Genomic DNA, 72,089 nt, shown 5'->3' with positions numbered 1-72,089 from the left:
CCCCTTCCCCACACACACTGAAACACCTTCCCCACACACTGAAACTCCTTCCCCACACACTGAAACCCCTTCCACACACAGTGAAACCCTTCTCCACACACTGAAACCCCTTACCCACACACTGAAACACATCCCCACACACTGAAACACCTTCCCTACCGACTGAAACACCTTCCCCAAACATTGAAACACCTTCCCCACACACTGAAACACCTTCCCCACACACTGAAACCCCTTCCGCACACACTGAAACATCTTCCCCACACACTGAAAACCTTCCCCACACACTGAAACAACTTCCCCACGCACTGAAACCCTTCCCCACACACGTACACCCCTTCCCCACACACTGAAACACCTTCCCCACACACTGCAACAACTTCCCCACACACTGAAACCCCTTCCCCACAAACTGTAACACCTTCCCCACACACTGAAACACCTTCCCCACACACTGAAACACCTTCCGCACACTCTGAAACACCTTCCCCACACACCGAAACCCTTCCCCACACACTGAAACACCTTCCCCACACACTGAAACACTTCCCCACACACTGAAACTCCTTCCCCGGACACTGGAAACCCTTCCCCACACACTGAAACCCCTTCCCCACTCTCTGCAGCACCTTCCCCACACACTGAAACCCCATCCCCATAAACTGCAACACATCCCCACACACTAAAACACCTTCCCCACACACTGAAACCCCTTCCCCACACACTGAAACCCTTCCCCAAACACTGAAACCCATTCACCACACACTGAAACACATTCCCCACACACTTAAACCCTTCCAAACACACAGAATCAAAATTCCCACACAATGAAACCACTTCCCCACACACTGAAACGCCTTCCCCATACACTGAAACACCTTCCCCACACACTGAAACCCCTTCCGCAAACAATGCAACTCATCCCCACACACTGAAACCCATCGCCACACACTGAAATACCATCCACACACACTGAAACACCTTCCCCACATACTGAAACCCCTTCCTCACACAGTGAAGCCCCTTCCGCACACACTGAAACACCTTCCCCACACACTGAAACGACTTCCCCACACTCTGGAACATCTATCCCACACACTGAAACCCTTTCCCCACACACTGGAACCCTACCCCACACACTGAAACAACTTCCCCAAACACTGAAACCCCTAGCCCACACGCTGAAACAGCTTCCCCACACATAGAAACCCCTTCCGCACACACTGAAACACCTTCCCCACACACTGAAACAACTTCCCCACACACTGAAACCCCTTCCCCACAAACTGTAACACCTTCCCCATACACTGAAACACCTTCCCCACACACTGAAACACCTTCCGCACACTCTGAAACACCTTCCTCACACACCGAAACCCTTCCCCACACACTGAAACACCTTCCCCACACACTGAAACATCTTCCCCACACACTGAAACACCTTCCCCACACACTGAAACACCTCCCCATACACTCAAACACCTTCCCCACACACTGAAACCCCTTCCACATGCACTGAAACACCTTCCCCACACAACGAAACCCTTCCCCACACACTGAAACACCTTCCCCACACACAGAAACACTTCCCCACACACTGAAACTCCTTTCCCAGACACTGGAAACCCTTCCCCACACACTGAAACCCCTTCCCCACACACTGAAACACCTTCCCCACACACTGAAACGCCATCCCCACACACTGCAACACATCGCCGCACACTGAAACACCTTCCCCACACGCTGAAACCCCTTCCCCAAACACTGTAACCCTTCCCCAAACACTGATACACATTCACCACACACTGAAACACATTCCCCACACACTGGAGCCCTTCCAAACACACTGAAACACATTCTCCACACACTGAAACCCCTTCCCCACACACTGACACCCCTTCTGCACTCACTGAAAGACCTTCCCCACAAACTGAAACCCCTTCCCCACACACTGAAACCCCTACCGCACATACTGAAAAATCTTCCCCACACACTGAAACCCCTTCCCCACACACTGAAACCCCTTCCACACACAGTTAAAACCTTCCCCACGCACTGAAACACCTTCCCCACACACTGAAACACATCCCCACTCACTGAAACCCCTTCCCCACACACTGAAACCCCTTCCCCACACACACTGAGACAACTTCCCCACACACTGAAACTCCTTCCCCACACACTGAAACCCCTTCCACACACAGTGAAACCCTTCTCCACACACTGAAACCCCTTACCCACACACTGAAACACATCCCCACACACTGAAACACCTTCCCCACACACTGAAACATCTTCCCCACACACTGAAACACCTTCCCCACACACTGAAACACCTCCCCATACACTCAAACACCTTCCCCACACACTGAAACCCCTTCCACATGCACCGAAACACCTTCCCCACACAACGAAACCCTTCCCCACACACTGAAACACCTTCCCCACACACTGAAACACTTCCCCACACACTGAAACTCCTTTCCCAGACACTGGAAACCCTTCCCCACACACTGAAACCCCTTCCCCACACACTGAAACACCTTCCCCACACACTGAAACGCCATCCCCACACACTGCAACACATCGCCGCACACTGAAACACCTTCCCCACACGCTGAAACCCCTTCCCCAAACACTGTAACCCTTCCCCAAACACTGATACACATTCACCACACACTGAAACACATTCCCCACACACTGGAGCCCTTCCAAACACACTGAAACACATTCTCCACACACTGAAACCACTTCCCCACACACTGACACCCCTTCTGCACTCACTGAAAGACCTTCCCCACAAACTGAAACCCCTTCCCCACACACTGAAACCCCTACCACACATACTGAAAAATCTTCCCCACACACTGAAACCCCTTCCCCACACACTGAAACCCCTTCCACACACAGTTAAAACCTTCCCCACGCACTGAAACACCTTCCCCACACACTGAAACACATCCCCACACACTGAAACCCCTTCCCCACACACTGAAACCCCTTCCCCACACACACTGAAACAACTTCCCACACACTGAAACTCCTTCCCCACACACTGAAACCCCTTCCACACACAGTGAAACCCTTCTCCACACACTGAAACCCCTTACCCACACACTGAAACACATCCCCACACACTGAAACACCTTCCCCACCCACTAAAACACCTTCCCCAAACATTGAAACACCTTCCCCACACACTGAAACACCTTCCCCACACACTGAAACCCCTTCCGCACACACTGAAACATCTTCCCCACACACTGAAACATCTTCCCCACACACTGAAACCCTTCCCCACACACTGAATCCCTTCCCCACACACGGAAACCCCTTCCCCACACACTGAAACACCTTCCCCACACAGTGAAACAACTTCCCCACACACTGAAACCCCTTCCCCACAAACTGTAACACCTTCCCCACACACTGAAACACCTTCCCCACACACTGAAACACCTTCCGCACACTCTGAAACACCTTCCCCACACACCTAAACCCTTCCCCACACACTGAAACACCTTCCCCACACACTGAAACACTTCCGCACACACTGAAACTCCTTCCCCGGACACTGGAAACCCTTCCCCACACACTGAAACCCCTTCCCCACTCTCTGAAACACCTTCCCCACACACTGAAACCCCATCCCCATAAACTGCAACACATCCCCACACACTAAAACACCTTCCCCACACACTGAAACCCCTTCCCCACACACTGAAACCCTTCCCCAAACACTGAAACCCATTCACCACACACTGAAACACATTCCCCACACACTGAAACCCTTCCAAACACACAGAATCACAATTCCCACACAATGAAACCACTTCCCCACACACTGAAACGCCTTCCCCACACACTGAAACACCTTCCCCACACACTGAAACCCCTTCCGCAAACAATGCAACTCATCCCCACACACTGAAACCCATCGCCACACACTGAAACCTGTCCACACACACTGAAACACCTTCCCCACACACTGAAACCCTTCCCCACACACTGAAACACATCTCCACACACTGAAACACATCCCCACACAATGAAACACCTTCCCCACATACTGAAACCCCTTCCTCACACACTAAAACACCTTCCCCACTCACTGAAACACCTTCGCCATGCACTGAAATACCATCCCCACACACTGAAACACCTTTCCCACACACAGAAACCCCATCCCCAGACACTTAAACACCTTCCACACATACTGAAACACCTTCCCCACACCATGAAATACCATCACCACAAACTGGAACATCTATCCCACACACTGAAACCCTTTCCCCACACACTGGAACCCTACCCCACACACTGAAGCACCTTTCCCACACACTGGAAATCCTTCCCCACACACTGAAACCCCTTCCCCACACACGGAAACAACTTCCCCACACACTGAAACGCCATCCCCACACACTGCAACACATTGCCACACACTGAAACACCTTCCCCACACACTGAAACACATTCCCCACACACTGGAGCCCTTCCAAACACACTGAAACACATTCTCCACACACTGAAACCCCTTCCCCACACACTGACACCCCTTCTGCACTCACTGAAAGACCTTCCCCACAAACTGAAACCCCTTCCCCACACACTGAAACCCCAACCGCACATACTGAAAAATCTTCCCCACACACTGAAACCCTTTCCCCACACACTGAAACCCCTTCCACACACAGTTAAAACCTTCCCCACGCACTGAAACACCTTCCCCACACACTGAAACACATCCCCACACACTGAAACCCCTTCCCCACACACTGAAACCCCTTCCCCACACACACTGAAACACCTTCCCCACACACTGAAACTCCTTCCCCACACACTGAAACCCCTTCCACACACAGTGAAACCCTTCTCCACACACTGAAACCCCTTACCCACACACTGTAACACATCCCCACACACTGAAACACCTTCCCTACCGACTGAAACACCTTCCCCAAACATTGAAACACCTTCCCCACACACTGAAACACCTTCCCCACACACTGAAACCCCTTCCGCACACACTGAAACATCTTCCCCACACACTGAAAACCTTCCCCACACACTGAAACAACTTCCCCACGCACTGAAACCCTTCCCCACACACGTACACCGCTTCCCCACACACTGAAACACCTTCCCCACACACTGCAACAACTTCCCCACACACTGAAACCCCTTCCCCACAAACTGTAACACCTTCCCCACACACTGAAACACCTTCCCCACACACTGAAACACCTTCCGCACACTCTGAAACACCTTCCCCACACACCGAAACCCTTCCCCACACACTGAAACACCTTCCCCACACACTGAAACACTTCCCCACACACTGAAACTCCTTCCCCGGACACTGGAAACCCTTCCCCACACACTGAAACCCCTTCCCCACTCTCTGCAGCACCTTCCCCACACACTGAAACCCCATCCCCATAAACTGCAACACATCCCCACACACTAAAACACCTTCCCCACACACTGAAACCCCTTCCCCACACACTGAAACCCTTCCCCAAACACTGAAACCCATTCACCACACACTGAAACACATTCCCCACACACTTAAACCCTTCCAAACACACAGAATCAAAATTCCCACACAATGAAACCACTTCCCCACACACTGAAACGCCTTCCCCATACACTGAAACACCTTCCCCACACACTGAAACCCCTTCCGCAAACAATGCAACTCATCCCCACACACTGAAACCCATCGCCACACACTGAAACCTGTCCACACACACTGAAACACCTTCCCCACACACTGAAACCTTCCCCATACACTGAAACACATCTCCACACACTGAAACACATCCCCACACAATGAAACACCTTCCCCACATACTGAAACCCCTTCCTCACACACTAAAACACCTTCCCCACACACTGAAACACCTTCGCCATGCACTGAAATACCATCCTCACACACTGAAACACCTTTCCCACACACAGAAACCCCATCCCCAGACACTTAAACACCTTCCACACATACTGAAACACCTTCCCCACACCATGAAATACCATCACCACAAACTGGAACATCTATCCCACACACTGAAACCCTTTCCCCACACACTGGAACCCTACCCCACACACTGAAACAACTTCCCCAAACACTGAAACCCCTAGCCCACATGCTGAAACAGCTTCCCCACACATGGAAACCCCTTCCGCACACACTGAAACACCTTCCCCACACACTGAAACAACTTCCCCACACACTGAAACCCCTTCCCCACAAACTGTAACACCTTCCCCATACACTGAAACACCTTCCCCACACACTGAAACACCTTCCGCACACTCTGAAACACCTTCCTCACACACCGAAACCCTTCCCCACACACTGAAACACCTTCCCCACACACTGAAACATCTTCCCCACACACTGAAACACCTTCCCCACACACTGAAACACCTCCCCATACACTCAAACACCTTCCCCACACACTGAAACCCCTTCCACATGCACTGAAACACCTTCCCCACACAACGAAACCCTTCCCCACACACTGAAACACCTTCCCCACACACTGAAACACTTCCCCACACACTGAAACTCCTTTCCCAGACACTGGAAACCCTTCCCCACACACTGAAACCCCTTCCCCACACACTGAAACACCTTCCCCACACACTGAAACGCCATCCCCACACACTGCAACACATCGCCGCACACTGAAACACCTTCCCCACACGCTGAAACCCCTTCCCCAAACATTGTAACCCTTCCCCAATCACTGATACACATTCACCACACACTGAAACACATTCCCCACACACTGGAGCCCTTCCAAACACACTGAAACACATTCTCCACACACTGAAACCCCTTCCCCACACACTGACACCCCTTCTGCACTCACTGAAAGACCTTCCCCACAAACTGAAACCCCTTCCCCACACACTGAAACCCCTACCGCACATACTGAAAAATCTTCCCCACACACTGAAACCCCTTCCCCACACACTGAAACCCCTTCCACACACAGTTAAAACCTTCCCCACGCACTGAAACACCTTCCCCACACACTGAAACACATCCCCACTCACTGAAACCCCTTCCCCACACACTGAAACCCCTTCCCCACACACACTGAGACAACTTCCCCACACACTGAAACTCCTTCCCCACACACTGAAACCCCTTCCACACACAGTGAAACCCTTCTCCACACACTGAAACCCCTTACCCACACACTGAAACACATCCCCACACACTGAAACACCTTCCCCACACACTGAAACATCTTCCCCACACACTGAAACACCTCCCCATACACTCAAACACCTTCCCCACACACTGAAACCCCTTCCACATGCACCGAAACACCTTCCCCACACAACGAAACCCTTCCCCACACACTGAAACACCTTCCCCACACACTGAAACACTTCCCCACACACTGAAACTCCTTTCCCAGACACTGGAAACCCTTCCCCACACACTGAAACCCCTTCCCCACACACTGAAACACCTTCCCCACACACTGAAACGCCATCCCCACACACTGCAACACATCGCTGCACACTGAAACACCTTCCCCACACGCTGAAACCCCTTCCCCAAACACTGTAACCCTTCCCCAAACACTGATACACATTCACCACACACTGAAACACATTCCCCACACACTGGAGCCCTTCCAAACACACTGAAACACATTCTCCACACACTGAAACCCCTTCCCCACACACTGACACCCCTTCTGCACTCACTGAAAGACCTTCCCCACAAACTGAAACCCCTTCCCCACACACTGAAACCCCTACCACACATACTGAAAAATCTTCCCCACACACTGAAACCCCTTCCCCACACACTGAAACCCCTTCCACACACAGTTAAAACCTTCCCCACGCACTGAAACACCTTCCCCACACACTGAAACACATCCCCACACACTGAAACCCCTTCCCCACACACTGAAACCCCTTCCCCACACACACTGAAACAACTTCCCACACACTGAAACTCCTTCCCCACACACTGAAACCCCTTCCACACACAGTGAAACCCTTCTCCACACACTGAAACCCCTTACCCACACACTGAAACACATCCCCACACACTGAAACACCTTCCCCACCCACTAAAACACCTTCCCCAAACATTGAAACACCTTCCCCACACACTGAAACACCTTCCCCACACACTGAAACCCCTTCCGCACACACTGAAACATCTTCCCCACACACTGAAACATCTTCCCCACACACTGAAACCCCTTCCACACACAGTTAAAACCTTCCCCACGCACTGAAACACCTTCCCCACACACTGAAACACATCCCCACTCACTGAAACCCCTTCCCCACACACTGAAACCCCTTCCCCACACACACTGAGACAACTTCCCCACACACTGAAACTCCTTCCCCACACACTGAAACCCCTTCCACACACAGTGAAACCCTTCTCCACACACTGAAACCCCTTACCCACACACTGAAACACATCCCCACACACTGAAACACCTTCCCCACACACTGAAACATCTTCCCCACACACTGAAACACCTTCCCCACACACTGAAACACCTCCCCATACACTCAAACACCTTCCCCACACACTGAAACCCCTTCCACATGCACCGAAACACCTTCCCCACACAACGAAACCCTTCCCCACACACTGAAACACCTTCCCCACACACTGAAACACTTCCCCACACACTGAAACTCCTTTCCCAGACACTGGAAACCCTTCCCCACACACTGAAACCCCTTCCCCACACACTGAAACACCTTCCCCACACACTGAAACGCCATCCCCACACACTGCAACACATCGCCGCACACTGAAACACCTTCCCCACACGCTGAAACCCCTTCCCCAAACACTGTAACCCTTCCCCAAACACTGATACACATTCACCACACACTGAAACACATTCCCCACACACTGGAGCCCTTCCAAACACACTGAAACACATTCTCCACACACTGAAACCCCTTCCCCACACACTGACACCCCTTCTGCACTCACTGAAAGACCTTCCCCACAAACTGAAACCCCTTCCCCACACACTGAAACCCCTACCACACATACTGAAAAATCTTCCCCACACACTGAAACCCCTTCCCCACACACTGAAACCCCTTCCACACACAGTTAAAACCTTCCCCACGCACTGAAACACCTTCCCCACACACTGAAACACATCCCCACACACTGAAACCCCTTCCCCACACACTGAAACCCCTTCCCCACACACACTGAAACAACTTCCCACACACTGAAACTCCTTCCCCACACACTGAAACCCCTTCCACACACAGTGAAACCCTTCTCCACACACTGAAACCCCTTACCCACACACTGAAACACATCCCCACACACTGAAACACCTTCCCCACCCACTAAAACACCTTCCCCAAACATTGAAACACCTTCCCCACACACTGAAACACCTTCCCCACACACTGAAACCCCTTCCGCACACACTGAAACATCTTCCCCACACACTGAAACATCTTCCCCACACACTGAAACCCTTCCCCACACACTGAAACACCTTCCCCACACACTGAAACCCTTCCCCACAAACGGAAACCCCTTCCCCACACACTGAAGCACCTTCCCCACACAGTGAAACAACTTCCCCACACACTGAAACCCCTTCCCCACAAACTGTAACACCTTCCCCACACACTGAAACACCTTCCCCACACACTGAAACACCTTCCGCACACTCTGAAACACCTTCCCCACACACCTAAACCCTTCCCCACACACTGAAACACCTTCCCCACACACTGAAACACTTCCGCACACACTGAAACTCCTTCCCCGGACACTGGAAACCCTTCCCCACACACTGAAACCCCTTCCCCACTCTCTGAAACACCTTCCCCACACACTGAAACCCCATCCCCATAAACTGCAACACATCCCCACACACTAAAACACCTTCCCCACACACTGAAACCCCTTCCCCACACACTGAAACCCTTCCCCAAACACTGAAACCCATTCACCACACACTGAAACACATTCCCCACACACTGAAACCCTTCCAAACACACAGAATCACAATTCCCACACAATGAAACCACTTCCCCACACACTGAAACGCCTTCCCCACACACTGAAACACCTTCCCCACACACTGAAACCCCTTCCGCAAACAATGCAACTCATCCCCACACACTGAAACCCATCGCCACACACTGAAACCTGTCCACACACACTGAAACACCTTCCCCACACACTGAAACCCTTCCCCACACACTGAAACACATCTCCACACACTGAAACACATCCCCACACAATGAAACACCTTCCCCACATACTGAAACCCCTTCCTCACACACTACAACACCTTCCCCACTCACTGAAACACCTTCGCCATGCACTGAAATACCATCCCCACACACTGAAACACCTTTCCCACACACAGAAACCCCATCCCCAGACACTTAAACACCTTTCACACATACTGAAACACCTTCCCCACACCATGAAATACCATCACCACAAACTGGAACATCTAACCCACACACTGAAACCCTTTCCCCACACACTGGAACCCTACCCCACACACTGAAACAACTTCCCCAAACACTGAAACACATACCCCACACACTGAAACAGCTTAGCCCACACACGGAAACCCCTTCCCCGCACACTGAAACACCTTCCCCACACACTGAAACAACTTCCCCACACACTGAAACCCCTTCCCCACAAACTGTAACACCTTCCCCATACACTGAAACACCTTCCCCACACAATGAAACACCTTCCGCACACTCTGAAACACCTTCCCCACACACCGAAACCCTTCCCCACACACTGACACACCTTCCCCACACACTGAAACACCTTCCCCACACACTGAAACCCCTTCCCCACACACTGAATCACCTTCCCCATACACTGAAACACCTTTTCCACGCAATGAAACCCCTTCCACATGCACTGAAACACCTTCCCCACACAACGAAACCCTTCCCCACACACTGAAACACCTTCCCCACACACTGAAACACTTCCCCACACTCTAAAGCTCCTTTCCCAGAAACTGGAAACCCTTCCCCACACACTGAAACCCTTCCGCACACACTAAAAACCCTTTCCCACACACTGAAACCCTTCCCCACACACTGAAACCCCTTCCCACGCATTGAAACACCTTCCCCACACACTGAAACACCTTCCCCACACACTGAAACCCCTTCCCTACACACTGAAACACCTTCCCCACGCAACAAAACACCTTCATCACACACTGAAACCCCTTCCGCACACACTGAAACACCTTCCACACACACTGAAACCCTTCCCCACACACTGAAACACCTTCCCCACACACTGAAACACTTCCCACACACCGAAGCACCTTTCCCACACACTGGAAACCCTTCCCCACACACTGAAACCCCTTCCCCACACACGGAAACAACTTCCCCACACACTGAAACGCCATCCCCACACACTGCAACACATTGCCGCACACTGAAACACCTTCCCCACACACTGAAACACATTCCCCACACACTGGAGCCCTTCCAAACACACTGAAACACATTCTCCACACACTGAAACCCCTTCCCCACACACTGACACCCCTTCTGCAGTCACTGAAAGACCTTCCCCACAAACTGAAACCCCTTCCCCACACACTGAAACCCCTACCGCACAAACTGAAAAATCTTCCCCACACACTGAAACCCCTTCCCCACACACTGAAACCCCTTCCACACACAGTTAAAACCTTCCCCACGCACTGAAACACCTTCCCCACACACTGAAACACATCCCCACACACTGAAACCCCTTCCCCACACACTGAAACCCCTTCCCCACACACACTGAAACACCTTCCCCACACACTGAAACTCCTTCCCCACACACTGAAACCCCTTCCACACACAGTGAAACCCTTCTCCACACACTGAAACCCCTTACCCACCCACAGAAACACATCCCCACACACTGAAACACCTTCCCCACCAACTGAAACACCTTCCCCAAACATTGAAACACCTTCCCCACACACTGAAACACCTTCCCCACACACTGAAACCCCTTCCGCACACACTGAAACATCTTCCCCACACACTGAAAACCTTCCCCACACACTGAAACAACTTCCCCACGCACTGAAACCCTTCCCCACACAATGAAACACCTTCCGCACACTCTGAAACACCTTCCCCACACACCGAAACCCTTCCCCACACACTGACACACCTTCCCCACACACTGAAACACCTTCCCCACACACTGAAACCCCTTCCCCACACACTGAATCACCTTCCCCATACACTGAAACACCTTTTCCACACAATGAAACCCCTTCCACATGCACTGAAACACCTTCCCCACACAACGAAACCCTTCCCCACACACTGAAACACCTTCCCCACACACTGAAACACTTCCCCACACTCTAAAGCTCCTTTCCCAGAAACTGGAAACCCTTCCCCACACACTGAAACCCTTCCGCACACACTAAAAACCCTTTCCCACACACTGAAACCCTTCCCCACACACTGAAACCCCTTCCCACGCATTGAAACACCTTCCCCACACACTGAAACACCTTCCCCACACACTGAAACCCCTTCCCTACACACTGAAACACCTTCCCCACGCAACAAAACACCTTCATCACACACTGAAACCCCTTCCGCACACACTGAAACACCTTCCACACACACTGAAACCCTTCCCCGCACACTGAAACAACTTCCCCACACACTGAAACACTTCCCACACACTGAAACACTTCCCACACACTGAAGCACCTTTCCCACACACTGGAAACCCTTCCCCACACACTGAAACCCCTTCCCCACACACGGAAACAACTTCCCCACACACTGAAACGCCATCCCCACACACTGCAACACATTGCCGCACACTGAAACACCTTCCCCACACACTGAAACACCTTCCCCACACACTGAAACCCCTTCCGCACACACTGAAACATCTTCCCCACACACTGAAAACCTTCCCCACACACTGAAACAACTTCCCCACGCACTGAAACCCTTCCCCACACACGGAAACCCCTTCCCCACACACTGAAACACCTTCCCCTCACACTGAAACAACTTCCCCACACACTGAAACCCCTTCCCCACAAACTGTAACACCTTCCCCACACACTGAAACACCTTCCCCACACACTGAAACACCTTCCGCACACTCTGAAACACCTTCCCCACACACCGAAACCCTTCCCCACACACTGAAACACCTTCCCCACACACTGAAACACTTCCCCACACACTGAAACTCCTTCCCCGGACACTGGAAACCCTTCCCCACACACTGAAACCCCTTTCCCACTCTCTGAAACACCTTCCCCACACACTGAAACCCCATCCCCATAAACTGCAACACATCCCCACACACTAAAACACCTTCCCCACACACTGAAACCCCTTCCCCACACACTGAAACCCTTCCCCAAACACTGAAACCTATTCACCACACACGGAAACACATTCCACACACACTTAAACCCTTCCAAACACACAGAATCACAATTCCCACACAATGAAACCACTTCCCCACACACTGAAACGCCTTCCCCACACACTGAAACACCTTCCCCACACAATGAAACCCCTTCCGCAAACAATGCAACTCATCCCCACTCACTGAAACCCATCGCCACACACTGAAACCTGTCCACACACACTGAAACACCTTCCCCACACACTGAAACCCTTCCCCACACACTGAAACACATCTCCACACACTGAAACACATCCCCACACAATGAAACACCTTCCCCACATACTGAAACCCCTTCCTCACACACTAAAACACCTTCCCCACACACTGAAACACCTTCGCCATGCACTGAAATACCATCCCCACACACTGAAACACCTTTCCCACACACCGAAACCCCATCCCCAGACAATTAAACACCTTCCACACATACTGAAACACCTTCCCCACACCATGAAATACCATCACCACAAACTGGAACATCTATCCCACACATTGAAACCCTTTCCCCACACACTGGAACCCTACCCCACACACTGAAACAACTTCCCCAAACACTGAAACCCCTACCCCACACACTGAAACAGCTTCCCCACACACGGAAACCCCTTCCCCACACACTGAAACACCTTCCCCACACACTGCAACATCTTCCCCACACACTGAAACCCCTTCCCCACAAACTGTAACAACTTCCCCATACACTGAAACACCTTCCCCACACACTGAAACACCTTCCGCACACTCTGAAACACCTTCCCCACACACCGCAACCCTTCCCCACACACTGAAACACCTTCCCCACACACTGAAACATCTTCCCCACACACTGAAACACCTTCCCCACACACTGAAACACCTCCCCATACATTCAAACACCTTCCCCACACACTGAAACCCCTTCCACATGCACTGAAACACCTTCCCCATACAACGAAACCCTTCCCCACACACTGAAACACCTTCCCCACACACTGAAACACTTCCCCACACACTGAAACTCCTTTCCCTGACACTGGAAACCCTTCCCCACACACTGAAACCCCTTCCCCACACACTGAAACACATTCCCCACACACTGAAACGCCATCCCCACACACTGCAACACATCGCCGCACACTGAAACACCTTCCCCACACGCTGAAACCCCTTCCCCAAACACTGTAACCCTTCCCCAAACACTGATACACATTCACCACACACTGAAACACATTCCCCACACACTGGAGCCCTTCCAAACACACTGAAACACATTCTCCACACACTGAAACCCCTTCCCCACACACTGACACCCCTTCTGCACTCACTGAAAGACCTTCCCCACAAACTGAAACCCCTTCCCCACACACTGAAACCCCTACCGCACATACTGAAAAATCTCCCCCACACACTGAAACCCCTTCCCCACACACTGAAACCCCTTCCACACAGTTAAAACATTCCCCACGCACTGAAACACATTCCCCACACACTGAAACACATCCCCACACACTGAAACCCCTTCCCCACACACTGAAACCCCTTCCCCACACACACTGAAACACCTTCCCCACACACTGAAACTCCTTCCCCACACACTGAAACCCCTTCCACACACAGTGAAACCCTTCTCCACACACTGAAACCCCTTACCCACACACTGAAACACATCCCCACACACTGAAACACCTTCCCCACCCACTGAAACACCTTCCCCAAACATTGAAACACCTTCCCCACACACTGAAACACCTTCCCCACACACTGAAACCCCTTCCACACACACTGAAACATCTTCCCCACACACTGAAACCCTTCCCCACACACTGAAACACCTTCCCCACACACTGAAACCCTTCCCCACACACGGAAACCCCTTCCCGACACACTGAAACACCTTCCCCACACACTGAAACAACTTCCCCACACACTGAAACCCCTTCCCCACAAACTGTAACACCTTCCCCACACACTGAAACACCTTCGCTACACACTAAAACACCTTCCGCACACTCTGAAACACCTTCCCCACACACCTAAACCCTTCCCCACACACTGAAACACCTTCCCCACACACTGAAACACTTCCGCACACACTGAAACTCCTTCCCCGGACACTGGAAACCCTTCCCCACACACTGAAACCCCTTCCCCACTCTCTGAAACACCTTCCCCACACACTGAAACCCCTTCCCCATATACTGCAACACATCCCCACACACTAAACCACCTTCCCCACACACTGAAACCCCTTCCCCACACACTGAAACCCTTCCCCAAACACTGAAACCCATTCACCACACACTGAAACACATTCCCCACACACTGAAACCCTTCCAAACACACAGAGTCACAATTCCCACACAATGAAACCACTTCCCCACACACTGAAACGCCTTCCCCATACACTGAAACACCTTCCCCACACACTGAAACCCCTTCCGCAAACAATGCAACTCATCCCCACACACTGAAACCCATCGCCACACACTGAAACCTGTCCACACACACTGAAACACCTTCCCCACACACTGAAACCCTTCCCCACACACTGAAACACATCTCCACACACTGAAACACATCCCCACACAATGAAACACCTTCCCCACATACTGAAACCCCTTCCTCACACACTAAAACACCTTCCCCACACACTGAATCACCTTCCCCATACACTGAAACACCTTTTCCACACAATGAAACCCCTTCCACATGCACTGAAACACCTTCCCCACACAACGAAACCCTTCCCCACACACTGAAACACCTTCCCCACACACTGAAACACTTCCCCACACTCTAAAGCTCCTTTCCCAGAAACTGGAAACCCTTCCCCACACACTGAAACCCTTCCGCACACACTAAAAACCCTTTCCCACACACTGAAACCCTTCCCCACACACTGAAACCCCTTCCCACGCATTGAAACACCTTCCCCACACACTGAAACACCTTCCCCACACACTGAAACCCCTTCCCTACACACTGAAACACCTTCCCCACGCAACAAAACACCTTCATCACACACTGAAACCCCTTCCGCACACACTGAAACACCTTCCACACACACTGAAACCCTTCCCCACACACTGAAACAACTTCCCCACACACTGAAACACTTCCCACACACTGAAACACTTCCCACACACTGAAGCACCTTTCCCACACACTGGAAACCCTTCCCCACACACTGAAACCCCTTCCCCACACACGGAAACAACTTCCCCACACACTGAAACGCCATCCACACACACTGCAACACATTGCCGCACACTGAAACACCTTCCCCACACACTGAAACACCTTCCCCACACACTGAAACCCCTTCCGCACACACTGAAACATCTTCCCCACACACTGAAAACCTTCCCCACACACTGAAACAACTTCCCCACGCACTGAAACCCTTCCCCACACACGGAAACCCCTTCCCCACACACTGAAACACCTTCCCCTCACACTGAAACAACTTCCCCACACACTGAAACCCCTTCCCCACAAACTGTAACACCTTCCCCACACACTGAAACACCTTCCCCACACACTGAAACACCTTCCGCACACTCTGAAACACCTTCCCCACACACCGAAACCCTTCCCCACACACTGAAACACCTTCCCCACACACTGAAACACTTCCCCACACACTGAAACTCCTTCCCCGGACACTGGAAACCCTTCCCCACACACTGAAACCCCTTTCCCACTCCCTGAAACACCTTCCCCACACACTGAAACCCCATCCCCATAAACTGCAACACATCCCCACACACTAAAACACCTTCCCCACACACTGAAACCCCTTCCCCACACACTGAAACCCTTCCCCAAACACTGAAACCTATTCACCACACACTGAAACACATTCCACACACACTTAAACCCTTCCAAACACACAGAATCACAATTCCCACACAATGAAACCACTTCCCCACACACTGAAACGCCTTCCCCACACACTGAAACACCTTCCCCACACAATGAAACCCCTTCCGCAAACAATGCAACTCATCCCCACTCACTGAAACCCATCGCCACACACTGAAACCTGTCCACACACACTGAAACACCTTCCCCACACACTGAAACCCTTCCCCACACACTGAAACACATCTCCACACACTGAAACACATCCCCACACAATGAAACACCTTCCCCACATACTGAAACCCCTTCCTCACACACTAAAACACCTTCCCCACACACTGAAACACCTTCGCCATGCACTGAAATACCATCCCCACACACTGAAACACCTTTCCCACACACCGAAACCCCATCCCCAGACAATTAAACACCTTCCACACATACTGAAACACCTTCCCCACACCATGAAATACCATCACCACAAACTGGAACATCTATCCCACACATTGAAACCCTTTCCCCACACACTGGAACCCTACCCCACACACTGAAACAACTTCCCCAAACACTGAAACCCCTACCCCACACACTGAAACAGCTTCCCCACACACGGAAACCCCTTCCCCACACACTGAAACACCTTCCCCACACACTGCAACAACTTCCCCACACACTGAAACCCCTTCCCCACAAACTGTAACAACTTCCCCATACACTGAAACACCTTCCCCACACACTGAAACACCTTCCGCACACTCTGAAACACCTTCCCCACACACCGCAACCCTTCCCCACACACTGAAACACCTTCCCCACACACTGAAACATCTTCCCCACACACTGAAACACCTTCCCCACACACTGAAACACCTCCCCATACATTCAAACACCTTCCCCGCACACTGAAACCCCTTCCACATGCACTGAAACACCTTCCCCACACACTGAAACACCTTCCCCACACAATGAAACCCCTTCCGCAAACAATGCAACTCATCCCCACTCACTGAAACCCATCGCCACACACTGAAACCTGTCCACACACACTGAAACACCTTCCCCACACACTGAAACCCTTCCCCACACACTGAAACACATCTCCACACACTGAAACACATCCCCACACAATGAAACACCTTCCCCACATACTGAAACCCCTTCCTCACACACTAAAACACCTTCCCCACACACTGAAACACCTTCGCCATGCACTGAAATACCATCCCCACACACTGAAACACCTTTCCCACACACCGAAACCCCATCCCCAGACAATTAAACACCTTCCACACATACTGAAACACCTTCCCCACACCATGAAATACCATCACCACAAACTGGAACATCTATCCCACACATTGAAACCCTTTCCCCACACACTGGAACCCTACCCCACACACTGAAACAACTTCCCCAAACACTGAAACCCCTACCCCACACACTGAAACAGCTTCCCCACACACGGAAACCCCTTCCCCACACACTGAAACACCTTCCCCACACACTGCAACAACTTCCCCACACACTGAAACCCCTTCCCCACAAACTGTAACAACTTCCCCATACACTGAAACACCTTCCCCACACACTGAAACACCTTCCGCACACTCTGAAACACCTTCCCCACACACCGCAACCCTTCCCCACACACTGAAACACCTTCCCCACACACTGAAACATCTTCCCCACACACTGAAACACCTTCCCCACACACTGAAACACCTCCCCATACATTCAAACACCTTCCCCGCACACTGAAACCCCTTCCACATGCACTGAAACACCTTCCCCATACAACGAAACCCTTCCCCACACACTGAAACACCTTCCCCACACACTGAAACACTTCCCCACACACTGAAACTCCTTTCCCTGACACTGGAAACCCTTCCCCACACACTGAAACCCCTTCCCCACACACTGAAACACATTCCCCACACACTGAAACGCCATCCCCACACACTGCAACACATCGCCGCACACTGAAACACCTTCCCCACACGCTGAAACCCCTTCCCCAAACACTGTAACCCTTCCCCAAACACTGATACACATTCACCACACACTGAAACACATTCCCCACACACTGGAGCCCTTCCAAACACACTGAAACACATTCTCCACACACTGAAACCCCTTCCCCACACACTGACACCCCTTCTGCACTCACTGAAAGACCTTCCCCACAAACTGAAACCCCTTCCCCACACACTGAAACCCCTACCGCACATACTGAAAAATCTCCCCCACACACTGAAACCCCTTCCCCACACACTGAAACCCCTTCCACACAGTTAAAACATTCCCCACGCACTGAAACACATTCCCCACACACTGAAACACATCCCCACACACTGAAACCCCTTCCCCACACACTGAAACCCCTTCCCCACACACACTGAAACACCTTCCCCACACACTGAAACTCCTTCCCCACACACTGAAACCCCTTCCACACACAGTGAAACCCTTCTCCACACACTGAAACCCCTTACCCACACACTGAAACACATCCCCACACACTGAAACAACTTCCCCACCCACTGAAACACCTTCCCCAAACATTGAAACACCTTCCCCACACACTGAAACACCTTCCCCACACACTGAAACCCCTTCCACACACACTGAAACATCTTCCCCACACACTGAAACCCTTCCCCACACACTGAAACACCTTCCCCACACACTGAAACCCTTCCCCACACACGGAAACCCCTTCCCCACACACTGAAACACCTTCCCCACACACGGAAACCCCTTCCCCACACACTGAAACCCCTTCCCCACAAACTGTAACACCTTCCCCACACACTGAAACACCTTCGCTACACACTAAAACACCTTCCGCACACTCTGAAACACCTTCCCCACACACCTAAACCCTTCCCCACACACTGAAACACCTTCCCCACACACTGAAACACTTCCGCACACACTGAAACTCCTTCCCCGGACACTGGAAACCCTTCCCCACACACTGAAACCCCTTCCCCACTCTCTGAAACACCTTCCCCACACACTGAAACCCCTTCCCCATATACTGCAACACATCCCCACACACTAAACCACCTTCCCCACACACTGAAACCCCTTCCCCACACACTGAAACCCTTCCCCAAACACTGAAACCCATTCACCACACACTGAAACACATTCCCCACACACTGAAACCCTTCCAAACACACAGAATCACAATTCCCACACAATGAAAACACTTCCCCACACACTGAAACGCCTTCCCCACACACTGAAACACCTTCCCCACACACTGAAACCCCTTCCGCAAACAATGCAACTCATCCCCACACACTGAAACCCATCGCCACACACTGAAACCTGTCCACACACACTGAAACACCTTCCCCACACACTGAAACCCTTCCCCACACACTGAAACACATCTCCACACACTGAAACACATCCCCACACAATGAAACACCTTCCCCACATACTGAAACCCCTTCCTCACACACTAAAACACCTTCCCCACACACTGAAACACCTTCTCCATGCACTGAAATACCATCCCCACACACTGAAACACCTTTCCCACACACAGAAACCCCATCCCCAGACACTTAAACACCTTCCACACATACTGAAACACCTTCCCCACACCATGAAATACCATCACCACAAACTGGAACATCTATCCCACACACTGAAACCCTTTCCCCACACACTGGAACCCTACCCCACACACTGAAACAACTTCCCCAAACACTGAAACCCCTACCCCACACACTGAAACAGCTTCCCCACACACGGAAACACCTTCTCCACACACTGAAACAACTTCCCCACACACTGAAACCCCTTCCCCACAAACAGTAACACCTTCCCCATACAGTGAAACACCTTCCCCACACACTGAAACACCTTCCGCACACTCTGAAACACCTTCCCCACACACCGAAACCCTTCCCCACACACTGAAACACCTTCCCCACACACTGAAACATCTTCCCCACACACTGAAACCCCTTCCCCACACACTGAAACACCTTCCCCATACACTGAAACACCTTCCCCACACAATGAAACCCCTTCCACATGCACTGAAACACCTTCCCCACACAACGAAACCCTTCCCCACACACTGAAACACCTTCCCCACACACTGAAACACTTCCCCACACACTGAAGCTCCTTTCCCAGACACTGGAAACCCTTCCCCACACACTGAAATCCCTTCCCCACACACTGAAACACCTTCCCCACACACTGAAACGCCATCCCCACACACTGCAACACATCGCCGCACACTGAAACACCTTCCCCACACGCTGAAACCCCTTCCCCAAACACTGTAACCCTTCCCCAAATACTGATACACATTCACCACACACTGAAACACATTCCCCACACACTGGAGCCCTTCCAAACACACTGAAACACATTCTCCACACACTGAAACCCCTTCCCCACACACTGACACCCCTTCTGCACTCACTGAAAGACCTTCCCCACAAACTGAAACCCCTTCCCCACACACTGAAACCCCTACCGCACATACTGAAAAATCTTCCCCACACACTGAAACCCCTTCCCCACACACTGAAACCCCTTCCACACACAGTTAAAACCTTCCCCACGCACTGAAACACCTTCCCCACACACTGAAACACATCCCCACACACTGAAACCCCTTCCCCACACACTGAAACCCCTTCCCCACACACACTGAAACACCTTCCCCACACACTGAAACTCCTTCCCCACACACTGAAACCCCTTCCACACACAGTGAAACCCTTCTCCACACACTGAAACCCCTTACCCACACACTGGAACACATCCCCACACACTGAAACACCTTCCCCACCCACTGAAACACCTTCCCCAAACATTGAAACACATTCCCCACACACTGAAACACCTTCCCCACACACTGAAACCCCTTCTGCACACACTGAAACATCTTCCCCACACACTGAAACCCTTCCCCACACACTGAAACCCCTTCCCCAAACACTGAAACACTTCCCCACACACTGAAACCCCTTCCCACACATAGAAACACCTTCCCCACACACTGAAACACCTACCCCACACACTGAAACCCCTTCCCACACACAGAAACACCTTCCCCACGCAACAAAACACCTTCCCCACACACTGAAACCCCTTCCGCACAAACTGAAACACCTTCCCCACACACTGAAACGCATCCCCACACACTGAAACACCTTCCCCACACACTGAAACACTTCCCACACACAGTCGCACCTTCCCACACACAGAAACACCTTCCCCACACACTGAAACGCTTTCCCCACACACTGCAACACATCGCCACACACTGAAACACATTCCCCACACGCTGAAACCCTTCCAAACACACTGAAGTACATTCCCCACACACAGAAACCGCATCCCCACACACTGAAACCCCTTCTGCACACACTGAAACACCTTCCCCACACACAGAAACCGCTTCCCCACACACTGAAACCCCTTCCACACATATTGAAACACCATCCCCACACACTGAAACCCCTTCCCCACACACTAAAACCCCTTCCAAACATATTGAAACACATCCCCACACACTTAAACCCCTTCCCTACACAATGAAACAAATCCCCACGCACTGAAACCACTTCCCCAAACACACTGAAACACCATCCTCACACACTGAAACTCCTTCCCCACACACTGAAACCCATTCCGCACACAGTGAAACCCTTCCCCACACACTGAAACACCTTCCCCACACCCTGAAACACATCCCCACACATTGAAACCCCTTCCCCACACACTGAAACACCTTCCCCATTCTCTGAAACCGTTCCCCACACACTGAAACCCCTTCCACACACACTGAAACACCTTCCCCACAAACTGAAACAACTTCCCCACACACTGAACCGCTTCCCACACACTGAAACACCTTCCCCACACACTGAAACACCTTCCCCATACACTGAAACACATTCCCCACACACTGAAACCCCTTCCGCACGCACTGAAACTCCTTCCCCACACACCGAAACCCTTCCCCACACACTGAAACACCATCCCCACCACACTGAAACACTTCCCCACACACTGAAACTCCTTCCCCAGACACTGGAAACCCTTCCCCACACACTGAAACCCCTTCCCCACACACTGAAACACCTTCCCCTCACACTGAAACCCCTTCACACAGACTGAAACACCTTCCCCACACACATAAACCCCTTCCGCATACAATGAAACCCAACCCCTCACAAATAAACCCATCCCCACACACTGAAAACCATCCCCACACACAGAAACACATTCCCCACACACTGAAACCCTTCCCGACACACTGAAACACATCCCCACACACTGAAACACATCCCACACACTGAAACACCTTCCTACACACTGTAACACATTCACCACACACTGAAACACGTTCCCCACACACTGAAACATCTTCCCCACACACTGAAACCCTTCCCCACACACTGAAACACATCTCCACACACTGAAACACATCCCCACACACTGAAACCCCTTCCACACACAGTGAAACCCTTCTCCACACACTGAAACCCCTTACCCACACACTGAAACACCTTCCCCACACAATGAAACCCCTTCCGCAAACAATGCAACTCATCCCCACACACTCAAACCCATCGCCACACACTGAAACCTGTCCACACACACTGAAACACCTTCCCCACACACTGAAACCCTTCCCCACACACTGAAACACATCTCCACACACTGAAACACATCCCCACACAATGAAACACCTTTCCCACATACTGAAACCCCTTCTCACACACTAAAACACCTTCCCCACACACTGAAACACCTTCGCCATGCACTGAAATACCATCCCCACACACTGAAACACCTTTCCCACACACCGAAACCCCATCCCCAGACAATTAAACACCTTCCACACATACTGAAACACCTTCCCCACACCATGAAATACCATCACCACAAACTGGAACATCTATCCCACACATTGAAACCCTTTCCCCACACACTGGAACCCTACCCCACACACTGAAACAACTTCCCCAAATACTGAAACCCTTACCCCACACACTGAAACAGCTTCCCCACACACGGAAACCCCTTCCCCACACACTGAAACACCTTCCCCACACATTGAAACAACTTCCCCACACACTGAAACCCCTTCCCCACAAACTGTAACAACTTCCCCATACACTGAAACACCTTCCCCACACACTGAAACACTTCCGCACACTCTGAAACACCTTCCCCACACACCGCAACCCTTCCCCACACACTGAAACACCTTCCCCACACACTGAAACATCTTCCCCACACACTGAAACATCTTCCCCACACACTGAAACACCTTCCCCACACACTGAAACACCTCCCCATACACTCAAACACCTTCCCCACACACTGAAACCCCTTCCACATGCACTGAAACACCTTCCCCATACAACGAAACCCTTCCCCACACACTGAAACACCTTCCCCACACACTGAAACACTTCCCCACACACTGAAACTCCTTTCCCAGACACTGGAAACCCTTCCCCACACACTGAAACCACTTCCCCACACACTGAAACACATTCCCCACACACTGAAACGCCATCCCCACACACTGCAACACATCGCCGCACACTGAAACACCTTCCCCACACGCTGAAACCCCTTCCCCAAACACTGTAACCCTTCCCCAAACACTGATACACATTCACCACACACTGAAACACATTCCCCACACACTGGAGCCCTTCCAAACACACTGAAACACATTCTCCACACACTGAAACCCCTTCCCCACACACTGACACCCCTTCTGCACTCACTGAAAGACCTTCCCCACAAACTGAAACCCCTTCCCCACACACTGAAACCCCTACCGCACATACTGAAAAATCTCCCCCACACACTGAAACCCCTTCCCCACACACTGAAACCCCTTCCACACACAGTTAAAACATTCCCCACGCACTGAAACACATTCCCCACACACTGAAACACATCCTCACACACTGAAAGCCCTTCCCCACACACTGAAACCCCTTCCCCACACACACTGAAACACCTTCCCCACACACTGAAACTCCTTCCCCACACACTGAAACCCCTTCCACACACAGTGAAACCCTTCTCCACACACTGAAACACCTTCCCCAAACATTGAAACACCTTCCCCACACACTGAAACACCTTCCCCACACACTGAAACCCCTTCCGCACACACTGAAACATCTTCCCCACACACTGAAACCCTTCCCCACACACTGAAACACCTTCCCCACACACTGAAACCCTTCCCCACACACGGAAACCCCTTCCCCACACACTGAAACACCTTCCCCACACACTGAAACAACTTCCCCACACACTGAAGCACCTTCCCCACAAACTGTAACACCTTCCCCACACACTGAAACACCTTCGCCACACACTGAAACACCTTCCGCACACTCTGAAACACCTTCCCCACACACCGAAACCCTTCCCCACACACTGAAACACCCTCCCCACACACTGAAACACTTCCGCACACACTGAAACTCCTTCCCCGGACACTGGAAACCCTTCCCCACACACTGAAACCCCTTCCCCACTCTCTGAAACACCTTCCCCACACACTGAAACCCCATCCCCACACACTAAAACACCTTCCCCACACACTGAAACCCCTTCCCCACACACTGAAACCCTTCCCCAAACACTGAAACCCATTCACCACACACTGAAACACATTCCCCACACACTGAAACCCTTCCAAACACACAGAATCACAATTCCCACACAATGAAAACACTTCCCCACACACTGAAACGCCTTCCCCACACACTGAAACACCTTCCCCACACACTGAAACCCCTTCCGCAAACAATGCAACTCATCCCCACACACTGAAACCCATCGCCACACACTGAAACCTGTCCACACACACTGAAACACCTTCCCCACACACTGAAACCCTTCCCCACACACTGAAACACATCTCCACACACTGAAACACATCCCCACACAATGAAACACCTTCCCCACATACTGAAACCCCTTCCTCACACACTAAAACACCTTCCCCACACACTGAAACACCTTCGCCATGCACTGAAATACCATCCCCACACACTGAAACACCGTTCCCACACACAGAAACCCCATCCCCAGACACTTAAACACCTTACACACATACTGAAACACCTTCCCCACACCATGAAATACCATCACCACAAACTGGAACATCTATCCCACACACTGAAACCCTTTCACCACACACTGGAACCCTACCCCACACACTGAAACAACTTCCCCAAACACTGAAACCCCTACCCCACACACTGAAACAGCTTCCCCACACACGGAAACACCTTCCCCACACACTGAAACAACTTCCCCACACACTAAAACCCCTTCCCCACAAACTGTAACACCTTCCCCATACACTGAAACACCTTCCCCACACACTGAAACGCCTTCCGCACACTCTGAAACACCTTCCCCACTCACCGAAACCCTTCCCCACACACTGAAACACCTTCCCCACACACTGAAACATCTTCCCCACACACTGAAACCCCTTCCCCACACACTGAATCACCTTCCCCATACACTGAAACACCTTTTCCACACAATGAAACCCCTTCCACATGCACTGAAACACCTTCCCCACACAACGAAACCCTTCCCCACACACTGAAACACCTTCCCCACACACTGAAACACTTCCCCACACACTGAAGCTCCTTTCCCAGACACTGGAAACCCTTCCCCACACACTGAAACCCCTTCCCCACACACTGAAACACATTCCCCACACACTGAAACGCCATCCCCACACACTGCAACACATCGCCGCACACTGAAACACCTTCCCCACACGCTGAAACCCCTTCCCCAAACACTGTAACCCTTCCACAAATACTGATACACATTCACCACACACTGAAACACATTCCCCACACACTGGAGCCCTTCCAAACACACTGAAACACATTCTCCACACACTGAAACCCCTTCCCCACGCACTGACACCCCTTCTGCACTCACTGAAAGACCTTCCCCACAAACTGAAACCCCTTCCCCACACACTGAAACCCCTACCGCACATACTGAAAAATCTTCCCCACACACTGAAACCCCTTCCCCACACACTGAAACCCCTTCCACACACAGTTAAATCCTTCCCCACGCACTGAAACACCTTCCCCACACACTGAAACACATCCCCACACACTGAAACCCCTTCCCCACACACTGAAACCCCTTCCCCACACACACTGAAACACCTTCCCCACACACTGAAACTCCTTCCCCACACACTGAAACCCCTTCCACACACAGTGAAACCCTTCTCCACACACTGAAACCCCTTACCCACACACTGGAAAACATCCCCACACACTGAAACACCTTCCCCACCCACTGAAACACCTTCCCAAACATTGAAACACATTCCCCACACACTGAAACACCTTCCCCACACACTGAAACCCCTTCCGCACACACTGAAACATCTTCCCCACACACTGAAACCCTTCCCCACACACTGAAACCCCTTCCCCAAACACTGAAACACTTCCCCACACACTGAAACCCCTTCCCACACATAGAAACACCTTCCCCACACACTGAAACACCTACCCCACACACTGAAACCCCTTCCCACACACAGAAACACCTTCCCCACGCAACAAAACACCTTCCCCACACACTGAAACCCCTTCCGCACAAACTGAAACACCTTCCCCACACACTGAAACCCATCCCCACACACTGAAACACCTTTCCCACACACTGAAACACTTCCCACACACAGTAGCACCTTCCCCACACACAGAAACACCTTCCCCACACACTGAAACGCTTTCCCCACACACTGCAACACATCGCCACACACTGAAACACATTCCCCACACGCTGAAACCCTTCCAAACACACTGAAGTACATTCCCCACACACAGAAACCGCATCCCCACACACTGAAACCCCTTCTGCACACACTGAAACACCTTCCCCACACACAGAAACCGCTTCGCCACACACTGAAACCCCTTCCACACATATTGAAACACCTTCCCCACACACTGAAACCCCTTCCCCACACAGTAAAACCCCTTCCAAACATATTGAAACACATCCCCACACACTTAAACCCCTTCCCTACACAATGAAACAAATCCCCACGCACTGAAACCTCTTCCCCAAACACACTGAAGCACCATCCTCACACACTGAAACTCCTTCCCCACACACTGAAACCCCTTCCGCACACATTGAAACCCTTCCCCACACACTGAAACACCTTCCCCAAACCCTGAAACACATCCCCACACATTGAAACCCCTTCCCCACACACTGAAACACCTTCCCCATTCTCTGAAACCGTTCCCCACACACTGAAACCCCTTCCACACACACTGAAACACCTTCCCCACACACTGAAACACCTTCCCCACACACTGAAACCCTTCCCGACACACTGAAACACATCCCCACACACTGAAACACATCCCCACACACTGAAACATCTTCCCCACACACAGAAATACCATCCCCCCACACTGAAACACCTTTCCCACACACTGAAACCCCTTCCCCACGCACTGAAACAGCTTCCCCGCACACTGAAACACCTTCACCACACACTGAAACCCCTTCCGCTCACACTGAAACACCTTCCTCACACACTGAAACCGTTCCCCACACACTGAAACCCCTTCCCCACACACTGAAACACTTCCCCACACACTGAAACCCCTTCCCACACATAGAAACACCTTCCGCACACACTGAAACACCTACCCCACACACTGAAACCCCTTCCCCACACACTGAAACCCCTTCCCACACATAGAAGCACCTTCCGCACACACTGAAACACCTACCCCACACACTGAAACACCATCCTCACAAACTGAAACTCCTTCCCCACACACTGAAACCCCTTCCGCACACAGTGAAACCCTTCCCCACACACTGAAACACCTTCCCCATACCCTGAAACACATCCCCACACATTGAAACCCCTTCCCCACACACTGAAACTCCTTCTACACCCACTGAAACACCTTCCCCACACACTGAAACACCTTCCCCACACACTGAAACCCCTTCTGCACACATTGAAATATCTTCCTCAATCACTGAAAACCGTCCCCACACACTGAAACACCTTCCCGACTCTCTGAAACCCTTCCTCACACACTGAAACCCCTTCCACACACACTGAAACACCTCCCCCACACACTGAAACAACTTCCCCACACACTGAAACCGCTTCCCCACACACTGAAACACCTTCCCCACACACTGAAACACCTTCCCCATACACTGAAACACCTTGCCCACACACTGAAACCCCTTCCGCAAGCACTGAAACAGCTTCCCCACACATCGAAACCCTTCCCCACACACTGAAACACCATCCCCACTCACTGAAACACTTCCCCACACACTGAAACTCCTTCCCCAGACACTGGAAACCCTTCCCCACACACTGAAACCCCTTCCCCACACACTGAAACACCTTCCCCACACACTGAAACCCCTTCCACACACACTGAAACACCTTCCCCACACACTGAAACAACTTCCCCACACACTGGAACCGCTTCCCCACACACTGAGACACCTTCCCCACACACTGAAACACCTTCCCCATACACTGAAACACCTTCCCCACACACTGAAACCCCTTCCGCACGCAATGAAACACCTTCCACACACACCAAAACCCTTCCCCACACAATGAAACACCATCCCCACACTCTGAAACACTTCCCCACACACTGAAACTCCTTCCCCAGACACTGGAAACCCTTCCCCACACACTGAAACCCCTTCCCCACACACTGAAACTCCTTCCCCACACACTGAAACCCCTTCCACACAGACTGAAACACCATCCCCACACACATAAACCCCTTCCGCATACAATGAAACCCAACCCCACACAAAGAAACCCATCCCCACACAGTGAAAACCATCCCCACACACACAAACACCTTCCCCACATACTGAAACCCTTCCCGACACACTGAAACACATCCCCACACACTGAAACACATCCCCACACACTGAAACACCTTCCCCACACACTGAAACACCTTCCCCACACACAGAAATACCATCCCCACACACTGAAACACCTTTCCCACACACTGAAACCCCTTCCCCACACACTGAAACAGCTTCCCCACACACTGAAACACATTCCCCACACACTGAAACCCCATCCGCACACACTGAAACAACTTCCTCACACACTGAAACCGTTCCCCACACACTGAAACCCCTTCCCCACACACTGAAACACTTCCCCACACACTGAAACCCCTTCCCACACATAGAAACACCTTCCACACACACTGAAACACCTACCCCACACACTGATACCCCTTCCCCACACACTGAAACCCCTTCCCACACATAGAAACACCTTCAGCACACACTGAAACACATCCCCACACACTGAAACACCATCCTCACACACTGAAACTCTTTCCCCACACACTGAAACCCCTTCCGCACACAGTGAAACCCTTCCCCACACACTGAAACACCTTCCCCACACCCTGAAACACATCCCCACACATTGAAACCCCTTCCCCACACACTGAAACACCTTCTCCACCCACTGAAACACCTTCCCCACACACTGAAACACCTTCCCCATACACTGAAACCCCTTCCGCACACACTGAAATATCTTCCTCACTCACTGAAAACCTTCCCCACACACTGAAACACCTTCCCCACTCTCTGAAAACCTTCCCCACACACTAAAACCCCTTCCACACACACTGAAACACATTCCCCACACACTGAAACAACTTCCCCACACACTGAAACCGCTTCCCCACACACTGAAACACCTTCCCCACACACTGAAATAACTTCCCCATACACTGAAACACCTTCCCCACACACTGAAACACCTTCCCCACGCACTGAAACACCTTCCCCACACACCGAAACCCTTCCCCACACACTGAAACTCCTTCCCCACACACTGAAACACCTTCCCCACACACTGAAACACCTTCCCCACACACTGAAACCCCTTCCACACAAACTGAAACACCTTCCCCACACACATAAACCCCTTCCGCATACAATGAAACCCAACCCCACACAAAGAAACCCATCCCCGCACACTGAAAACCATCCCCACACACAGAAACACCTTCCCCACACACTGAAACCCTTCCCGACACACTGCAACACATCCCCACACACTGAAACACATCCCCACACACTGAAACACCTTCCCTACACACTGTAACACCTTCCCCACACACTGAAACACGTTCCCCACACACTAAACACCTTCCCCACACACAGAAATACCGTCCCCCCACACTGAAACACCTTTCCCACACACTGAAACCCCTTCCCCACACACTGAAACAGCTTCCCCACACACTGAAACACCTTCCCCACACACTGAAACCCCTTCCGCACACACTAAAACACCTTCCTCACACACTGAAACCGTTCCCCACACACTGAAACCCCTTCCCCACACACTGAAACACTTCCCCACACACTGAAACCCCTTCCCACACATAAAAACACCTTTCCCACACACTGAGACACCTTCCCCACACACTGAAACGCATTCCCCACACACTGCAACACCTTCCCCACGAAACAAAACACCTTCCCCACACACTGAAACCCATTCCGCACACACTGAAACACCTTCCCCACACACTGAAACCCAACCCCACACAATGAAACACCTTCCCCACACACTGAAACACTTCCCACACACTGTAGCACCTTTCCCACAGACAGAAACCCCTTCCGCACGCACTGAAACACCTTCCCCACACACCGAAACCCTTGCCCACACACTGAAACACCATCCCCACACACTGAAACACTTCCCCACACACTGAAACTCCTTCCCCAGACACTGGAAACCCTTCCCCAAACACTGAAACCCCTTCCCCACACACTGAAACACCTTCCCCACAAACTGAAACCCCTTCCACACAGACTGAAACACCATCCCCACACACATAAACCCCTTCCGCATACAATGAAACCCAACCCCACACAAAGAAACCCATCCCCACACACTGAAAACCATCCCCACACACACAAACACCTTCCCCACATACTGAAACCCTTCCCGACACACTGAAACACATCCCCACACACTGAAACACATCCCCACACACTGAAACACCTTCCCCACACACTGAAACACCTTCCCCACACACAGAAATACCATCCCCCCACACTGACACACCTTTCCCACACACTGAAACCCCTTCCCCACACACATGAAACAGCTTCCCCACACACTGAAACACATTCCCCACACACTGAAACCCCATCCGCACACACTGAAACACCTTCCTCACACACTGAAACCGTTCCCCACTCACTGAAACCCCTTCCCCACACACTGAAACACTTCACCACACACTGAAACGCGTTCCCACACATAGAAACACCTTCCACACACACTGAAACACCTACCCCACACACTGATACCCCTTCCCCACACACTGAAACCCCTTCCCACACATAGAAACACCTTCCGCACACACTGAAACACATCCCCACACACTGAAACACCATCCTCACACACTGAAACTCCTTCCCCACACACTGAAACCCCTTCCGCACACAGTGAAACCCTTCCCCACACACTGAAACACCTTCCCCACACCCTGAAACACATCCCCACACATTGAAACCCCTTCCCCACACACTGAAACACCTTCTCCACCCACTGAAACACCTTCCCCACACACGGAAACACCTTCCCCATACACTGAAACCCCTTCCGCACACACTGAAATATCTTCCTCACTCACTGAAAACCTTCCCCACACACTGAAACACCTTCCCCACTCTCTGAAAACCTTCCCCACACACTAAAACCCCTTCCACAAACACTGAAACACATTCCCACACACTGAAACAACTTCCCCACACACTGAAACCGCTTCCCCACACACTGAAACACCTTCCCCACACAGTGAAATAACTTCCCCATACACTGAAACACCTTCCCCACACACTGAAACACCTTCCCCACGCACTGAAACACCTTCCCCACACACCGAAACCCTTCCCCACACACTGAAACTCCTTCCCCAGACACTGGAAACCCTTCCCCACACACTGAAACACCTTCCCCACACACTGAAACACCTTCCCCACACACTGAAACCCCTTCCACACAAACTGAAACACCTTCCCCACACACATAAACCCCTTCCGCATACAATGAAACCCAACCCCACACAAAGAAACCCATCCCCACACACTGAAAACCATCCCCACGCACAGAAACACCTTCCCCACACACTGAAACCCTTCCCGACACACTGCAACACATCCCCACACACTGAAACACATCCCCAGACACTGAAACACCTTCCCTACACACTGTAACACCTTCCCCACACACTGAAACACGTTCCCCACACACTGAAACACCTTCCCCACACACAGAAATACCGTCCCCCCACACTGAAACCCCTTCCCCACACACTGAAACACCTTCTCCACCCACTGAAACACCTTCCCCACACACTGAAACACCTTCCCCATACACTGAAACCCCTTCCGCACACACTGAAATATCTTCCTCACTCACTGAAAACCTTCCCCACACACTAAAACCCCTTCCACACACACTGAAACACATTCCCCACACACTGAAACAACTTCCCCACACACTGAAACCGCTTCCCCACACACTGAAACACCTTCCCCACACACTGAAATAACTTCCCCATACACTGAAACACCTTCCCCACACACTGAAACACCTTCCCCACGCACTGAAACACCTTCCCCACACACCGAAACCCTTCCCCACACACTGAAACTCCTTCCCCAGACACTGGAAACCCTTCCCCACACACTGAAACACCTTCCCCACACACTGAAACACCTTCCCCACACACTGAAACCCCTTCCACACAAACTGAAACACCTTCCCCACACACATAAACCCCTTCCGCATACAATGAAACCCAACCCCACACAAAGAAACCCATCCCCACACACTGAAAACCATCCCCACACACAGAAACACCTTCCCCACACACTGAAACCCTTCCCGACACACTGCAACACATCCCCACACACTGAAACACATCCCCACACACTGAAACACATCCCCACACACTGAAACACCTTCCCTACACACTGTAACACCTTCCCCACACACTGAAACACGTTCCCCACACACTGAAACACCTTCCCCACACACAGAAATACCGTCCCCCCACACTGAAACACCTTTCCCACACACTGAAACCCCTTCCCCACACACTGAAACAGCTTCCCCACACACTGAAACACCTTCCCCACACACTGAAACCCCTTCCGCACACACTAAAACACCTTCCTCACACACTGAAACCGTTCCCCACACACTGAAACCCCTTCCCCACACACTGAAACACTTCCCCACACACTGAAACCCCTTCCCACACATAGAAACACCTTCCGCACACACTGAAACACCTACCCCACACACTGAAACCCCTTCCCCACACACTGAAACACCTTCCCCACGCAACAAAACACCTTCCCCACACACTGAAACCCCTTCCGCACACCCGAAACACCTTCCCCACACACTGAAACCCAACCCCACACAATGAAACTCCTTCCCCACACACTGAAACACTTCCCACACACTGTAGCACCTTTCCCACACACTGAGACACCTTCCCCACACACTGAAACGCATTCCCCACACACTGCAACACCTTCCCCACGAAACAAAACACCTTCCCCACACACTGAAACCCATTCCGCACACACTGAAACACCTTCCCCACACACTGAAACCCAACCCCACACAATGAAACACCTTCCCCACACACTGAAACACTTCCCACACACTGTAGCACCTTTCCCACAGACAGAAACCCCTTCCGCACGCACTGAAACACCTTCCCCACACACCGAAACCCTTGCCCACACACTGAAACACCATCCCCACACACTGAAACACTTCCCCACACACTGAAACTCCTTCCCCAGACACTGGAAACCCTTCCCCAAACACTGAAACCCCTTCCCCACACACTGAAACACCTTCCCCACACACTGAAACCCCTTCCACACAGACTGAAACACCTTCCCCACACACATAAACCCCTTCCGCATACCATGAAACCCAACCCCACACAAAGAAACCCATCCCCACACACTGAAAACCATCCCCACACACAGAAACACCTTCCCCACACACTGAAACCCTTCCCGACACACTGAAACACATCGGCACATACTGAAACACATCCCCACACACTGAAACACCTTCCCTACACACTGTAACATCTTCCCCACACACTGAAACACGTTCCCCACACACTAAAACACCTTCCCCACACACAGAAATGCCATCCCCCCACACTGAAACACCTTTCCCACACACTGAAACCCCTTCCCCACACACTGAGACAGCTTCCCCACACACTGAAACACCTTCCCCACACACTGAAACCCCTTGCGCAAACACTGAAACACCTTCCTCACACACTGAAACCCTTCCCCACACACTGAAACCCCTTCCCCACACACTGAAACACTTCCCCACACACTGAAACCCCTTCCCACACATAGAAACACCTTCCACACATACTGAAACACCTACCCCACACACTGAAACCCCTTCCCCACACACTGAAATCCATTCCCCACACACTGAAACCCCTTCCCCACACACTGAAACGCATTCCCCACACAGTGAAACCCCTTCCCCACACACTGAAACACTTCCCACAAAATGTAGCACCTTTCCCACACACGGAAACACCTTCCCCACACACTGAAACCCCTTCCGCACACACTGAAACACTTTCCCCACACACTGAAACCCTTCCCCACACACTGAAACCCCTTCCCCAAACACAGAAACCCTTCCCCACACACTGAAACCCTTCCCCACACACTGAAAACCCTTCCCCACACACTGAAACACCTTCCCCACACACTGAAACTACTTCCTCACACACTGAAACTCCTTCCCCACACACTGAAACCTCTACCGCACACAGTAAAACCCCTTCCGCACACACTGAAACCACTTCCCCACACACTGAAACACCTTCCGCAGAAACTGAAGACACTTCCGCACACACTGAAAAACCTTCTCCACACACTGAAACCCCTTCCCCACACACTGAAACACCTTCCCCACACACTGAAACCCCTTCCACACACACAGTAACACCTTCCCCACACACTGAAACCCCTTCCCCACACACTGAAACACATCCCCACACACTGAAACCACTTCCACACAAACTGAAACACATCCCCACACACTGAAACCCCTTCCGCACACAGTGAAAACCTTCCACACACACTGAAACCCCATCCCCACACACTGAAACACCTTCTCCACCCACTGAAACACCTTCCCCACACACGGAAACACCTTCCCCATACACTGAAACCCCTTCCGCACACACTGAAATATCTTCCACACTCACTGAAAACCTTCCCCACACACTGAAACACCTTCCCCACTCTCTGAAAACCTTCCCCACACACTAAAACCCCTTCCACAAACACTGAAACACATTCCCACACACTGAAACAACTTCCCCACACACTGAAACCGCTTCCCCACACACTGAAACACCTTCCCCACACAGTGAAATAACTTCCCCATACACTGAAACACCTTCCCCACACACTGAAACACCTTCCCCACGCACTGAAACACCTTCCCCACACACCGAAACCCTTCCCCACACACTGAAACTCCTTCCCCAGACACTGGAAACCCTTCCCCACACACTGAAACACCTTCCCCACACACTGAAACACCTTCCCCACACACTGAAACCCCTTCCACACAAACTGAAACACCTTCCCCACACACATAAACCCCTTCCGCATACAATGAAACCCAACCCCACACAAAGAAACCCATCCCCACACACTGAAAACCATCCCCACGCACAGAAACACCTTCCCCACACACTGAAACCTTTCCCGACACACTGCAACACATCCCCACACACTGAAACACATCCCCACACACTGAAACACCTTCCCTACACACTGTAACACCTTCCCCACACACTGAAACACGTTCCCCACACACTGAAACACCTTCCCCACACACAGAAATACCGTCCCCCCACACTGAAACCCCTTCCCCACACACTGAAACACCTTCTCCACCCACTGAAACACCTTCCCCACACACTGAAACACCTTCCCCATACACTGAAACCCCTTCCGCACACACTGAAATATCTTCCTCACTCACTGAAAACCTTCCCCACACACTAAAACCCCTTCCACACACACTGAAACACATTCCCCACACACTGAAACAACTTCCCCACACACTGAAACCGCTTCCCCACACACTGAAACACCTTCCCCACACACTGAAATAACTTCCCCATACACTGAAACACCTTCCCCACACACTGAAACACCTTCCCCACGCACTGAAACACCTTCCCCACACACCGAAACCCTTCCCCACACACTGAAACTCCTTCCCCAGACACTGGAAACCCTTCCCCACACACTGAAACACCTTCCCCACACACTGAAACACCTTCCCCACACACTGAAACCCCTTCCACACAAACTGAAACACCTTCCCCACACACATAAACCCCTTCCGCATACAATGAAACCCAACCCCACACAAAGAAACCCATCCCCACACACTGAAAACCATCCCCACACACAGAAACACCTTCCCCACACACTGAAACCTTTCCCGACACACTGCAACACATCCCCACACACTGAAACACATCCCCACACACTGAAACACATCCCCACACACTGAAACACCTTCCCTACACACTGTAACACCTTCCCCACACACTGAAACACGTTCCCCACACACTGAAACACCTTCCCCACACACAGAAATACCGTCCCCCCACACTGAAACACCTTTCCCACACACTGAAACCCCTTCCCCACACACTGAAACAGCTTCCCCACACACTGAAACACCTTCCCCACACACTGAAACCCCTTCCGCACACACTAAAACACCTTCCTCACACACTGAAACCGTTCCCCACACACTGAAACCCCTTCCCCACACACTGAAACACTTCCCCACACACTGAAACCCCTTCCCACACATAGAAACACCTTCCGCACACACTGAAACACCTACCCCACACACTGAAACCCCTTCCCCACACACTGAAACACCTTCCCCACGCAACAAAACACCTTCCCCACACACTGAAACCCCTTCCGCACACCCGAAACACCTTCCCCACACACTGAAACCCAACCCCACACAATGAAACTCCTTCCCCACACACTGAAACACTTCCCACACACTGTAGCACCTTTCCCACACACTGAGACACCTTCCCCACACACTGAAACGCATTCCCCACACACTGCAACACCTTCCCCACGAAACAAAACACCTTCCCCACACACTGAAACCCATTCCGCACACACTGAAACACCTTCCCCACACACTGAAACCCAACCCCACACAATGAAACACCTTCCCCACACACTGAAACACTTCCCACACACTGTAGCACCTTTCCCACAGACAGAAACCCCTTCCGCACGCACTGAAACACCTTCCCCACACACCGAAACCCTTGCCCACACACTGAAACACCATCCCCACACACTGAAACACTTCCCCACACACTGAAACTCCTTCCCCAGACACTGGAAACCCTTCCCCAAACACTGAAACCCCTTCCCCACACACTGAAACACCTTCCCCACACACTGAAACCCCTTCCACACAGACTGAAACACCTTCCCCACACACATAAACCCCTTCCGCATACCATGAAACCCAACCCCACACAAAGAAACCCATCCCCACACACTGAAAACCATCCCCACACACAGAAACACCTTCCCCACACACTGAAACCCTTCCCGACACACTGAAACACATCGGCACATACTGAAACACATCCCCACACACTGAAACACCTTCCCTACACACTGTAACATCTTCCCCACACACTGAAACACGTTCCCCACACACTAAAACACCTTCCCCACACACAGAAATACCATCCCCCCACACTGAAACACCTTTCCCACACACTGAAACCCCTTCCCCACACACTGAGACAGCTTCCCCACACACTGAAACACCTTCCCCACACACTGAAACCCCTTGCGCAAACACTGAAACACCTTCCTCACACACTGAAACCCTTCCCCACACACTGAAACCCCTTCCCCACACACTGAAACACTTCCCCACACACTGAAACCCCTTCCCACACATAGAAACACCTTCCACACATACTGAAACACCTACCCCACACACTGAAACCCCTTCCCCACACACTGAAATCCATTCCCCACACACTGAAACCCCTTCCCCACACACTGAAACGCATTCCCCACACAGTGAAACCCCTTCCCCACACACTGAAACACTTCCCACAAAATGTAGCACCTTTCCCACACACGGAAACACCTTCCCCACACACTGAAACCCCTTCCGCACACACTGAAACACTTTCCCCACACACTGAAACCCTTCCCCACACACTGAAACCCCTTCCCCAAACACAGAAACCCTTCCCCACACACTGAAACCCTTCCCCACACACTGAAAACCCTTCCCCACACACTGAAACACCTTCCCCACACACTGAAACTACTTCCTCACACACTGAAACTCCTTCCCCACACACTGAAACCTCTACCGCACACAGTAAAACCCCTTCCGCACACACTGAAACCACTTCCCCACACACTGAAACACCTTCCGCAGAAACTGAAGACACTTCCGCACACACTGAAAAACCTTCTCCACACACTGAAACCCCTTCCCCACACACTGAAACACCTTCCCCACACACTGAAACCCCTTCCACACACACAGTAACACCTTCCCCACACACTGAAACCCCTTCCCCACACACTGAAACACATCCCCACACACTGAAACCACTTCCACACAAACTGAAACACATCCCCACACACTGAAACCCCTTCCGCACACAGTGAAAACCTTCCACACACACTGAAACCCCATCCCCACACACTGAAACCTCTTCTTCACACACTGAAACACATCCACACACACTGAAACCCATTCCCCACACACTGAAACCCCTTCCCCACACACTGAAAACCCTTCCCCACACACTGAAATCCTTCCCCACACAATGAAACCCCTTCCCCACTCACTGAAACCCCTTCCCCAAACACTGAAACCATTACCCACACTCTGAAACCCCTTCCCCAAACAATGAAACACCTTCCCCAAACAATGAAACCCCTTCCCCACACACTGAAACCCTTCCCCACACACTGAAACACCTTCCCCACACACTGAAACCCCTTCCACACACACTGAAACCCCTTCCCCACACACAGAAACCCATTGCCCAAACACTGAAATCCCTTCTGCACTCAGTGAAACCCTTCCCCACATACTGAAACCCCTTCCCCAAACACTGAGACCCCTTCCCCACACACTGAAACAACTTCCCCACACACTGAAACCCTGCCCCACACAATGAAACCCTTCCCCACACACTGAAACCCCCTCCCCACACACTGACATACCTTCCCCACACACTGAATACCCTTCCACACACAATGAAACACCTTCCCCCCACACAGAATCCCCTTCCCCACACACTGAAACCCCTTCTGCTCTCAATGAAACACCTTCCCCACACACTGAAACCCCTTCCCCACTCACTGAAACACCTTCCGCAGAAACTGAAACCACTTCCGCACACACTGAAAAACCTTCCCCACACACTGAAAGCCCTTCCCCACACACTGAAACACCTTCCCCACACACTGAAACCCCTTCCGCACACACTGTAACACCTTCCCACACACTGAAACACATCCCCACACACTGAAACCCCTTCCCCACAAACTGAAACACATCCCCACACACTGAAACGCCTTCCCCACATACTGAAACACATCCCCACACACTGGAACACCTTCCCCACACACTGAAACCCCTTCCCCAAACAATGAAACACCTTCCCCAAACACTGAAACCCCTTCCCCACACACTGAAACCCTTCCCCACACACTGAAACACCTTCCCCACACACTGAAACCCCTTCCACACACACTGAAACCCTTCCCCACACACTGAAACCCTTCCCCACACACTGAAACCCCTTCAGCACACACTGAAACACCTTCCCCACACACTGAAACCCCATCCGCAAACACTGCAACACATTCCCCACACACTGAAACCCTTCCCCACACACTGAAACCCCTTCCGCAAACACTGAAATTCTTCCCCACATACTGAAACACCTTCCCCACAAACTGAAACCCCGTCCCCAAACACTGTAACCCTTCCCCACACACTGAAACCCATTCCCCACACACTGAAACCTTTCCCCACACACTGAGCCCCTTTCCCCACACACTGAAACACCTTCCCCACACACTGAAAGACTGCCCCAGACACTGAAACCCTTCCCCACACACTGAAACCCCTACCCCACATACTGAAACCCCTTCCCCACACTCTGAAACACCTTCCCCACACACTGAACCCCTTCCCCACACACTGAAACACATCCCCACACACTGAAACCCCTTCCCACACACTGAAAGACCTTCCCAACACACTGAAACACCTTCCCCACACACTGAAATCCCTTCCCCACACACTGAAATAACTTCCCCAGAAAATGAAACATCTTCCCCACACACTGATACACCTTCACCACCCAGTGAAACCTTTCCCCACACAATGAAACATCTTCCCCACACACTGAAACCCCTTCCACACACACTGAAACACCTTCCCCACACACTGAAACACCTTCCCCACACACTGAAACCCCTTCCACACACACTGTAACACATTCCCCACACACTGAAACCCTTCCCCACACACTGAAACGCCTTCCGCACACACTGAAACCCTTCCGCACACACTGAAACCCTTCCCCAAACACTGAAACCCCGTCCCCACTCACTGTAACCCTTCCCCACACACTTAAACCCCTTCCCCGCACACTGAAACCCTTCCCCAAACACTGAGACCCCTTCCCCACACACTGAAACAACTTCCCCACACACAGAAACCCTGCCCCACACACTGAAACCCTTCCCCACACATTGAAACCCCTACCCCACATACTGAAACCCCCTCCCCACACACTGAAACCCTTCCCGACACATTGAAACCACTTCCCCACATACTGAAACCCCCTCCCCACACACTGAAACACCTTCCTCACACACTGAAACCTCTGCCGCACACAGTTAACCCCTACCCCACACACTGAAACCCCCTCCCCACACACTGAAACACCTTCCCCACACACTGAATACCCTTCCACACACAATGAAACACCTTCCCCCCACACAGAATCCCCTTCCCCACACACTGAAACCCCTTCTGCACACAATGAAACACCTTCCCCACACACTGAAACCCCTTCCCCATACACTAAAACACCTTCCGCAGAATTGAAACCACTTCCGCACACACTGAAAAACCTTCCCCACACACTGAAACCCCTTCCCCACACACTGAAACACCTTCCCACTCACTGAAACCCCTTCCCAACACACTGAAACACATCCCCACACACTGAAACCCCTTCCCCACAAACTGAAACACATCCCCACACTCTGAAACGCCTTCCACACACACTGAAACACATCCCCACACACTGAAACACCTTCCCCACACACTGAAACCCCTTCCCCAAACTCTGAAACCCCTTCCGCACACACTGAAACACATTCCCCACACACTGAAACCCTTCCCCACACACTGAAACCCATCCCCACACACTGAAACCCCTTCCGCACACACTGAAACACCTTCCCCACACACTGAAACCCCATCCGCAAACACTGCAACACATTCCCCACACACTGAAAACCTTCCCCACACACTGAAACCCCTTCCGCAAACACTGAAACTCTTCCCCACATACTGAAACCCCTTCCCCACAAACTGAAACCACGTCCCCAAACACTGTAACCCTTCCCCACACACTGAAACCCCTTCCCCACACACTGAAACACTTCCCCACACACTGAGCCCCTTTCCCCACACACTGAAACAGCTTCCCCAGACACTGAAAGACTGCCCCACACACTGAAACCCTTCCCCACACACTGAAACCCCTACCCCACATACTGAAACCCCTTCCCCAACACTCTGAAACACCTTCCCCACACACTGAAACACCTTCCGCACACAGTGAAACCCTATCCCATACACTGAAACCCCCTCCCCACACACTGAAACCCCTTCCCCACACACTGAATACCCTTCCACACACAATGAAACACCTTCCCCACACAATGAAACACCTTCCCCACACACAGAATCCCCTTCCGCACACACTGGAACCCCTTCCGCACACAATGAAACACCTTCCCCACACACTGAAATCACTTCCCCACACACTAAAACCCTTCCCCACACACTGAGCCCCTTTCCCCACACACTGAAACACCTTCCCCACACAGTGAAAGACTGCCCCACACATTGAACCCTTCCCCAAACACTGAAACCCCTACCCCACATACTGAAACCCCTTCCCCACACTCTGAAACACCTTCCCCACACACTGAAACACCTTCCGCACACAGTTAAACACTATCCCATACACTGAAACCCCCTCCCCACACACTGAAACCCCTTCCCCACACACTGAATACCCTTCCACACACAATGAAACACCTTCCCCACACAATGAAACACCTTCCCCACACACAGAATCCCCTTCCCCACACACTGAAACCCCTTCCGCACACAATGAAACACCTTCCCCACACACTGAAACCCCTTCACCACACACTGAAACACCTTCTGCAGAAACTGAAACCCATTCCGCAGACACTGAAACACCTTCCCCACATACTGAAACCCATTCCCCTCACACTGAAATGCCTTCGGCACACACTGAAACCCCTTCCCCACACACTGAAACACCTTCCGCACACACTGAAACCCCTTCCGCACACACTGAAACACCATCCCCACACACTGAAACACCTTCCCCACACACTGAAACCCCTTCCCCACACACTGAAACCCCTTCCGCACACAGTGAAACCCTTCCCCACACACTGAAACCGCTTCCCCAAACACTGAAACACATTCCCACACACTGAAACACCTTCCCCACACACTGAAACCCGTTGCCCACACACTGAAACACATTCCCCACACACTGAAACCCCTTCCCTACATACTGAAACCCATTCCCCACACACTGAAATGCCTTCCGAACACACTGAAACCCCTTCCGCACACACTGAAACACCTTCCCCACACAGTGAAACCCTTCCCCACACACTGAAATACCTTCCCCACACACTGAATCACATCCCCACACACTGAAACCCCTTCCCCACACAGTGAAACACATCCCCACACACTGAAACCCCTTCCCACACACTGAAACACCTTCCCCACACACTGAAACACATCCCCACACACTGAAACCCCATCCCCACACAATGAAACCCCTTCCGCACACACTGAAACACCTTCCCCACAAACTGAAACTCCTTCCCCACACACTGAAACCTCTACCGCACACACTAAAACCCCTTCCGCACATACTGAAACCCCGACCCCACACACTGAAACACCTTCCGCACACAGTGAAACCCCTCCCCACACACTGAAACCCCTTCCCCATACACTGAAACACATTCCCACAAACTGAAACCCCATCCTCACACAATGAAACCCCTTCCGCACACACTGAAACACCTTCCCCACAAACTGAAACTCCTTCCCCACACACTGAAACCTCTACCGCACACACTAAAACCCCTTCCGCACACACTGAAACCCCTACCCCACACACTGAAACACCTTCCGCAGAAACTGAAGCCACTTCCACACACACTGTAACACCTTCCCCACACACTGAAACCCCTTCCCCACACACTGAAACACATCCCCACACACTGAAACCACTTCCCCACAAACTGAAACACATCCCCACACACTGAAACCCCTTCCGCACACAGGAAAACCTTCCACACACACTGAAACCCCATCCCCACACACTGAAACCCCTTCTTCTCACACTGAAACACATCCCCACACACTGAAACCCCTTCCCCACACACTGAAACCCCTTCCCCACACACTGAAAACACTTCCACACACACTGAAATCCTTCCCCACACAATGAAACCCCTTCCCCACTCACTGAAACCCCTTCCCCAAACACTGAAACCATTACCCACACTCTGAAACCCATTCCCCAAACAATGAAACCCCTTCCCCAAACACTGAAACCCCTTCCCCACACACTGAAACCCCTTCCCCACACACTGAAACCCCTTCCACACACACTGAAACCCCTTCCCCACACACAGAAACCCATTGCCACACACTGAAACCCCTTCCGCACACACTGAAACACCTTCCCCACACACTGAAACCCCTTCCACACACACTGTTACACATTCCCCACATACTGAAACCCTTCCCCACACACTGAAACCCCATCCGCAAAAACTGAAACCCTTCCCCACATGCAGAAACCCCTACCCCAATCACTGAAACACCATCCCCACACACTGAAACCCATCCCCACACACTGAAACCCCTTCCCCACACACTGAAACCCCTTCCGCATACAGTGAAACCGTTCCCCACACACTGAAACCCCTTCCCCAAACACTGAAACACATTCCCACACTCTGAAACACCTTCCCCACACACTGAAACCCCTTCCCCCCACACTGAAACACATTGCCCACACACTGAAACCCCGTCCGCACACACTGAAACACATCCCCACACACTGAAACACCTTCCCCACGCTCTGAAACTCCTTCCGCACACACTGAAACACCTTCCCCACACACTGAAACCCCATCCACACACAGTTAAACAATTCCCCACACACTGAAACCCCTTCCCCACACACTGAAACCACTTCCCTACACACTGAATCCCCTTCCGCACACAATGAAGCACCTTCCCCACACAATGAAACACCTTCCCTGCACACTGAAACCACTTCCCCACACACTGAAACCCCTTCCGCACACACTGAAACCCCTTTCCCACACACTGAAACACATCCCCACACACTGAAACCACTTCCCCACAAACTGAAACACATCCCCACACATTGAAACCCCTTCCGCACACACTGAAAACCTTCCCCACACACTGAAACCCCTTCCCCACACACTGAAACTCCTTCCCCACACACTGAAACCCCTTCCACATACACTGTAACACCTTCCCACACACTGAAACCCCTTCCCCACACACTGAAACCCCTTCCCCAAAAACTGAAACACATCCCCACACACTGAAACGACTTCCCCACACACTGAAACACATCCCCACACACTGAAACCCCTTCCCCACACACTGAAGCCCCTTCCCATACACTGAAAACCCTTCCCCACACACTGAAATCCTTCCCCACACAATGAAACCCCTTCCCCACTCACTGAAACCCCTTCCCCAAACACTGAAACCCCTTCCCCACACACTGAAACCCTTCCCCACACACAGAAACCCATTGCCCAAACACTGAAACCCCTTCCGCACTCAGTGAAACCCTTCCCCACATACTGAAACCCCTTCCCCACACACCGAAACACCTTCCCCACACACTGAAACCCTTCCCCACACACTGAAACCCTTGCCACACACTGAAATCTCTTCCGCACACACTGAAACACCTTCCCCACACACTGAAACCCCTTCCACACACACTGTTACACATTCCCCACATACTGAAACCCTTCCCCACACACTGAAACCCCTTCCGCAAAAACTGAAACCCTTCCCCACATACAGAAACCCCTTCCCCACTCACTGAAACACCGTCCCCACACACTGTAACCCTTCCCCACACACTGAAACCCCTTCCCCACACACTGAAACCCTTTCCGCATACAGTGAAACCCCTTCCCCACACACTGAAACACATCCCCACACACTGAAACCACTTCCCCACAAACTGAAACACATCCCCACACACTGAAACCCCTTCCGCACACACTGAAAACCTTCCCCACACACTGAAACCCCTTCCCCACACACTGAAACTCCTTCCCCACACACTGAAACCCCTTCCACACACACTGTAACACCTTCCCACACACTGAAACCCCTTCCCCACACACTGAAACCCCTTCCCCAAAAACTGAAACACATCCCCACACACTGAAACGACTTCCCCACACACTGAAACACATCCCCACACACTGAAACCCCTTCCCCACACACTGAAGCCCCTTCCCATACACTGAAAACCCTTCCCCACACACTGAAATCCTTCCCCACACAATGAAACCCCTTCCCCACTCACTGAAATCCCTTCCCCAAACACTGAAACCCCTTCCCCACACACTGAAACCCTTCCCCACACACAGAAACCCATTGCCCAAACACTGAAACCCCTTCTGCACTCAGTGAAACCCTTCCCCACATACTGAAACCCCTTCCCCACACACCGAAACACCTTCCCCACACACTGAAACCCTTCCCCACACACTGAAACCCTTGCCACACACTGAAATCTCTTCCGCACACACTGAAACACCTTCCCCACACACTGAAACCCCTTCCACACACACTGTTACACATTCCCCACATACTGAAACCCTTCCCCACACACTGAAACCCCTTCCACAAAAACTGAAACCCTTCCCCACATACAGAAACCCCTTCCCCACTCACTGAAACACCGTCCCCACACACTGTAACCCTTCCCCACACACTGAAACCCCTTCCCCACACACTGAAACCCTTTCCGCATACAGTGAAACCGTTCCCCACACACTGAAACCCCTTCCACAAACACTGAAACACATTGCCCACACAATGAAACCCCTTCCCCACAGACTGAAACCCATTCCCCACACACTGAAAAGCCTTCCGCTCACACTGAAACCGCGTCCGCACACACTGAAACACATCCCCACACACTGAAACACCTTCCCCACGCTCTGAAACTCCTTCCGCACACACTGAAACACCTTCCCCACACACTGAATCCCCATCCACACACAGTTAAACAATTCCCCACACACTGAAACCCCTTCCCCACACACTGAAACCACTTCCCTACACACTGAATCCCCTTCCGCACACACTGAAACCCCTTTCCCACACACTGAAACACATCCCCACACACTGAAACCACTTCCCCACGAACTGAAACACATCCCCACACACTGAAACTCCTTCCGCACACACTGAAACACATCCCCACACACTGAAACTACTTCCCCACACACTGAAACACATTCCCACACACTGAAACACCTTCCCCACACACTGAAACACATCTTCACACACTGAAACCCCTTCCCCAAAAACTGAAACACATCCCCACACACTGAAACCCCTTCCGCACACAGGAAAACCTTCCACACACACTGAAACCCCATCCCCACACACTGAAACCCCTTCTTCACACACTGAAACACATCCCCACACACTGAAACCACTTCCCCACAAACTGAAACACATCCCCACACACTGAAACCCCTTCCGCACACAGGAAAACCTTCCACACACACTGAAACCCCATCCCCACACACTGAAACCCCTTCTTCACACACTGAAACACATCCCCACACACTGAAACCCCTTCCCCACACACTGAAACCCCTTCCCCACACACTGAAAACACTTCCCCACACACTGAAATCCTTCCCCACACAATGAAACCCCTTCCCCACTCACTGAAACCCCTTCCCCAAACACTGAAACCATTACCCACACTCTGAAACCCCTTCCCCAAACAATGAAACACCTTCCCCAAACACTGAAACCCCTTCCCCACACACTGAAACCCTTCCCCACACACTGAAACACCTTCCCCACACACTGAAACCCCTTCCACACACACTGAAACCCCTTCCCCACACACAGAAACCCATTGCCACACACTGAAACCCCTTCCGCACACACTGAAACACCTTCCCCACACACTGAAACCCCTTCCACACACACTGTTACACATTCCCCACATACTGAAACCCTTCCCCACACACTGAAACCCCATCCGCAAAAACTGAAACCCTTCCCCACATGCGGATACCCCTTCCCCAATCACTGAAACACCATCCCCACACACTGTAACCCTTCCCCACACACTGAAACCCCTTCCCCACACACTGAAACCCCTTCCGCATACATTGAAACCGTTCCCCACACACTGAAACCCCTTCCCCAAACACTGAAACACATTCCCACACTCTGAAACACCTTCCCCACACACTGAAACCCCTTCCCCCCACACTGAAACACATTGCCCACACACTGAAACCCCTTCCCCACATACTGAAACCCATTCCCCACACACTGAAAAGCCTTCCGCTCACACTGAAACCCCGTCCGCACACACTGAAACACATCCCCACACACTGAAACACCTTCCCCACGCTCTGAAACTCCTTCCGCACACACTGAAACACCTTCCCCACACACTGAAACCCCATCCACACACAGTTAAACAATTCCCCACACACTGAAACCCCTTCCCCACACACTGAAACCACTTCCCTACACACTGAATCCCCTTCCGCACACAATGAAGCACCTTCCCCACACAATGAAACACCTTCCCTGCACACTGAAACCACTTCCCCACACACTGAAACCCCTTCCGCACACACTGAAACCCCTTTCCCACACACTGAAACACATCCCCACTCACTGAAACCACTTCCCCACAAACTGAAACACATCCCCACACACTGAAACCCCTTCCGCACACACTGAAAACCTTCCCCACACACTGAAACCCCTTCCCCACACACTGAAACTCCTTCCCCACACACTGAAACCCCTTCCACACACACTGTAACACCTTCCCACACACTGAAACCCCTTCCCCACACACTGAAACCCCTTCCCCAAAAACTGAAACACATCCCCACACACTGAAACGACTTCCCCACACACTGAAACACATCCCCACACACTGAAACCCCTTCCCCACACACTGAAGCCCCTTCCCACACACTGAAAACCCTTCCCCACACACTGAAATCCTTCCCCACACAATGAAACCCCTTCCCCACTCACTGAAACCCCTTCCCCAAACACTGAAACCATTACCCACACTCTGAAACCCCTTCCCCAAACAATGAAACACCTTCCCCAAACACTGAAACCCCTTCCCCACACACTGAAACCCTTCCCCACACACAGAAACCCATTGCCCAAACACTGAAACCCCTTCCGCACTCAGTGAAACCCTTCCCCACATACTGAAACCCCTTCCCCACACACCGAAACACCTTCCCCACACACTGAAACCCTTCCCCACACACTGAAACCCATGCCACACACTGAAATCTCTTCCGCACACACTGAAACACCTTCCAGACACACTGAAACCCCTTCCACACACACTGTTACACATTCCCCACATACTGAAACCCTTCCCCACACACTGAAACCCCTTCCGCAAAAACTGAAACCCTTCCCCACATACAGAAACCCCTTCCCCACTCACTGAAACACCGTCCCCACACACTGTAACCCTTCCCCACACACTGAAACCCCTTCCGCATACAGTGAAACCGTTCCCCACACACTGAAACACCTTCCACAAACACAAACACATTCCCACACTCTGAAACACCTTCCCCACACACTGAAACCCCTTCCCCCCACACTGAAACACATTGCCCACACAATGAAACACCTTCCCCACAGACTGAAACCCATTCCCCACACACTGAAAAGCCTTCCGCTCACACTGAAACCCCGTCCGCACACACTGAAACACATCCCCACACACTGAAACACCTTCACCACGCTCTGAAACTCCTTCCGCACACACTGAAACACCTTCCCCACACACTGAAACCCCATCCACACACAGTTAAACAATTCCCCACACACCGAAACCCCTTCCCCACACACTGAAACCACTTCCCTACACACTGAATCCCCTTCCGCACACACTGAAACCCCTTTCCCACACACTGAAACACATCCCCACACACTGAAACCACTTCCCCACGAACTGAAACACATCCCCACACACTGAAACTCCTTCCGCACACACTGAAACACATCCCCACACACTGAAACGACTTCCCCACACACTGAAACACATTCCCAAACACTGAAACCCCTTCCCCACACACTGAAACACATCTTCACACACTGAAACCCCTTCCCCAAAAACTGAAAAACATCCCCACACACTGAAACGACTTCCCCACACACTGAAACACATTCCCACACACTGAAACACCTTCCCCACACACTGAAACCCCTTCCGCACACACTGAAACCCCTTTCCCACACACTGAAACACATCCCCACACACTGAAACCCCTTCCGCACACACTGAAAACCTTCCCCACACACTGAAGCCCCTTCCCCACACACTGAAACACCTTCCCCACACACTGAAAGCCCTTCAACACACACTGTAACACCTTCCCAAACACTGAAACCCCTTCCCCACACACTGAAACACATCCCCACACACTGAAACCCCATCCCCAAAAACTGAAACACATCCCCACACACTGAAACGACTTCCCCACACACTGAAACACATTCCCACACACTGAAACACCTTCCCCACACACTGAAACCCGTTCCCCAAACACTGAAACCCCTTCCGCACTCAGTGAAATCCTTCCCCACATACTCAAACCCCTTCCACACAAACTGAAACACCATCCACACACACTGAAACCCTTCCCCACACACTGAAACCCTTCCCCACACACTGAAACCCTTCCCCACACACTGAAACCCCTTTCGCACACACTGAAACACCTTCCCCTAACACTGAAACCCCATCCGCAAACACTGAAACACATTCCCCACACACTGAAACTCTTCCCCACATACTGAAACCCCTTCCCCACAAACTGAAACCCCGTCCCCAAACACTGTAACCCTTCCCCACACACTGAAACCCCTTCCCCACACACTGAAACCCTTCCCCACACACTGAGCCCCTTTCCCCACACACTGAAACACCTTCCCCACACACTGAAAGACTGCCCCAACACTGAAACCCTTCCGCACACACTGAAACCCCTACCCCACATACTGAAACCCCTTCCCCACACTCTGAAACACCTTCCCCACACACTGAAACCTCTACCGCACACACTAAAACCCCTTCCGCACACACTGAAACCCCTACCCCACACACTGAAACACCTTCCGCAGAAACTGAAGCCACTTCCGCACACACTGAAAAACCTTCCCCTCACACTGAAACCCCTTCCCCACACACTGAAACACCTTCCCCACACACTGAAACCCCTTCCACACACACTGTAACACCTTCCCCACACACTGAAACCCCTTCCCCACACACTGAAACACATCCCCACACACTGAAACCACTTCCACACAAACTGAAACACATCCCCACACACTGAAACCCCTTCCGCACACAGGAAAACCTTCCACACACACTGAAACCCCATCCCCACACACTGAAACCCCTTCTTCACACACTGAAACACATCCCCACACACTGAAACCCCTTCCCCACACACTGAAACCCCTTCCCCACACACTGAAAACCCTTCCCCACACACAGAAATCCTTTCCCCACACAATGAAACCCCTTCCCCACTCACTGAAACCTCTTCCCCAAACACTGAAACCATTACCCACACTCTGAAACCCCTTCCCCAAACAATGAAACACCTTCCCCAAACACTGAAACACCTTCCCCACACACTGAAACCCTTCCCCACACACTGAAACACCTTCCCCACACACTGAAACCCGTTCCACACACACTGAAACCCCTTCCCCACACACAGAAACCCATTGCCCACACACTGAAACCCCTTCCGCACTCAGTGAAACCCTTCCCCACATACTGAAACCCCTTCCCCACACACCGAAACACCTTCCCCACACACTGAAACCCTTCCCCACACACTGAAACCCTTGCCACATACTAAAACCCCTTCCGCACACACTGAAACACCTTCCCCACACACTGAAACCCCTTCCACACACACTGTTACACCTTCCCCACATACTGAAACCCTTCCCCACACACTGAAACACCTTCCGCAAAAACTGAAACACCGTCCCCACACACTGTAACCCTTCCCCACACACTGAAACCCCTTCCGCAAACAGTGAAACCGTTCCCCACACACTGAAACCCCTTCCCCAAACACTGAAACACATTCCCACACTCTGAAACACCTTCCCCACACACTGAAACCCCTTCCCCCCACACTGAAACACATTCCCCACACACTGAAACCCCTTCCCCACATACTGAAACCCATTCCCCACACACTGAAAAGCCTTCCGCTCACACTGAAACCCCGTCCGCACACACAGAAACACATCCCCACACACTGAAACACCATCCCAACGCTCTGAAACTCCTTCCGCACACACTGCAACACCTTCCCCACACACTGAAACCCCATCCACACACAGTTAAACAATTCCCCACACACTGAAACCCCTTCCCCACACACTGAAACCACTTCCCTACACACTGAATCCCCTTCCGCACACAATGAAGCACCTTCCCCACACAATGAAACACCTTCCCGACACATTGAAACCCCTTCCCCACACACTGAAACCCCTTCCGCACACACTGAAACCCCTTTCCCACACACTGAAACACATCCCCACACACTGAAACCACTTCCCCACAAACTGAAACACATCCCCACACACTGAAACCCCTTCCGCAAACAGTGAAAACCTTCCCCACACACTGAAACCCCTTCCCCACACACTGAAACACCTTCCCCACACACTGAAACCCCTTCCACACACACTGTAACACCTTCCCACACACTGAAACCCCTTCCCCACACACTGAAACACATCCCCACACACTGAAACCCCTTCCCCACAAACTGAAACACATCCCCACACACTGAAACGACTTCCCCACACACTGAAACACATTTCCACACACTGAAACACCTTCCCCACACACTGAAACCCGTTCCCCAAACACTGAAACCCCTTCCGCACTCAGTGAAATCCTTCCCCACATATTCAAACCCCTTCCACACAAACTGAAACACCATCCACACACACTGAAACCCTTCCCCACACACTGAAACCCTTCCCCACACACTGAGACCCCTTTCGCACACACTGAAACACCTTCCCCACACACTGAAACCCCATCCGCAAACACTGCAACACATTCCCCACACACTGAAACCCTTCCCCACACACTGAAACCCCTTCCGCAAACACTGAAACTCTTCCCCACATACTGAAACCCCTTCCCCACAAACTGAAACCCGGACCCAAACATTGTAACCCTTCCCCACACACTGAAACCCCTTCCCCACACACTGAAACCCTTCCCCACACACTGAAACACCTTCCCGACACACTGAAAGACTGCCCCACACACTGAAACCCTTCCCCACACACTGAAACCCCTACCCCACATACTGAAACCCCTTCCCCACACTCTGAAACACCTTCCCCACACACTGAAACACCTTCCGCACACAGTTAAACCCTATCCCATACACTGAAACCCCCTCCCCACACACTGAAACCCCTTCCCCACACACTGAATACACTTCCACACACAATGAAACACCTTACCCACACAATGAAACACCTTCCCCACACACAGAATCCCCTTCCCCACACACTGAAACCCCTTCCGCACACAATGAAACACCTTCCCCACACACTGAAACCCCTTCCCCACACACTGAAACACCTTCCGCAGAAACTGAAACCCCTTCCCCACACATTGAAACACCTTCCCCACACACTGAAACCCCTTCCTCACACACTGAAACGCCTTCCCCACACACTGAAACCCCTTCCACACACACTGAAACACCTTCCCCACACACTGAAACCCCTTCCCCACACACTGAAACACATCCCCACACACTGAAACCCCTTCCCCACACACCGAAACACCTTCCCCACACACTGAAACCCTTCCCCACACACTGAAACCCTTCCCCACACACTGAAACCCCTTCCCCACACACTGTTACACATTCCTCACATACTGAAACCCTTCCCCACACACTGAAACCCCTTCCGCAAAAACTGAAACCCTTCCCCACATCCAGAAACCCCTTCCCCACACACTGAAACACCGTCCCCACAGACTGTAACCCTTCCCCACACACTGAAACCCTTTCCCCACACACTGAAACCCCTTCCGCACACAGTGAAACCGTTCCCCACACACTGAAACCCCTTCCCCAAACACTGAAACACATTCCCACACTCTGAAACACCTTCCCCACACACTGAAACCCCATCCCCCCACACTGAAACACATTCCCCACACACTGAAACCCCTTCCCCACATACTGAAACCCATTCCCAACACACTGAAAAGCCTTCCGCTCACACTGAAACCCCGTCCGCACACACTGAAACACATCCCCACACACTGAAACCCCTTCCCCACGCTCTGAAACTCCTTCCGCACACACTGAAACACCTTTCCCACGCACTGAAACCCCATCCACACACAGTTAAACAATTCCCCACACACTGAAACACCTTCCCCACACACTGAAACCACTTCCCTACACACTGAATCCCCTTCCGCACACAAAGAAACACCTTCCCCACACAATGAAACACCTTCCCTACACACTGAAACCACTTCCCCACACACTGAAACACCTTCCGCACACAATGAAACACCTCCCCCACTCACTGAAACCCCTTCCGTACACAATGAAACACCTTCCCCACACACTGAAACCCCTTCCCCACATACTGCAACCCTCTCCCCACAAACTGAAACCCCTTCGGCACACACTGAAACAACTTCCCCACACACTGAATCCCCTTCCCCACAAACTGAAACCCCTACTGCACACAATGAAACACCTTCCCCACAAACTGAAACTCCTTCCCCACACACTGAAACCTCTACTGCACACACTGAAACCCCTTCCGCACAAACTGAAACCCCTTCCCCACACACTGAAACACATTCCCACACACTGAAACACCTTCGCCACACACGGAAACCCGTTCCCCAAACACTGAAACCCCGTCCGCACTCATTGAAATCCTTCCCCACATACTCAAACCCCTTCCACACAAACTGAAACACCATCCACACACACTGAAACCCTTCCCCACACACTGAAACCCTTCCCCACACACTGAGACCCCTTTCGCACACGCAGAAACACCTTCCCCACACACTGAATCCCCATCCGCAAACACTGCAACACATGCCCCACACACTGAAACCCTTCCCCACACACTGAAACCCCTTCCGCAAACACTGAAGCTCTTCCCCACATACTGAAACCCCTTCCCCACAAACTGAAACCCCGTCCCCAAACACTGTAACCCTTCCCCACACACTGAAACCCCTTCCCCACACACTGAAACCCTTCCCCACACACTGAGCCCCTTTCCCCACACACTGAAACACCTTCCCCACACACTGAAAGACTGCCCCACACACTGAAACCCTTCCCCACACACTGAAACCCCTACCCCACATACTGAAACCCCTTCCCCACACTCTGAAACACCTTCCCCACACACTGAAACACATTCCGCACACAGTTAAACCCTATCCCATACACTGAGACCCCCTCCCCACACACTGAAACCCCTTCCCCACACACTGAATACCCTTCCACACACAATGAAACACCTTCCCCACACAATGAAACACTTTCCCCACACACAGAATCCCCTTCCCCACACACTGAAACCCCTTCCGCACACAATGAAACACCTTCCCCACACACTGAAACCCCTTCCCCACACACTGAAACACCTTCCGCAGAAATTGAAACCCCTTCCCCACACAGTGAAACACCTTCCCCACACACTGAAACCCCTTCCCCACACACTGAAACGCCTTCTGCACACACTGAAACCCCTTCCACACACACTGAAACACCTTCCCCAAACACTGAAACCCCTTCCCCACACACTGAAACACATCCCCACACACTGAAACCCCTTCCGCACACACCGAAACACCTTCCCCACACACTGAAACCCCTTCCGCACACACTGAAACACCTTCCCCACACACTGAAACCCCTTCCCCACACACTGTTACACATTCCTCACATACTGAAACCCTTCCCCACACACTGAAACCCCTTCCGCAAAAACTGAAACCCTTCCCCACATACAGAAACCCCTTCCCCACACACTGAAACACCGTCCCCACACACTGTAACCCTTCCCCACACACTGAAACCCTTTCCCCACACACTGAAACCCCTTTCGCACACGCAGAAACACCTTCCCCACACACTGAATCCCCATCCGCAAACACTGCAACACATGCCCCACACACTGAAACCCTTCCCCACACACTGAAACCCCTTCCGCAAACACTGAAGCTCTTCCCCACATACTGAAACCCCTTCCCCACAAACTGAAACCCCGTCCCCAAACACTGTAACCCTTCCCCACACACTGAAACCCCTTCCCCACACACTGAAACCCTTCCCCACACACTGAGCCCCTTTCCCCACACACTGAAACACCTTCCCCACACACTGAAAGACTGCCCCACACACTGAAACCCTTCCCCACACACTGAAACCCCTACCCCACATACTGAAACCCCTTCCCCACACTCTGAAACACCTTCCCCACACACTGAAACACATTCCGCACACAGTTAAACCCTATCCCATACACTGAGACCCCCTCCCCACACACTGAAACCCCTTCCCCACACACTGAATACCCTTCCACACACAATGAAACACCTTCCCCACACAATGAAACACTTTCCCCACACACAGAATCCCCTTCCCCACACACTGAAACCCCTTCCGCACACAATGAAACACCTTCCCCACACACTGAAACCCCTTCCCCACACACTGAAACACCTTCCGCAGAAATTGAAACCCCTTCCCCACACAGTGAAACACCTTCCCCACACACTGAAACCCCTTCCCCACACACTGAAACGCCTTCTGCACACACTGAAACCCCTTCCACACACACTGAAACACCTTCCCCAAACACTGAAACCCCTTCCCCACACACTGAAACACATCCCCACACACTGAAACCCCTTCCGCACACACCGAAACACCTTCCCCACACACTGAAACCCCTTCCGCACACACTGAAACACCTTCCCCACACACTGAAACCCCTTCCCCACACACTGTTACACATTCCTCACATACTGAAACCCTTCCCCACACACTGAAACCCCTTCCGCAAAAACTGAAACCCTTCCCCACATACAGAAACCCCTTCCCCACACACTGAAACACCGTCCCCACACACTGTAACCCTTCCCCACACACTGAAACCCTTTCCCCACACACTGAAACCCCTTCCGCACACAGTGAAACCGTTCCCCACACACTGAAACCCCTTCCGCACACAGTTAAACCCTAGCCCAGACACTGAAACCCCCGCCCCACACACTGAAACCCCTTCCCCACACACTGAATACCCTTCCACACACAATGAAGCACCTTCCCCACACAATGAAACACCTTCCCCACACACAGAATCCCCTTCCCCACACACTGAAACACCTTCCGCACACAATGAAACACCTTCCCCACACACTGAATCCCCTTCCCCACACACTGAAACACCTTCCGCAGAAACTGAAAACCCTTCCGCACACACTGAAACACCTTCCCCACACAATGAAACCCCTTCCCGACACACTGAAACGCCTTCCCCACACACTGAAACCCCTTCCACACACACTGAAACACCTTCGCCACACACTGAAACCCCTTCCCCACACACTGAAACACATCCCCACACACTGAAACCCCTTCCCCACACACTGAAACACATCCCCACACACTGAAACGCCTTCCCCACACACTGAACCACATCCCCACACACTGAAACACCTTCCCACACACTGAAACCCCTTCCCCAAACACTGAAACCCGTTGCACACTAAGTGAAACCCTTCCCCACTTAAAGAGACCCCTTCCCCACACACTGAAACCCCTTCCACACACACTGAAACACCTTCGCCACACACTGAAACCCCTTCCCCACACACTGAAACACATCCCCACACACTGAAACCCCTTCCCCACAAACTGAAACTCATCCCCACACACTGAAACGCCTTCCCCACACACTGAAACACATCCCCACACACTGAAACCCCTTCCCCACAAACTGAAACACATCCCCACACACTGAAACCCCTTCCCCACACACTGAAACCCCTACCACACACACTGGAACCCCTTCCGCACACACTGAAACAACATCCCAACACACTGAAACCCCTTCCCCACACACTGAAACCCCTTCCGCACACACTGAAACACCTTCCCCACACACTGAAACCCCTTCCACACACACTGAAACCCTTCTGCACACAGTGAAGCCCTTCCCCACACACTGAAACCCCTTCCGCACACAATGAAACACCTCCCCCACTCACTGAAACCCCTTCCGCACACACTGAAACACCTTCCCCACACACTGAAACCCCTTCGCCACACACTGAAACAACTTCCCCACACACTGAATCCCCTTCCCCACACACTGAAACCCCTTCCGCACACAATGAAACACCTTCCCCACAAACTGAAACTCCTTCCCCACTCAATGAAACCTCTACCGCCCACACTGAAACCCCTTCCTTACAAACTGAAACCCATTCCTCACACACTGAAACACCTTCCCCACACACTGAAACCCCTTCCGCACACAGTTAAACCCTAGCCCAGACACTGAAACCCCCTCCCCACACACTGAAACCCCTTCCCCACACACTGTATACCCTTCCACACACAATGAAACACCTTCCCCACACAATGAAACCCCTTCCCCACACACAGAATCCCCTTCCCCACACACTGAAACACCTTCCGCACACAATGAAACACCCTCCCCACACACTGAAACCCCTTCCCCACACACTGAAACACCTTCCGCAGAAACTGAAAACCCTTCCGCACACACTGAAACGCCTTCCCCACACAATGAATCCCCTTCCCCACACACTGAAACGCCTTCCCTACACACTGAAACCCCTTCCACACACACTGAAACACCTTCGCCACACACTGAAACCCCTTCCCCACACACTGAAACACATCCCCAAACACTGAAACCCCTTCCCCACAAACTGAAACACATCCCCACACACTGAAACGCCTTCCCCACACGCTCACACACATCGGCACACACTGAAACACCTTCCCACACACTGAAACCCCTTCCCCAAACACTGAAACCCCTTGTGCACTAAGTGAAACCCTTCCCCACTTACAGAGACCCCTTCCCCACACACTGAAACCCCTTCCACACACACTGAAACACCTTCGCCACACACTGAAACCCCTTCCCCACACACTGAAACACATCCCCACACACTGAAACCCCTTCCCCACAAACTGAACCTTATCCCCACACACTGAAACGCCTTCCCCACACACTGAAACACATCCCCACACACTGAAACCCCTTCCCCACAAACTGAAACACATCCCCACAGACTGAAACGCCTTCCACACAAACTGAAACACATCCCCACACACTGAAACCCCTTCCCCACACACTGAAACAACTTCCCCACACGCTGAAACTCCTTCCCCACACACTGAAACCTCTACCGCACACACTGAAACCCTTTCCGCACAAACTGAAACCCCTTCCCCACACACTGAAACACCTTCCCCACACACTGAAACCCCTTCCGCACACAGTTAAACCCTAGCCCAGACACTGAAACCCCCGCCCCACACACTGAAACCCCTTCCCCACACACTGAATACCCTTCCACACACAATGAAACACCTTCCCCACACAATGCAACACCTTCCCCACACACAGAATCCCCTTCCCCACACACTGAAACACCTTCCGCACACAATGAAACACCTTCCCCACACACTGAAACCCCTTCCCCACACAGTGAAACACCTTCCGCAGAAACTGAAAACCCTTCCGCACACACTGAAACACCTTCCCCACACAATGAAACCCCTTCCCCACACACTGAAACGCCTTCCCCACACACTGAAACCCCTTCCACACACACTGAAACACCTTCGCCACACACTGAAACCCCTTCCCCACACACTGAATCCCCTTCCCCACAAACTGAAACCCCTTCCACACACACTGAAACACCTTCGCCACACACTGAAACCCCTTCCCCACACACTGAATCCCCTTCCCCACAAACTGAAACTCCTTCCCCACACACTGAAACCTCTACCGCACACACTGAAACCCCTTCTGCACAAACTGAAACCCCTTCCTCACACACTGAAACCCCTTCCCCACACACTGAAACCCCTTCCGCACACACTGAAACACCTTCCCCACACACTGAAACCCCTTCCCCACACACTGAAACCCTTCTGCACACAGTGAAGCCCTTCCCCACTCACTGAAACCACTTCCCCACACACTGAAACCCCTTCTTCACACACTGAAAACCCTTCCGCACACATTGAAACACCTACCCCACACACTGAAACCCCTTCCCCACACACTGAAACCCCTTCCCCAAACACTGAAACCCCTTCCCCACACACTGAACCCCTACCCCACTCACTGAAACCCTACCCCACACACTGAAACCCCTTCCCCACATACTGAAACCCCTTCGCCACACTCTGAAACACCTTCCCTAAACACTGAAACCCCTTCCGCACACAGTTAAACCCTTCCCCACACAACGAAACCCCCTCCCCACAGACTGAAACCCCTTGCCAAACACTGAATCCCCTTCCCCACAAACTGAAACCCCTTCCGCACACAATGAAACACCTTCCCCACAAACTGAAACCCCTTCCCCACACACTGAAACACCTTCCGCACACACTGAAACCCCTTCCGCGCACACTGAAACACCATCCCCACACACTGAAACCCCTTCCCCACACACTGAAACCCCCTCCACACACACTGAAACACCTTCCCCACACACTGAAACCCCATCCCCACACACTGAAACGCCTTCCGCACACAGTGAAACCCTTTCCCACACACTGAAACCCCTTCCCCAATCACTGAAATACATTCCCACACACTGAAACACCTTCCCCACACACTGAAACCCCTTCCCCACACACTGAAACACATTCCCCACACACTGAAACCCCTTCCACACACACTGTAACACATTCCCCACACACTGAAACCCTTCCCCACACACTGAAACGCCTTCCGCACACACTGAAACCCTTCCCCACATACTGAAGCCTCTTCCCCAAACACTGAAACCCCGTCCCCACACACTGCAACCCATCCCCACACACTGAAACCTCTTCCCCACACACTGAAACCCTTCCCCACACACTGAAACTACTTCCCCACACACTGAAACCCTGCCCCACACACTGAAACCCTTCCACACACACTGAAACCCCTACCCCACATACAGAAAACCCTTCCCCACACACTGAAACCCCTGCTGCACACACTGAAACCCTTCCCCACACACCGAAACCCCTTCCCCACACACCGAAACACCTTCCCCACAAACTGAAACCCCTGCTGCACACAGTTAAACCTTACCCCACACACTGAAACCCCCTCCTCACACACTGAAACACCTTCCCCACACACTGAATACCCTTCCACACACAATGAAACACCTTCCCCACACTATGAAACACCTTCCCCACACACTGAAACCCCTTCCCCACACACTGAAACACCTTCCGCAGAAACTGAAACCACTTCCGCACACACTGAAAAACCTTCCCCACACACTGAAACCCCTTCCCCACACACTGAAACACCTTCCCCACACACTGAAACCCCTTCCACACACACTGTAACTCCTTCCCCACACACTGAAACCCCTTCCCCACACACTGAAACACATCCCCACACACTGAAACCCCTTCCCCACAAACTGAAACACACCCCCACACACTGAAACGCCTTCCCCACACACTGAAACACATCCCCACACACTGAAACACCTTCCCGACACCCTGAAACCCCTTCCCCAAACACTGAAACCCCTTCCGCACTCAGAGAAATCCTTCCCCACATACTCGAACCCCTTCCACACACACTGAAACATCTTCCACACACACTGAAACCCTACCCCACACACTGAAACCCTTCCCCACACACTGAAACCCCTTCCGCACACACTGAAACACCTTCCCGACACACTGAAACCCCATCCGCAAACACTGCAACACATTCCACACACACTGAAACCCTTCCCCACACACTGAAACCCCATCCGCAAACACTGAAACTCTTCCCCACATACTGAAACCCCTTCCCCACAAACTATAACCCCGTCCCCAAACACTGTAACCCTTCCCCACACACTGAAACCCCTTCCCCACACACTGAAACCCTTCCCCACACACTGAGACGCCTTCCCCACACACTGAAACACCTTCCCCACACACTGAAGGAATGTCCCACACACTGAAACCCTTCCCCACACACTGAAACCCCTACCCCACATACTGAAACCCCTTCCCCACACTCTGAAACACCTTCCCCACACACTGAAACACCTTCCGCACACAGTTAAACCCTATCCCACTCACTGAAACCCCCTCCCCACACACTGAAACCCCTTCCCCACACACTGAATACCCTTCCACACACAATGAAACACCTTCCACACACAATGAAGCACCTTCCCCACACACAGAATCCCCTTCCCCACACACTGAAACCCCTTCCGCACACAATGAAACACCTTCCCCACACACTGAAACCCCTTCCCCACACACTGAAACACCTTCCGCAGAAACTGAAACCTCTTCCGCAGAGACTGAAACACCTTCCCCACACACTGAAACCCCTTCCCCACACACTGAATCGCCTTCCCCACACACTGAAGCCCCTTCCACACACACTGAAACACCTTCCCCACACACTGAAATACCTTCCCCACACACTGAATCACATCCCCACACACTGAAACCCCTTCCCCACACACTGAAACACCTTCTGCACACACTGAAACCCCTTCCGCACACACTGAAACACCATCCCCACACACTGAAACCCCTTCCCCACACACTGAAACCCCTTCCACACAAACTGAAACACCTTCCCCTCACACTGAAACCCCTTCCCCACACACTGAAACCCCTTCCGCACACAGTGAAACTCTTCCCCACACACTGAAACCCCTTCCCCACACACTGAAACCCCTTCCACACACACTGAAACACCTTCGCCACACACTGAAACACCTTCCCCACACACTGAAACACATCCCCACACACTGAAACCCCTTCCGCACACACTGAAACACCATCCCCACACACTGAAACCCCTTGCCCACACACTGAAACACATTCCCCACACACTGAAACCACTTCCCCACATACTGAAACCCATTCCCCACACACTGAAATGCCTTCCGCACACACTGAAAGCCCTTCCGCACACACTGAAACACCTTCCCCACACAGTGAAACCATTCCCCAAACACTGAAATACCTTCCCCACACACTGAATCACATCCCCACACACTGAAACGCCTTCCCACACACTGAAACACCTTCCGCACACACTGAAACCCCTTCCGCGCACACTGAAACACCATCCCCACACACTGAAACCCCTTCCCCACACACTGAAACCCCCTCCACACACACTGAAACACCTTCCCCACACACTGAAACCCCATCCCCACACACTGAAACGCCTTCCGCACACAGTGAAACCCTTTCCCACACACTGAAACCCCTTCCCCAATCACTGAAATACATTCCCACACACTGAAACACCTTCCCCACACACTGAAACCCCTTCCCCACACACTGAAACACATTCCCCACACACTGAAACCCCTTCCACACACACTGTAACACATTCCCCACACACTGAAACCCTTCCCCACACACTGAAACGCCTTCCGCACACACTGAAACCCTTCCCCACATACTGAAACCTCTTCCCCAAACACTGAAACCCCGTCCCCACACACTGCAACCCATCCCCACACACTGAAACCTCTTCCCCACACACTGAAACCCTTCCCCACACACTGAAACTACTTCCCCACACACTGAAACCCTGCCCCACACACTGAAACCCTTCCCCACACACTGAAACCCCTACCCCACATACAGAAAACCCTTCCCCACACACTGAAACCCCTGCTGCACACACTGAAACCCTTCCCCACACACCGAAACCCCTTCCCCACACACCGAAACACCTTCCCCACAAACTGAAACCCCTGCTGCACACAGTTAAACCTTACCCCACACACTGAAACCCCCTCCTCACACACTGAAACACCTTCCCCACACACTGAATACCCTTCCACACACAATGAAACACCTTCCCCACACTATGAAACACCTTCCCCACACACTGAAACCCCTTCCCCACACACTGAAACACCTTCCGCAGAAACTGAAACCACTTCCGCACACACTGAAAAACCTTCCCCACACACTGAAACCCCTTCCCCACACACTGAAACACCGTCCCCACACACTGTAACCCTTCCCCACACACTGAAACCCCTTCCGCAAACAGTGAAACCGTTCCCCACACACTGAAACCCCTTCCCCAAACACTGAAACACATTCCCACACTCTGAAACACCTTCCCCACACACTGAAACCCCTTCCCCCCACACTGAAACACATTCCCCACACACTGAAACCCCTTCCCCACATACTGAAACCCATTCCCCACACACTGAAAAGCCTTCCGCTCACACTGAAACCCCGTCCGCACACACAGAAACACATCCCCACACACTGAAACACCATCCCAACGCTCTGAAACTCCTTCCGCACACACTGCAACACCTTCCCCACACACTGAAACCCCATCCACACACAGTTAAACAATTCCCCACACACTGAAACCCCTTCCCCACACACTGAAACCACTTCCCTACACACTGAATCCCCTTCCGCACACAATGAAGCACCTTCCCCACACAATGAAACACCTTCCCGACACATTGAAACCGCTTCCCCACACACTGAAACCCCTTCCGCACACACTGAAACCCCTTTCCCACACACTGAAACACATCCCCACACACTGAAACCACTTCCCCACAAACTGAAACACATCCCCACACACTGAAACCCCTTCCGCAAACAGTGAAAACCTTCCCCACACACTGAAACCCCTTCCCCACACACTGAAACACCTTCCCCACACACTGAAACCCCTTCCACACACACTGTAACACCTTCCCACACACTGAAACCCCTTCCCCACACACTGAAACACATCCCCACACACTGAAACCCCTTCCCCACAAACTGAAACACATCCCCACACACTGAAACGACTTCCCCACACACTGAAACACATTTCCACACACTGAAACACCTTCCCCACACACTGAAACCCGTTCCCCAAACACTGAAACCCCTTCCGCACTCAGTGAAATCCTTCCCCACATATTCAAACCCCTTCCACACAAACTGAAACACCATCCACACACACTGAAACCCTTCCCCACACACTGAAACCCTTCCCCACACACTGAGACCCCTTTCGCACACACTGAAACACCTTCCCCACACACTGAAACCCCATCCGCAAACACTGCAACACATTCCCCACACACTGAAACCCTTCCCCACACACTGAAACCCCTTCCGCAAACACTGAAACTCTTCCCCACATACTGAAACCCCTTCCCCACAAACTGAAACCCGGACCCAAACATTGTAACCCTTCCCCACACACTGAAACCCCTTCCCCACACACTGAAACCCTTCCCCACACACTGAAACACCTTCCCGACACACTGAAAGACTGCCCCACACACTGAAACCCTTCCCCACACACTGAAACCCCTACCCCACATACTGAAACCCCTTCCCCACACTCTGAAACACCTTCCCCACACACTGAAACACCTTCCGCACACAGTTAAACCCTATCCCATACACTGAAACCCCCTCCCCACACACTGAAACCCCTTCCCCACACACTGAATACACTTCCACACACAATGAAACACCTTACCCACACAATGAAACACCTTCCCCACACACAGAATCCCCTTCCCCACACACTGAAACCCCTTCCGCACACAATGAAACACCTTCCCCACACACTGAAACCCCTTCCCCACACACTGAAACACCTTCCGCAGAAACTGAAACCCCTTCCCCACACATTGAAACACCTTCCCCACACACTGAAACCCCTTCCTCACACACTGAAACGCCTTCCCCACACACTGAAACCCCTTCCACACACACTGAAACACCTTCCCCACACACTGAAACCCCTTCCCCACACACTGAAACACATCCCCACACACTGAAACCCCTTCCCCACACACCGAAACACCTTCCCCACACACTGAAACCCTTCCCCACACACTGAAACCCTTCCCCACACACTGAAACCCCTTCCCCACACACTGTTACACATTCCTCACATACTGAAACCCTTCCCCACACACTGAAACCCCTTCCGCAAAAACTGAAACCCTTCCCCACATCCAGAAACCCCTTCCCCACACACTGAAACACCGTCCCCACAGACTGTAACCCTTCCCCACACACTGAAACCCTTTCCCCACACACTGAAACCCCTTCCGCACACAGTGAAACCGTTCCCCACACACTGAAACCCCTTCCCCAAACACTGAAACACATTCCCACACTCTGAAACACCTTCCCCACACACTGAAACCCCATCCCCCCACACTGAAACACATTCCCCACACACTGAAACCCCTTCCCCACATACTGAAACCCATTCCCAACACACTGAAAAGCCTTCCGCTCACACTGAAACCCCGTCCGCACACACTGAAACACATCCCCACACACTGAAACCCCTTCCCCACGCTCTGAAACTCCTTCCGCACACACTGAAACACCTTTCCCACGCACTGAAACCCCATCCACACACAGTTAAACAATTCCCCACACACTGAAACACCTTCCCCACACACTGAAACCACTTCCCTACACACTGAATCCCCTTCCGCACACAAAGAAACACCTTCCCCACACAATGAAACACCTTCCCTACACACTGAAACCACTTCCCCACACACTGAAACACCTTCCGCACACAATGAAACACCTCCCCCACTCACTGAAACCCCTTCCGTACACAATGAAACACCTTCCCCACACACTGAAACCCCTTCCCCACATACTGCAACCCTCTCCCCACAAACTGAAACCCCTTCGGCACACACTGAAACAACTTCCCCACACACTGAATCCCCTTCCCCACAAACTGAAACCCCTACTGCACACAATGAAACACCTTCCCCACAAACTGAAACTCCTTCCCCACACACTGAAACCTCTACTGCACACACTGAAACCCCTTCCGCACAAACTGAAACCCCTTCCCCACACACTGAAACACATTCCCACACACTGAAACACCTTCGCCACACACGGAAACCCGTTCCCCAAACACTGAAACCCCGTCCGCACTCATTGAAATCCTTCCCCACATACTCAAACCCCTTCCACACAAACTGAAACACCATCCACACACACTGAAACCCTTCCCCACACACTGAAACCCTTCCCCACACACTGAGACCCCTTTCGCACACGCAGAAACACCTTCCCCACACACTGAATCCCCATCCGCAAACACTGCAACACATGCCCCACACACTGAAACCCTTCCCCACACACTGAAACCCCTTCCGCAAACACTGAAGCTCTTCCCCACATACTGAAACCCCTTCCCCACAAACTGAAACCCCGTCCCCAAACACTGTAACCCTTCCCCACACACTGAAACCCCTTCCCCACACACTGAAACCCTTCCCCACACACTGAGCCCCTTTCCCCACACACTGAAACACCTTCCCCACACACTGAAAGACTGCCCCACACACTGAAACCCTTCCCCACACACTGAAACCCCTACCCCACATACTGAAACCCCTTCCCCACACTCTGAAACACCTTCCCCACACACTGAAACACATTCCGCACACAGTTAAACCCTATCCCATACACTGAGACCCCCTCCCCACACACTGAAACCCCTTCCCCACACACTGAATACCCTTCCACACACAATGAAACACCTTCCCCACACAATGAAACACTTTCCCCACACACAGAATCCCCTTCCCCACACACTGAAACCCCTTCCGCACACAATGAAACACCTTCCCCACACACTGAAACCCCTTCCCCACACACTGAAACACCTTCCGCAGAAATTGAAACCCCTTCCCCACACAGTGAAACACCTTCCCCACACACTGAAACCCCTTCCCCACACACTGAAACGCCTTCTGCACACACTGAAACCCCTTCCACACACACTGAAACACCTTCCCCAAACACTGAAACCCCTTCCCCACACACTGAAACACATCCCCACACACTGAAACCCCTTCCGCACACACCGAAACACCTTCCCCACACACTGAAACCCCTTCCGCACACACTGAAACACCTTCCCCACACACTGAAACCCCTTCCCCACACACTGTTACACATTCCTCACATACTGAAACCCTTCCCCACACACTGAAACCCCTTCCGCAAAAACTGAAACCCTTCCCCACATACAGAAACCCCTTCCCCACACACTGAAACACCGTCCCCACACACTGTAACCCTTCCCCACACACTGAAACCCTTTCCCCACACACTGAAACCCCTTCCGCACACAGTGAAACCGTTCCCCACACACTGAAACCCCTTCCGCACACAGTTAAACCCTAGCCCAGACACTGAAACCCCCGCCCCACACACTGAAACCCCTTCCCCACACACTGAATACCCTTCCACACACAATGAAGCACCTTCCCCACACAATGAAACACCTTCCCCACACACAGAATCCCCTTCCCCACACACTGAAACACCTTCCGCACACAATGAAACACCTTCCCCACACACTGAATCCCCTTCCCCACACACTGAAACACCTTCCGCAGAAACTGAAAACCCTTCCGCACACACTGAAACACCTTCCCCACACAATGAAACCCCTTCCCGACACACTGAAACGCCTTCCCCACACACTGAAACCCCTTCCACACACACTGAAACACCTTCGCCACACACTGAAACCCCTTCCCCACACACTGAAACACATCCCCACACACTGAAACCCCTTCCCCACACACTGAAACACATCCCCACACACTGAAACGCCTTCCCCACACACTGAACCACATCCCCACACACTGAAACACCTTCCCACACACTGAAACCCCTTCCCCAAACACTGAAACCCGTTGCACACTAAGTGAAACCCATCCCCACTTAAAGAGACCCCTTCCCCACACACTGAAACCCCTTCCACACACACTGAAACACCTTCGCCACACACTGAAACCCCTTCCCCACACACTGAAACACATCCCCACACACTGAAACCCCTTCCCCACAAACTGAAACTCATCCCCACACACTGAAACGCCTTCCCCACACACTGAAACACATCCCCACACACTGAAACCCCTTCCCCACAAACTGAAACACATCCCCACACACTGAAACCCCTTCCCCACACACTGAAACCCCTACCACACACACTGAAACCCCTTCCGCACACACTGAAACAACATCCCAACACACTGAAACCCCTTCCCCACACACTGAAACCCCTTCCGCACACACTGAAACACCTTCCCCACACACTGAAACCCCTTCCACACACACTGAAACCCTTCTGCACACAGTGAAGCCCTTCCCCACACACTGAAACCCCTTCCGCACACAATGAAACACCTCCCCCACTCACTGAAACCCCTTCCGCACACACTGAAACACCTTCCCCACACACTGAAACCCCTTCGCCACACACTGAAACAACTTCCCCACACACTGAATCCCCTTCCCCACACACTGAAACCCCTTCCGCACACAATGAAACACCTTCCCCACAAACTGAAACTCCTTCCCCACTCAATGAAACCTCTACCGCCCACACTGAAACCCCTTCCTTACAAACTGAAACCCATTCCTCACACACTGAAACACCTTCCCCACACACTGAAACCCCTTCCGCACACAGTTAAACCCTAGCCCAGACACTGAAACCCCCTCCCCACACACTGAAACCCCTTCCCCACACACTGTATACCCTTCCACACACAATGAAACACCTTCCCCACACAATGAAACCCCTTCCCCACACACAGAATCCCCTTCCCCACACACTGAAACACCTTCCGCACACAATGAAACACCCTCCCCACACACTGAAACCCCTTCCCCACACACTGAAACACCTTCCGCAGAAACTGAAAACCCTTCCGCACACACTGAAACGCCTTCCCCACACAATGAATCCCCTTCCCCACACACTGAAACGCCTTCCCTACACACTGAAACCCCTTCCACACACACTGAAACACCTTCGCCACACACTGAAACCCCTTCCCCGCACACTGAAACACATCCCCAAACACTGAAACCCCTTCCCCACAAACTGAAACACATCCCCACACACTGAAACGCCTTCCCCACACGCTCACACACATCGGCACACACTGAAACACCTTCCCACACACTGAAACCCCTTCCCCAAACACTGAAACCCCTTGTGCACTAAGTGAAACCCTTCCCCACTTACAGAGACCCCTTCCCCACACACTGAAACCCCTTCCACACACACTGAAACACCTTCGCCACACACTGAAACCCCTTCCCCACACACTGAAACACATCCCCACACACTGAAACCCCTTCCCCACAAACTGAACCTTATCCCCACACACTGAAACGCCTTCCCCACACACTGAAACACATCCCCACACACTGAAACCCCTTCCCCACAAACTGAAACACATCCCCACAGACTGAAACGCCTTCCACACAAACTGAAACACATCCCCACACACTGAAACCCCTTCCCCACACACTGAAACAACTTCCCCACACGCTGAAACTCCTTCCCCACACACTGAAACCTCTACCGCACACACTGAAACCCTTTCCGCACAAACTG

Source organism: Heterodontus francisci, chromosome 18 (genome assembly GCF_036365525.1).
Source record: "Heterodontus francisci isolate sHetFra1 chromosome 18, sHetFra1.hap1, whole genome shotgun sequence".
Taxonomy (NCBI): Eukaryota; Metazoa; Chordata; class Chondrichthyes; order Heterodontiformes; family Heterodontidae; genus Heterodontus; species Heterodontus francisci.
Note: the sequence above shows the minus strand (reverse complement) of the source record.